General features: G+C 49.1%; 2 protein-coding genes and 2 pseudogenes across 2 annotated transcripts; 3 read left to right on the top strand and 1 right to left on the bottom strand.

Moving 5' to 3' along the window:
• Positions 1-38,782: 38,782 nt before the first annotated feature.
• Positions 38,783-40,186, top strand: LOC136455424 (uncharacterized). Its single transcript, XM_066455455.1, has 5 exons — positions 38,783-38,844; positions 38,974-39,094; positions 39,225-39,252; positions 39,355-39,881; positions 40,079-40,186. The coding sequence occupies exons 1-5, from the start codon at positions 38,783-38,785 to the stop codon at positions 40,184-40,186; spliced, it is 846 nt and encodes a 281-aa protein (XP_066311552.1).
• Positions 40,187-41,137: 951 nt separating this feature from the next.
• Positions 41,138-43,015, top strand: LOC136453752 (pentatricopeptide repeat-containing protein At3g21470-like). The gene has a single exon (XM_066454306.1). The coding sequence runs from the start codon at positions 41,213-41,215 to the stop codon at positions 42,845-42,847; it is 1,635 nt and encodes a 544-aa protein (XP_066310403.1). The 5' UTR covers positions 41,138-41,212; the 3' UTR covers positions 42,848-43,015.
• Positions 43,016-43,488: 473 nt separating this feature from the next.
• On the bottom strand, positions 43,489-45,202 carry LOC136453749 (stearoyl-[acyl-carrier-protein] 9-desaturase 1, chloroplastic-like; annotated as a pseudogene).
• A 16,014-nt stretch (positions 45,203-61,216) lies between these two features.
• On the top strand, positions 61,217-64,704 carry LOC136453748 (protein trichome berefringence-like 7; annotated as a pseudogene).
• Positions 64,705-71,823: the final 7,119 nt, after the last annotated feature.

The raw sequence follows: 71,823 nt of genomic DNA, 5'->3' as shown, positions 1-71,823 counted from the left end.
GGCTAGCGACGAGTGGAGCGCCCCTCAGGAGTAGATATGACCACGAGATCTGTTCCAAGTTGCGTAGGATGACTGGTCCGAGCTGGTCAAATAGATCTATTGTGGAGAGCGGTTACCTGCTCATTAGGTTGACTTTGAATCGTACTTACCAGAGCTAGGGTTTCAGCGAGTTTGGTGCTGACCCGATCGATGGAGTCGAGCGGGTCGGCGTTGTCGATCTGCTTCCCTTTGTAGCGGGGAAGCGGATGACGGGTCGTCGGCGTGGCTGAAGGTGACATAGGCGTGGTCGGAGCCAGATGTACCATGGTTGGAGCCAGATCCATCGTGGTCGGAGCCATAGCCGTAGTGGTCGGAGCCGTATCCATAGTGGTCGGAGCCGTAGCCGACGCAAGTGAAGTAGTGGTCGGCGTAGACTAAATCCACGCCTCCCCTGTGGTCATGGCGATGGCGTCGTTGGAGCCGGTGGTCCAGGTGATCTGGCCGACAGTGAACGTGAGGCCGTCGGGCGTAGCCATGGAGCCGGAGGTGATGACCGTCTTGTTTGCTTGGAGAGCAATACGCACACCCCCTACCTGGCTTGGCAGTCCAGGGTAGACTATCGGTAGTCCCCGAGCATAGGGGGGTTGACGTAATACCCTACGTCCTGTGTCTTTGGTGCATTGTATTGAGATGTATACAGATTAACCTGCCCTCTAGGGGACCCTTGACTCTCCTTATATACTCCGAAGAGACAAGGTTACAAGTAAAGTATCTAATTTGGTACTATTACAATATCTAGTACAACTTGTAATCTTGATGTGTACGCCTTGATCTTACGGGCCGGGCCACCTCGGATGGTGCGGCCCTTGTACTAGATATTTGCATTGGATACTATTATCCTCTGATCTTGTCTCTGATATATTAGGTCATTGACATACAGCTTACATCAAAGATTGGTATTGCTGTATGTGCTTGTTTTTCGACCACCGGGTACCGATAATCTACCACCACGGGCACCCCCCTCCGATGGTGCGCACGACTCCCAATAATCTCGGGCGAACAAAACGACGGAGCTCTTTGTTTTATATAATGTAGATCTGGTAAGTTACTCACACCGTTCCCCATTGTCATCCGCCGCCGCAACCTTCTTCTTCCTCCTGCCGAACCCTATTCCTCTTAAAATCATCGCTCGCGTCTCTTTGGAGTATATAGGGGGGTCGACATAATACCCTATGTCCTGTGTCTTTGGTGAATTGTATTGAGATGTATACAGATTAACTTGCCCTCTAGGGGACCCTTGTCTCTCCTTATATACTCCGAGGAGATAAGGTTACAAGTAAAGTATCTAATTTGGTACTATTACAATATCTAGTACAACTTGTAATCTTGATGTGTACGCCTTGATCTTACGAGCCGGGCCACCTCGGATGGTGCGGCCCATGTACCATCTTGTGGTACCTGGGGGTATATCCCCCACAGCTAGTCCCTGAGCGCCATGTATTCTGATGCGACACGCGATTTTAACCTTCTCCGAACAGTGAGGCTTGAGTTATTGACATCTCCGACCACCGTTGTCGCCGGAGAAGTAGGTTGTCTGAAGAATGTATGGTGCTCTTAAGAAGAAAGAAAAAGATTTCCGTCCCGGGAAGTGTGCCCACTTGTATTTCTGAAAAGAAATGTAAGTGCGTCTTGAAGCGTAGCATCTTTGATCATCAGAGGCGTAGTGGTCGAAAAACAAGCACATTCACCGCAAGGTGAAGTGTGCCCACTTAGTCCCCGAGCCTGGTAGTAGGTGATGTAGGCACGTGGTGCCAGGGTCTAAAAAGAATTCTCAGTTAAGTTGAGAATCCAATCGTCGTACAGGCGATACGAGATGCACCGGTAGGTGCATCATACCGATGTAGTCCCTGAGCTTGCTGGAAGGCGAGGTATGAGCCTTGTAGCAAGGTCTAAACGAGAAAGAATATCCCAACTATATGCAAGTCGCCAGTCGCATGTAGTTGAGACGCAAAGTCCTCGAACTGTGGTCGAAGAGTGATCGAGGCAGTCCCCGAGCACAGGTTGAGGAGCGAGCGACGAAGTCCCCGAGCTGTGGTCGGAGAGTGATCGAGGCTGTCCCCGAGCATAGGTCGAGAAGCGAGCGATGAAGTCCTCGAGCTGTGGTCGAAGAGTGATCGAGGCAGTCCCCGAGCATAGGTCGAGGAGCGAGCGACAAAGTCCCTGAGCCGTGGTCGGAGAGTGATCGAGGCAGTCCCCGAGCAAAGGTCGAGGAGCGAGCGACGAAGTCCCCGAGCCGTGGTCGGAGAGTGATCGAGGCAGTCCCCGAGCATAGGTCAAGAAGGCGAGCGATGAAGTCCCCGAGCCGTGGTCGGAGAGTGATCGAGGCAGTCCTCGAGCATAGGTCGAGAAGCGAGCGATGAAGTCCCCGAGCATAGCTCGAAATTCCTGCAATATAAATATGTAGAATGGTAGTACATGATGTACGAAATAATAAATTACGGAGAAAATCAGCGGTGAAGAAACAACGCTTAGCAGTCACTTGTAAATGAGCATGATGTGATAAAGCAGTTGGTGCTTTGTAAACATCAGTGTTAATGTGAAGTTTGTGTTTATACTCAATATAAATTGTCCAACCAGTTAGTATGTAGCTGAGTCTCCAGCCCTAGCTAGCCCGTTAACCATAACACGGGGCGCAGAGCCCGTGCACGTGTAGGAAGAACAAAGCGTTGCTAAGGAGCCGCTGCCGACCACCCATAACGCAGAGGGCGGACGCTCGTGCACGTGTAGGGAGGAGCCGGAGACAGGGCCGTCTCTAGAGGCATCGAGTGTCAACATGACTGGTCGAGTATTTGCATTAAGTATATCTATATGTTATATTTAAGATGGTATAGATGGACAAATGTTATTGGAAGAATAATCATGACAAGGACGTTGTGGAGAAAAATCATAATGAAAATTATATTAAATATAAATATTAGAAGTGTACTTATCTTTTGATAGAAATTTGGTCGATGGCGATAAATTTGTCCGGTCCTCATGCTTTTCGGCCTGTTGTGACGGTGGTCGCAGTTGTCATAGCGCCGTTCTTCGTGGCGATCATCATTGCGACGTGGACTGGTGGTCGAGGTGGTCGGAGCTCGGTAGAGCCGCTTAGGACGTGGTCGACATGGTCCGTGGTCGACGTGGTCGGAGCTCGGCGGAGCTGCTTGGGACGTGGTCGACGTGGTCCGTGGTCAATGTGGTCGGAGCTCAGCGGAGCTGCTCGGGACATGGTCGACGTGGTCCGTGGTCGACGTGGTCAGAGCTCGGCGGAGCCGCTCAGGACGTGGTCGACGTGGTCTGTGGTCGACGTGGTCGGGAGCTCGGCAGAGCCGCTTGGGACGTGGTCGACGTGGTCCGTGGTCCCCGAGCCTATACATCCCGGTAGCCTCTTCTTCTATCTTGCTCCTTCCTTATTGGCTTGTTGTCGTATATGGAAATATATTTAGCTATATGGTGGCGTAGATCATCACGGTCATCTATTGATCGAGTCTTGACTCTTGAGGCTACGGAGACCAAGGCATCGTGCATGTTGCCATGTAGTATGACTCCTAGAGCATGTCATGCATTGCACGGACATGCGAATTTTTGCCTTGGTTAAATATCTTGCATGGCCCCCCGTACATTCTTCTTGTTTGCTCATGACGGAATGATGCTCTGGCCGAATCTTCGTGGTGCTGTAGAGTAGACTAGACGGCATGTTCGACTGGGATTATTTTTTAGGCAGCCGGACCCAATAGTAATCATCAATCATTATGCACGTATCGAACTTGAGCAGGACTCCTATGCATGTCCGGTCGGAGTAGGATTCCTGTTTCCCGTGCGGATGCAGCTCGACGTGTTTGTCGAAGCCAAGTGGGACCGATTGGAGGAGGATGAGTCATGCCATCGTGTAGTTTGTTGTCCCGTGATTGGATCTGGAGAGCTAAGGCGTCGTCCGTCGCCGTGTAGATGGAGCGCTCGAGCTGAGGATATCGATTCCTATCAGGCTATTGAAGCACGCCGCCGCAGGAAGTCAGGTTGCCACAAGCGGTGTCTATCTTTAGATCCCATCTGGTTCGCTATAGATCGGCGCGCATGATCCCCTAAAGGGGTCCCCTACCTGGCGTGCCACTGTCGACGAAATATGGTCGGCGGTCCACCAAGGGGGGTGCCCATGGTGGTAGATTATCGGTAGACGGTGCGCGTAATCAGGAACCAGATGGTGACACAAGGCGCAGAGACAGTGATTAGATAGGTTCGGGCCCGTCTAGGTCATTGACATACAACAATACCAATCAGATGCAGGACGTAGGTATTACGCCTTCTTGGCGGCCGAAAACCGGATAAAACCTGTGTCTGTCTGCGTCACCGTCTTGTTTGTGACTTGCGCATCTGTCTACCGACAATCTACTACCTTGGGCATACCCCTAGGTAGACTGCCGACCGTATTTCATCGACAGTGGTTGCGCCAGGTAGGGGGTGTGCGTATTGCTCTCCAAGCAAACAAGACGGTCATCACCTCTGGCTCCATGGCTACGCCCGATGGCATCATGTTCACGTCGGCCAGATCACATGGACCACCGGCTCCAATGACACCATCACCATGACCACGGGGGAGGCGGTGGATTCAGTCTGCGCCGACCACTACTTAACTTGCGTCGGCTACGGCTCCGACCACTACGGATACGGCTCTGACCACTATGGCTCTGGCTCCAACACGATGGATCTGGCTCCAACCACGGTAATTCTGGCTCGACCACGCCTACATCACCTTCAGCCACGCACGACGACCCGTCATCCGCTTCCCCGCTACAAAGGGAAGCAGATCGACAACACCGAGCTCGACTCCAGCGATCGGGCGGCACCAAACTCGCTGATGAAAACCCTAGCTCTGGTAAGTACGATTCAAGTCAACCTAAGAGCAGGTAACCGCTCCCATAATAGATCTATCCGACCAAGTCGGACAGTCGTCCTACGTGACTTGGAACAGATATCGTGGTTCATATCTGCTCCGGAGGGGCGCTCGCTCGTCGCAGCCGACCTTCGCAACAAGTCTCCAACTCTCTGAGTACGAAGCCTCAACGGCCCTAGTTTTCCATGTGGTCAGAGTGTGAGGTCGGTGACTTGTGCACACGTAGACGCAGACAAGTTAAACCAAGGGGGACCTGCCGATCACCCGTAACATAGAGAGCGGATCCCATGCATGTATTGGGAGGAAACCGGAGACAGGGCCTGCTCCGAAAACCGTAGAAGGAGTGGTGGTCGGTTTTTACTGGCTAAGTTAGAATAACCATAAAATTCGAAGTGACACATTAGAGTGGTTGGAGAATCATAATTGCTTTATTGAATTAAATCGAAAGTACAAGAGGAGTACATATCTCAGTAGTTAAGCATAGAAACGTCTAAGCTTGTCGATGTGCCACGAGTTTGGTACGTCCGTACCATCCAGGCGAGCTAACCTGTAAGACGTTGGTCGTGTGACTTCCTTGATCATGAAGGGTCCCTCCCATGGGGTTGCAAGTTTGTGGACACCAGCCTAGTTTGTCTTCCATTTTAGGACCAAATCCCCGACCATGAAGAACCGCTCTTTAACATTTTTGTTGTAGTACCTGCGCAAAACAGCAAGGTATTTGGCCGTACGTACACAAGAATCGAGCCTTTTCTCTTCTGCGCTGTTTACTTCTAGCTCTCGTACTTCATTGACCTTGCCCTCATCGAAGTTCTCTACCCTTGCTGGTCTGAAAGCTATATCTGGTGGGAGGACTACCTCAACGCCGTAAACCATAAAGTATGGTGAGACGCCGGTGTTACGACTGGGCTGAGTTCGGAGGCCCTAGACCATGGCTGGTAACTCCTTGAGCCATCTTCCGGGGCTTTGTCATTTTCTCTGTACATCCTCTTCTTCAATGCGTCCAAGATCATGCCATTTGCCCGTTCGACTTGTCCATTAGCTCTAGGGTGCGCCACCGAGACGTATTTTACTACTATGCTCCTTTCATCGCAGAAGTCCCAAAAAGCGTTCCCAGTGAACTGAGTAACCAGATCAGTGATGATGCTGTTGGGTATGCCGAACGGTGGATGACTTGGTCGAGGAACATGACAGTCTTTTCTAAAGATGCCTGTACCAAAGGCATGTATTCTATCCACTTAGAAAATTTGTCAATCAGCACAAAGACGCATGTAAATTTCCCAGGAGCCAGTTTGAAGGGCCCGATCATATCCAGTCCCCAGCATGTGAAGGGCCAAGAGGCTGGTATCGTCTGGATCTTGTGTGCTGGTACGTGGATTCTTTTGGCAAAGAACTGACAACCCTCACAGTGGTGGACTAGCTTCTCTGCGTCGGCTACTGCTGACGGCCAATAAAACTCTGCTCGGAAAGCCTTACCGACCAGTGTTCTTGAGGCCGCGTGGTTGCTGCAGGAGCCAGAGTGGATTTGGTCTAGGAGATGTTCGCCTTCTTCCTGGGTTATACACTTCATCATGATTTCTTCCTTTGCATTTTTGCGCCATAACTTGCCATCGACGAGCAGATACTGCTTACTGCGACGCATCAGGCGCTCATTTTCTGTCCGATCAGTATAACCGCTGCCATCTGTTAAGTACTTGATGAAAGGTACTCTCCAGTCTGGCTCATGAGTGGTCGGAGGCGGCTCGGTTATGCTTGGCGCCGGAACCGTAGTCACCAATTGCTGGTCCGAAGCTTTGTCGACCGTGGAATCTTCCTCTTCGATGGAAGGCGTGAGCAGGTCTTGGATGAATACGCCATGTGGGATTTTGGCTCGGGATGATCCTAACTTTGACAGCGCGTCCGCTACTTGGTTCTTGTCCCGGACCACGTGTATGTACTCGATGCCATAGAACCTGCCTTCCAGCTTTCTTATCGATTTGCAGTATGTGTCCATCTTTTCGTTGGTCGTGTCCCAGTCCTTGTTGAGTTGGTTGATGACCAGAGCCGAGTCTCCGTAGACATAGAGATGTTTAACACCAAGCTCAACCACAATGCGTAAACCATGCAGGCATGCTTCATACTCGGCGGCGTTATTAGATGCCAGGAAATAAATCCTGAGCACATACCGGAGCTGCTCCTTGGATGGTGACACGAAAAGAACCCCTGCTCCTGCACCGTCAATGTTGAGAGAGCCGTCGAAGTACATCGTCCAATATTCGTCGGATCCCAGAGAGGCAGGCGTGCTCAAGTCTGTCCACTCGACGATGAAATCGACGAGTGCCTGAGACTTGATTGTAGTACGGCTTGCAAATTCCAAGGAGAAGGGGCATAGCTCCATTGCCCATTTGACGATGCGCCCGTTCGCATCCTTATTGCGAATGATGTCCCCCAAAGGGTACTCGGTCATGACCACCACACGATATCCGTCGAAGTAATGTCTCAACTTTCGGGATGTTATCAGTATGGCGTAGAGCAGTTTCTGAATCTGTGGGTACCTGGTCTTAGATTCATTGAGTACCTCGCTGATGAAGTAAATTGGCCGCTATACCTTGTAGGCGTGGCCCGGCTCGTCGCGCTCGACCACCATGGTAGTGGAGACCACCCGATTGGTTGCTGCAATGTAAAGTAGGAGGGTTTCGTCTTCTCTAGGAGCAGTGAGGACTAGAGGTGATGTAAGGTAATGTTTTAGCTACGTGAAGGCCGCATCTGCTTCTTCCGACCACTCAAACTTCTCGGATGCTTTGAGCAGTTTGAAAAACGGTAGCCCTTTTTCTCCTAATCTTGATATGAAACGGCTTAGGGTGGCCATGCATCCGGTAAGCTTCTGGACATCCTTCACCTTCTTGGGGGCTTCATGTCTAAGACAGCTTTGACTTTCTCCGGATTAGGGCGTATGCCGTCGTAACTGACGATGTTGCCTAGCAATATGCCAGAAGGAACACCAAAGATGCACTTCTTTGGGTTTAACTTCCATTGGAATGTATTGAGGGCCGCAAAGGTACGTTTTAGGTTGTCAACAAGGGTATGTGCTTCCTTGGTTTTGACAACTACATCATCCACATAGGCCTCTACTAGGTCATCTTTTATCTCGTCTGTGAGGTAGGCCTGAATGGCGCGTTGGTATGTAGCCCCAGCGTTCTTGAGCCCGAACGACATAGTCGTGTAGCAGTAGACGCCGAAAGGCGTGATGAAAGACGTCTTGATCTGATCATCCTTTTTTAGAGCGATCTGGTGATAACCAGAGTAGCAATCGAGAAAGGAAAGCAGCTCGCAACCGGTGGTTGAATCTACGACCACGTCTATGCGAGGTAAGCCGAAGGGGTCCTTAGGGCAGTGTTTGTTGAGATCAGTATAATCAACGCACATTCTCCATTCATTATTCTTTTTGCATACAAGAACCGGGTTGGCTAACCACTCCGGATGATACACTTCTTTAATAAATCTGGCTGCCAAAAGTCGTGTGACTTCTACCCTAATCGCCTCCTTTTTGTCGCGAGCGAACCATCGTAGCTTCTGCTTGATTGGTTTGGCCTTGCTGTTGACATTTAAGGAGTGCTCGATCAAGTTCTGAGGTACATCGGGCATGTCGGCAGGTTTCCATGCGAACACATCCACGTTGCTCCTCAAGAACCCGACAAGCGCGTCTTCCTATTTGGGATCCAGGTTGGCCTCGATAAGGGCCATTTTGCTGGAGTCGCCATCGACCAGCTGAATCACCTTGTGCTCCTTTGACTTGATGTTCTTGCGTGGAGTCTCGAGGTCTAGGATCTTCAGGTGGTCGGCTGAGGTCTTCTTAGCGTCAAGCATGGTCTCGGCCATGCGAATAGAGAGGTCGTGGGCCTCTGCTATTTTGAAGCTGTCGTCCTTGCAGGTATAAGCTGCGTATACGTTGCCCCTGAGGGTTAGAACTCCCTTCTCAGTAGGCATCTTGAGCACCAGATACCTGTAATGAGGTATGGCCATGAACTTGGTGAGCGAAGGTTGACCAAGAATAGCATGGTAGGTGCCGTCGAAGTCAGCGACCATGAAGTTGACGTAGTCGGTGCGGAAGTGGTCCGGAGTCCCAAATTGCACAGGTAGCGTGATCTGCCCGAGAGGTGTAGAGCTCTGTCCGGGGAGAACGCCCCAGAACTGTGACTCATACGGCTTCAAGTCCGCCTGGGCTATTTTCAGGGCGGGCAGACTGTTCTTGAACAGTATATCAATGGAGCTGCCGCCGTCGATCAGTACCCTGTTGAACTGAACCTTGTTGATACAAGGGTCGAGGACCAGGGGAAAACGCCCTGGCTCAGGTATGGCGGCCCATTGGTCCTTCCTGCTGAAGTAGATTTCACGGTGAGACCATGGTGGGAGCTGCGGATCGATGAGAAGGTTGTCGGTGTTTGCCACATTCAAGCAAGCGTGGGCTAGCAGCTTGTGTTCTCGTTTGGTCTCAATGGACACCTTGCCACCGATGATGGTGTGCACGCGATCGGTTGGCTTGACGTATTTGTGATGAGGGTCTGCATCGTCGTCGTCATTATCCTTGTTGCGCTGTTCCCCTACGTCGTTAGGCTTGTCGGACATATCCAGAGCCTGTTGATGCGTGTAGATAGTCTTGAGGACGCGGCAATTCTCCATGGTATGGTTCGACTTAGGATGGAGCTGGCAGGGCCCCTTCAATGCTTTGGCGTAGTCGTCTTCGTAGTTACGACGTCCGCCCCCCTTTTTAATGGTATTGACCTCGCCGTCGTCTTCCCGAGCACGCTTGCTCCTGTAATCATCACGGCAGTTGCGCCGCTGATTACGTTGGTCGCGGTGGTTGCGGGAGTCATTGCGCCAGTTGCGGCGGTCAAAATTGTCGTTCCGACCACGACTACCGCGGTAATCATCGTGGTGTGGAGGGTGGTCAGAGCGTGGAACCCTTGCTGCTTCTTCAACGATTATCTTTTTAGCATCGTCGGCGTCCGCATATTTCTTAGCGGTGGCCAAGAGCGCTGTGACTGATTCGGGTCTCTTCCGGAGGAGCTTGTCTCTTAGGGCGTCGTGGAAGCGGAGACCAGTGACGAAAGCCTCGATTGCCTCGTTGTCGGAGATTGATGGGACCTTGATACGCATCTCCGAGAAACGCCGAACGTACTCGCGTAGTGGTTCGTCTTTCCGATCTCGGATCCGTTGTAGATCGTACTTGTTGCCGGGTTGTTCACAAGTAGCGATGAAATTGTCGATGAAGGCCTGCTTGAGCTCTTGCCAAGAATCAAAATAGTTCGCCGGCAAGCTAACCAGCCATTGGTGACCTGCATGACCAACAGCGACTGGAAAGTAGTTAGACATGACGTGCTCGTCAGCCATGGCTGATCGGCACGTAGTTTCGTAGAGCATGACCCATAATTCGGGGTTTTCCTTGCTGTCATATTTCTGAAGTTTCTCGAGCTTGAAATTCTTGGGCCATATGACTTGGCGAAGGTGCGGAGTAAACTGCTTCAGACCCAGCGGACCGTGGGTGGTGTCATACTCCATACGGCGATGACTTTCATAGGATGCTCGATCGTCGGCTCTCTGGTTGATGCGAGCGCGCAGATCCCGTCCACCGAGGTAATGGCGGAGATCGTTATTGCCATCGCGGCGATCCCGATTGCCATCTGGATTAGCTCTGCGACCATGGTTATCGCGGCGATTGTCGCGGTTGTCCCAGCGGTCATTGTCCAGACGACGGTTGTCATTCTAGCCACCATCATGGCCATCGTTGTTGCGCGAGCCACGTTGGTTGAGTGGCTGTGAACGACTTGGGTGCTGGCGGCTGTGGCTTGACTCGACTGACACGGATGGAGCCCAAGCTTGGTTTGCAATCTCCACGGTCTGGGCCATAGCAGCCGTCAGATAGGCTTGTATTTCGTCCCAAACTGCTTGGGTGTCTGGGGTGTTCGGTAGCCGTTGCATTGTCGCCATGGCGACGGCTATGTTAGCACTTGGAGTCCTAAAGACTTGTTTGTCTCCCACCCTATCGAAAGCGTCGTTGAGGTGACGTGGCTGGACCCTTATGCGCCGTGCCTCCTGGTCTGCTTCGGCTTCAATTTGCCGGCGATTAAACCGATCAATGTTGCATGTTTCGCGTGCAGTCCTTTCTTGTTCTGTTTCGCCAACTGCCGGTGGTTCGTCATTGCTAACTACGTTGATCAAACCCCCTCGCCTTGGCGGGAAAGACGGGAATTGTGGGAATCCCGGGGCGTGATCCAGGATATTCAGATCGTACTCGATGCCTTCATCCTTGTGATGCTGGAGCTTGGTGTGGACGGAGGCATCAGATGCGGTGCCAGACGAGAAGCTAGAGTCACCCTCTTGGATCGTGTGGACGGATCCTTCACGATGATCTTCAATCCAGACCATGTTGACAAAGTTGCGTGGCTTCTGCCGAGGTTGGCGCATAAAACACAGATCCGGGCGGTGTTGTAGGCTGTACGCGTAGCTGGAAGCAGTGTTTCGCAGGCTGTAGGGTTGGACCTGGTGGTTCTCCGTCGAGGCTTCGTACTCGGAGAGTCGGAGACCTGTTACGAAGGTCGGCTAGCGACGAGTGGAGCGCCCCTCAGGAGTAGATATGACCACGAGATCTGTTCCAAGTTGCGTAGGATGACTGGTCCGAGCTGGTCAAATAGATCTATTGTGGAGAGCGGTTACCTGCTCATTAGGTTGACTTTGAATCGTACTTACCAGAGCTAGGGTTTCAGCGAGTTTGGTGCTGACCCGATCGATGGAGTCGAGCGGGTCGGCGTTGTCGATCTGCTTCCCTTTGTAGCGGGGAAGCGGATGACGGGTCGTCGGCGTGGCTGAAGGTGACATAGGCGTGGTCGGAGCCAGATGTACCATGGTTGGAGCCAGATCCATCGTGGTCGGAGCCATAGCCGTAGTGGTCGGAGCCGTATCCATAGTGGTCGGAGCCGTAGCCGACGCAAGTGAAGTAGTGGTCGGCGTAGACTAAATCCACGCCTCCCCTGTGGTCATGGCGATGGCGTCGTTGGAGCCGGTGGTCCAGGTGATCTGGCCGACAGTGAACGTGAGGCCGTCGGGCGTAGCCATGGAGCCGGAGGTGATGACCGTCTTGTTTGCTTGGAGAGCAATACGCACACCCCCTACCTGGCTTGGCAGTCCAGGGTAGACTATCGGTAGTCCCCGAGCATAGGGGGGTTGACGTAATACCCTACGTCCTGTGTCTTTGGTGCATTGTATTGAGATGTATACAGATTAACCTGCCCTCTAGGGGACCCTTGACTCTCCTTATATACTCCGAAGAGACAAGGTTACAAGTAAAGTATCTAATTTGGTACTATTACAATATCTAGTACAACTTGTAATCTTGATGTGTACGCCTTGATCTTACGGGCCGGGCCACCTCGGATGGTGCGGCCCTTGTACTAGATATTTGCATTGGATACTATTATCCTCTGATCTTGTCTCTGATATATTAGGTCATTGACATACAGCTTACATCAAAGATTGGTATTGCTGTATGTGCTTGTTTTTCGACCACCGGGTACCGATAATCTACCACCACGGGCACCCCCTCCGATGGTGCGCACGACTCCCAATAATCTCGGGCGAACAAAACGACGGAGCTCTTTGTTTTATATAATGTAGATCTGGTAAGTTACTCACACCGTTCCCCATTGTCATCCGCCGCCGCAACCTTCTTCTTCCTCCTGCCGAACCCTATTCCTCTTAAAATCATCGCTCGCGTCTCTTTGGAGTATATAGGGGGGTCGACATAATACCCTATGTCCTGTGTCTTTGGTGAATTGTATTGAGATGTATACAGATTAACTTGCCCTCTAGGGGACCCTTGTCTCTCCTTATATACTCCGAGGAGATAAGGTTACAAGTAAAGTATCTAATTTGGTACTATTACAATATCTAGTACAACTTGTAATCTTGATGTGTACGCCTTGATCTTACGAGCCGGGCCACCTCGGATGGTGCGGCCCATGTACCATCTTGTGGTACCTGGGGGTATATCCCCCACAGCTAGTCCCTGAGCGCCATGTATTCTGATGCGACACGCGATTTTAACCTTCTCCGAACAGTGAGGCTTGAGTTATTGACATCTCCGACCACCGTTGTCGCCGGAGAAGTAGGTTGTCTGAAGAATGTATGGTGCTCTTAAGAAGAAAGAAAAAGATTTCCGTCCCGGGAAGTGTGCCCACTTGTATTTCTGAAAAGAAATGTAAGTGCGTCTTGAAGCGTAGCATCTTTGATCATCAGAGGCGTAGTGGTCGAAAAACAAGCACATTCACCGCAAGGTGAAGTGTGCCCACTTAGTCCCCGAGCCTGGTAGTAGGTGATGTAGGCACGTGGTGCCAGGGTCTAAAAAGAATTCTCAGTTAAGTTGAGAATCCAATCGTCGTACAGGCGATACGAGATGCACCGGTAGGTGCATCATACCGATGTAGTCCCTGAGCTTGCTGGAAGGCGAGGTATGAGCCTTGTAGCAAGGTCTAAACGAGAAAGAATATCCCAACTATATGCAAGTCGCCAGTCGCATGTAGTTGAGACGCAAAGTCCTCGAACTGTGGTCGAAGAGTGATCGAGGCAGTCCCCGAGCACAGGTTGAGGAGCGAGCGACGAAGTCCCCGAGCTGTGGTCGGAGAGTGATCGAGGCTGTCCCCGAGCATAGGTCGAGAAGCGAGCGATGAAGTCCTCGAGCTGTGGTCGAAGAGTGATCGAGGCAGTCCCCGAGCATAGGTCGAGGAGCGAGCGACAAAGTCCCTGAGCCGTGGTCGGAGAGTGATCGAGGCAGTCCCCGAGCAAAGGTCGAGGAGCGAGCGACGAAGTCCCCGAGCCGTGGTCGGAGAGTGATCGAGGCAGTCCCCGAGCATAGGTCAAGAAGCGAGCGATGAAGTCCCCGAGCCGTGGTCGGAGAGTGATCGAGGCAGTCCTCGAGCATAGGTCGAGAAGCGAGCGATGAAGTCCCCGAGCATAGCTCGAAATTCCTGCAATATAAATATGTAGAATGGTAGTACATGATGTACGAAATAATAAATTACGGAGAAAAATCAGCGGTGAAGAAACAACGCTTAGCAGTCACTTGTAAATGAGCATGATGTGATAAAGCAGTTGGTGCTTTGTAAACATCAGTGTTAATGTGAAGTTTGTGTTTATACTCAATATAAATTGTCCAACCAGTTAGTATGTAGCTGAGTCTCCAGCCCTAGCTAGCCCGTTAACCATAACACGGGGCGCAGAGCCCGTGCACGTGTAGGAAGAACAAAGCGTTGCTAAGGAGCCGCTGCCGACCACCCATAACGCAGAGGGCGGACGCTCGTGCACGTGTAGGGAGGAGCCGGAGACAGGGCCGTCTCTAGAGGCATCGAGTGTCAACATGACTGGTCGAGTATTTGCATTAAGTATATCTATATGTTATATTTAAGATGGTATAGATGGACAAATGTTATTGGAAGAATAATCATGACAAGGACGTTGTGGAGAAAAATCATAATGAAAATTATATTAAATATAAATATTAGAAGTGTACTTATCTTTTGATAGAAATTTGGTCGATGGCGATAAATTTGTCCGGTCCTCATGCTTTTCGGCCTGTTGTGACGGTGGTCGCAGTTGTCATAGCGCCGTTCTTCGTGGCGATCATCATTGCGACGTGGACTGGTGGTCGAGGTGGTCGGAGCTCGGTAGAGCCGCTTAGGACGTGGTCGACATGGTCCGTGGTCGACGTGGTCGGAGCTCGGCGGAGCTGCTTGGGACGTGGTCGACGTGGTCCGTGGTCAATGTGGTCGGAGCTCAGCGGAGCTGCTCGGGACATGGTCGACGTGGTCCGTGGTCGACGTGGTCAGAGCTCGGCGGAGCCGCTCAGGACGTGGTCGACGTGGTCTGTGGTCGACGTGGTCGGAGCTCGGCAGAGCCGCTTGGGACGTGGTCGACGTGGTCCGTGGTCCCCGAGCCTATACATCCCGGTAGCCTCTTCTTCTATCTTGCTCCTTCCTTATTGGCTTGTTGTCGTATATGGAAACTATATTTAGCTATATGGTGGCGTAGATCATCACGTCATCTATTGATCGAGTCTTGACTCTTGAGGCTACGGAGACCAAGGCATCGTGCATGTTGCCATGTAGTATGACTCCTAGAGCATGTCATGCATGCACGGACATGCGAATTTTGCCTTGGTTAAATATCTTGCATGGCCCCCGTACATTCTTCTTGTTTGCTCATGACGGAATGATGCTCTGGCCGAATCTTCGTGGTGCTGTAGAGTAGACTAGACGCATGTTCGACTGGGATTATTTTTTAGGCAGCCGGACCCAATAGTAATCATCAATCATTATGCACGTATCGAACTGGAGCAGGACTCCTATGCATGTCCGGTCGGAGTAGGATTCCTGTATTCCCGTGCGGATGCAGCTCGACGTGTTTGTCGAAGCCAAGTGGGACCGATTGGAGGAGGATGAGTCATGCCATCGTGTAGTTTGTTGTCCCGTGATTGGATCTGGAGAGCTAAGGCGTCGTCCGTCGCCGTTGTAGATGGAGCGCTCGAGCTGAGGGATATCGATCCTATCAGGCTATTGAAGCACGCCGCCGCAGGAAGTCAGGTTGCCACAAGCGGTGTCTATCTTTAGATCCCATCTGGTTCGCTATAGATCGGCGCGCATGATCCCCTAAAGGGGTCCCCTACCTGGCGTGCCACTGTCGACGAAATATGGTCGGCGGTCCACCAAGGGGGGTGCCCATGGTGGTAGATTATCGGTAGACGGTGCGCGTAATCAGGAACCAGATGGTGACACAAGGCGCAGAGACAGTGATTTAGATAGGTTCGGGCCGTCTAGTCATTGACATACAACAATACCAATCAGATGCAGGACGTAGGTATTACGCCTTCTTGGCGGCCGAACCTGGATAAAACCTCGTGTCTGTCTTGCGTCACCGTCTTGTTTGTGACTTGCGCATCTGTCTACCGACAATCTACTACCTTGGGCATACCCCTAGGTAGACTGCCGACCGTATTTCATCGACAGTGGTGCGCCAGGTAGGGGGTGTGCGTATTGCTCTCCAAGCAAACAAGACGGTCATCACCTCTGGCTCCATGGCTACGCCCGATGGCCTCATGTTCACCGTCGGCCAGATCACCTGGACCACCGGCTCCAATGACACCATCACCATGACCACGGGGGAGGCGTGGATTCAGTCTGCGCCGACCACTACTTCACTTGCGTCGGCTACGGCTCCGACCACTACGGATACGGCTCTGACCACTATGGCTATGGCTCCAACCACGATGGATCTGGCTCCAACCACGGTACATCTGGCTCCGACCACGCCTACATCACCTTCAGCCACGCCGACGACCCGTCATCCGCTTCCCCGCTACAAAGGGAAGCAGATCGACAACACCGACCTGCTCGACTCCATCGATCGGGTCGGCACCAAACTCGCTGAAACCCTAGCTCTGGTAAGTACGATTCAAAGTCAACCTAATGAGCAGGTAACCGCTCCCCATAATAGATCTATCCGACCAGCTCGGACCAGTCGTCCTACGTGACTTGGAACAGATCTCGTGGTCATATCTGCTCCTGAGGGGCGCTCCGCTCGTCGCCAGCCGACCTTCGCAACAAGTCTCCAACTCTCTGAGTACGAAGCCTCAACGGAGAACCACCAGGTCCAACCCTACGGCCTGCGAAACGCTGCTTCCAGCTACGCGTACAGCCTACAACGCCGCCTGAATCTATGTTTTATGCGCCGACCTCGGCAGAAGCCACGCAACTTCGTCAACATGGTCTGGATTGAAGATCATCATGAAGGATCCGTCCACACGATCCAAGAGGGTGACTCCAGCTTCTCGTCTGGCACCGCATCTGATGCCTCCATCCACACTAAGCTCCAGCATCATGAGGATGAAGTCATCGAGTACGATCTGAATATCCCAGATCACGCCCCGGGATTCCCACAATTCCCGTCTTTCCCGCCAAGGCGAGGGGGTTTGATCAACGTAGTCAGCAATGACGAACCATCGACAGTTGGCGAAACAGAACAAGAAAGGACTGCACGCGAAGCACGCAACATTGACTGGTTTAATCGCCGGCAAATTGAAGCTGAAGCAGACCAGGAGGCACGGCGCATAAGGGTCCAGCCACGTGACCTCAACGACGCTTTCGACAGGGTGGGAGACAAACAAGTCTTCAGGACTCCAAGTGCTAATGTAGCCGTCGCCATGGCGACAATGCAACGGCTACCGAACACCCCGGAAACCCAAGCAGTTCGTGACGAAATACAAGCCTATCTGACGGCTACTATGGCCCAGACCACGGAGATTGCAAACCAAGCTCGGGCTCCATCCGTGTCAGTCGAGTCAAGCCACAGCCGCCAGCACCCAAGTTGTTCATAGCCACTCAACCAACGTGGCCCGTGCAACAACAATGGCCATGATGGTGGCCAGAATGACAACCATCGTCGGGACAATGACCGCCGAGACAACTGCGACAATCGCCGCGATAACCACGGTCGCAGAGCTAATCCAGATGGCAATCGGGATCGCCGCGATGGTAATAACAATCTCCGCCATTACCTCGGTGGACGGGATCTGCGCGCTCGCATCAACCAGAGAGCCGACGATCGAGCATCCTACGAAAGCCACCGCCGTATGGAGTATGACACCACCCACGGTCTGTCGGGTCTAAAGCAGTTTACTCCGCACCTTCGCCAAGTCATATGGCCCAAGAATTTCAAGCTCGAGAAACTTCAGAAATACGACGGTAAGGAAAACCCCGAATTATGGGTCATGCTCTACAAAACTGCGTGCCGATCAGCCATGGCTGACGAGCACATCATGTCTAACTACTTCCCAGTCGCTGTTGGTCATGCAGGTCACCAATGGCTGGTTAGCTTGCCGGCAAACTATTTTGATTCTTGGCAAGAGCTCAAGCAGGCCTTCATCGACAATTTCATCGCTACTTATGAACAACCCGGCAACAAGTACGATCTGCAACGGATCCGAGATCGGAAAGACGAACCACTGCGCGAGTACGTTTGGCGTTTCTCGGAGATGCGCATCAAGGCCCTATCAATCTCCGACAACGAGGCAATCAAGGCTTTCGTCACTGGTCTCCGCTTCCACGACGCCCTAAGAGACAAGCTCCTCCGAAAGAGACCCGAATCAGTCACAGCGCTCTTGGCCACCGCTAAGAAATATGCAGACACCGACGATGCTAAAAAGATAATCGTTGAAGAAGCAGCAAGGGTTCCACGCTCCGACCACCCTCCACACCACGACGATTACCGTGGTAGTCATGGTCAGAACGACAATTTTGACCGCCGCAACCGGTGCAATGACTCCCACGACCACCGCGACCAACGTAATCAGCGGCGCAACTGCCGTGACGATTACAGGAGCAAGCGTGCTCGGGAAGACGACGGCGAGGTCAATACCGTTAAAAAGGGGGGCGGACGTCGTAACTATGAAGACGACTACGCCAAAGCATTGAAGGGGCCCTGCCAGCTCCATCCTAAGTCGAACCATACCATGGAGAATTGTCGCGTCCTCAAGACTATCTACACGCGTCAATAGGCTCCAGATACGTCCGACAAGCCTAACGACGCAGGGGAACAGCGCAACGAGGATAATGACGATGACGATGTAGACCCTCGTCACAAATACGTCAAGCCAACCGATCACGTGCACACCATCATCGGCGGCAAGGTGTCCATTGAGACCAAACGAGAACGCAAGCTGCTCGCCCGCGCTTGCTTGAACATGGCAAACACCGACAACCTTCTCACCGATCCGCGGCTCCCACCGTGGTCTCACCGTGAAATCTACTTCAGCAGGAAGGACCAATGGGCCGCCATACCTGAGCCAGGGCATTTTCCCCTGGTCCTCGACCCTTGTATCAACAAGGTTCAGTTCGACAGGGTACTGATCAACGGCGGCAGCTCCATTGATATACTGTTCAAGAACAGTCTGCCCGCCCTAAAAATAGCCCAGGCGGACTTGAAGTCGTACGAAGCATAGTTCTAGGGCGTTCTCCCCGGACAGAGCTCTACACCTCTCGGGCAGATCACGCTACCTGTGCAATTTGGGACTCCGGACCACTTCCGCACCGACTACGTCAACTTCGTGGTCGTTGACTTCGACGGCACCTACCATGCTATTCTTGGTCGACCGTCGCTCACCAAGTTCATGGCCATACCTCATTACAGGTATCTGGTGCTCAAGATGCCTACTAAGAAGGGAGTTCTAACCCTCAGAGGCAACGTATACGCAGCTTATACCTGCGAGGACGACAGCTTCAAAATAGCAAAGGCCCACGACCTCTCTATTCGCATGGCCGAGACCATGCTCGACGCTAAGAAGACCTTAGCCGACCACCTGAAGATCCCAGACCTCGAGACTCCATGCAAGAACATCAAGTCAAAGGAGCACAAGGTGATCTAGCTGGTCGATGGCGACTCCAGTAAAATGGCCCTTATCGGGGCCAACCTGGATCCCAAATAGGAAGACGCGCTCGTCGGGTTCTTGAGGAGCAACGTGGATGTGTTCGCATGGAAACCTGCCGACATGCCTGGTGTACCTCAGAACTTGATCGAGCACTCCTTAAATGTCAACAGCAAGGCCAAACCAATCAAGCAGAAGCTACGACAGTTCGCTCGCGACAAAAAGGAGGCGATTAGGGTAGAAGTCACACGGCTTTTGGTAGCCAGATTTATTAAAGAAGTGTATCATCCAGAGTGGTTAGCCAACCCGGTTCTTGTACGCAAAAAGAATAATGAATGGAGAATGTGCGTTGATTATACGGATCTCAACAAACACTGCCCTAAGGACCCCTTCGGCTTACCTCGCATAGACGAGGTCGTAGATTCAACCGCCGGTTGCGAGCTGCTTTCCTTTCTCGATTGCTACTCTGATTATCACCAGATCGCTCTAAAAAAGGATGATCAGATCAAGACGTCTTTCATCACGCCTTTTGGCGCCTACTACTACACGACTATGTCGTTCAGGCTCAAGAACGCTGGGGCTACATACCAACGTGCCATTCAGGCCTGCCTCGCAGATGAGATAAAAGATGACCTAGTAGAGGCCTATGTGGATGATGTAGTTGTCAAAACCAAGGAAGCACATACCCTTGTTGACAACCTAAAACATACCTTTGCGGCCCTCAATACATTCCAATGGAAGTTAAACCCAAAGAAGTGCATCTTTGGTGTTCCTTCTGGGATATTGCTAGGCAACGTCGTCAGTTACGATGGCATACGCCCTAATCTGGAGAAAGTCAAAGCTGTCTTAGACATGAAGCCCCCCAAGAAGGTGAAGGATGTCCAGAAGCTTACCGGATGCATGGCCGCCCTAAGCCGTTTCATATCAAGATTAGGAGAAAAAGGGCTACCGTTTTTCAAACTGCTCAAAGCATCCGAGAAGTTTGAGTGGTCGGAAGAAGTAGACGCTGCCTTCACGCAGCTAAAACATTACCTTACATCACCTCCAGTCCTCACTGCTCCTAGAGAAGATGAAACCCTCCTACTTTACATTGCAGCAACCAATCGGGTGGTCTCCACTACCATGGTGGTCGAGCGCGACGAGCCGGGCCACACCTACAAGGTACAGCGGCCAATTTACTTCGTCAGCGAGGTACTCAATGAATCTAAGACTAGGTACCCATAGATTCAGAAACTGCTCTACGCCATACTAATAACATCCCGAAAGTTGAGACATTACTTCGACGGATATCGTGTGGTGGTCATGACCGAGTACCCTTTGGGGGACATCATTCGCAATAAGGATGCGAACGGGCGCATCGTCAAATGGGCAATGGAGCTATGCCCCTTCTCCTTGGAATTTGCAAGCCGTACTACAATCAAGTCTCAGGCACTCGTCGATTTCATCGTCGAGTGGACAGACTTAAGCACGCCTGCCTCTCCGGGATCCGACGAATATTGGACGATGTACTTCGATGGCTCTCTCAACATTGACGGTGCGGGAGCAGGGGTTCTTTTCATGTCACCATCCAAGGAGCAGCTCCGGTACGTGCTCAGGATTTATTTCCCGGCATCTAATAACGCCGCCGAGTATGAAGCATGCCTACATGGTTTACGCATTGCGGTTGAGCTTGGTGTTAAACGTCTCTATGTCTATGGAGACTCGGCTCTGGTCATCAACCAACTCAACAAGGACTGGGACATGACCAGCGAAAAGATGGACGCATACTGCAAATCGATAAGAAAGCTGGAGGGCAGGTTCTATGGCATCGAGTACATACACATGGTCCAGGACAAGAACCAAGTAGCAGACGCGCTGTCAAAGTTAGGATCATCCTGAGCCAAAATCCCACATGGCGTATTCGTCCAAGACCTGCTCACGCCTTCCATCGAAGAGAAAGATTCCACGGTCGACAAAGCTCCGGACCAGCAATTGGTGGCTACGGTTCCGGCGCCAAGCACAACCGAGCCACCTCCGACCACTCATGAGCCAGACTGGAGAGTACCTTTCATCAAGTACTTAACAGATGGCAGCGATTATACTGATCGGATAGAAAACGAGCGCCTGATGCATCGCAGTAAGTAGTATCTGCTCGTCGATGGCAAGTTATGGCGCAAAAACACAAAGGAAGAAATCCTGATGAAGTGTATAACCCAGGAAGAAGGTGAACATCTCCTGGACCAAATCCACTCTGGCTCCTGCGGCAACCACGCGGCCTCAAGAACACTGGTCGGTAAGGCTTTCTGAGCAGGGTTTTATTGGCCGTTAGCAGTAGCCGACGCAGAGAAGCTAGTCCGCCATTGTGAGGGTTGTCAGTTCTTCACCAAAAGAATCCACGTACTAGCACACGAGATCCAGACGATACCAGCCTCTTGGCCCTTCGCATGCTGGGGACTGGATATGATCAGGCCCTTCAAACCGGCTCCTGGGAAATTTACATGTGTCTTTGTGCTGTTTGACAAATTTTCTAAGTGGATAGAATACATGCCTTTGGTACAGGCATCTTCAGAAAAGGCTGTCATGTTCCTCGACCAGGTCATCCATCATTTCGGCATACCCAACAGCATCATCACTGATCTGGGTACTCAGTTCACTAGGAACGCTTTTTGGGACTTCTGCGATGAAAGGAGCATAGTAGTAAAATATGTCTCGGTGGCGCACCCTAGAGCTAATGGACAAGTCGAACGGGCAAATGGCATGATCTTGGACGCATTGAAGAAGAGGATGTACAGAGAAAACGACAAAGCCCCTAGAAGATGGCTCAAGGAGTTACCAGCCGTGGTCTGGGGCCTCCGAACTCAGCCCAGTCGTAACACCGGCGTCTCACCATACTTTATGGTTTACGGCGCTGAGGCAGTCCTCCCACCAGATATAGCTTTCAGACCAGCAAGGGTAGAGAACTTCGATGAGGGCAAGGTCAATGAAGTACGGGAGCTAGAAGTAAACAGCGCAGAAGAGAAAAGGCTCGATTCTTGTGTACATACGACCAAATACCTTGATGTTTTGCGCAGGTACTACAACAAAAATGTTAAAGAGCGGTTCTTCATGGTCGGGGATTTGGTCCTGAAATGGAAGACGAACCAGGCTGGTGTCCACAAACTTGCAACCCCATGGAGGGACCCTTCATGATCAAGGAAGTCACATGACCAATGTCTTACAAGTTAGCTCGCCTGGATGGTACGGACGTACCAAACTCGTGGCACATCGACAAGCTTAGACGTTTCTATGCTTAACTACTGAGATATGTACTCCTCTTGTACTTTCGATTTAATTCAATAAAGCAATTATGATTTCTCCGACCACTCTAATGTGTCACTTCGAATTTTATGGTTATTCTAACTTAGCCAGTAAAAACCGACCACCACTCCTTCTACGGTTTTTGGAGCAGGCCCTGTCTCCGGTTCCTCCCAATACGTGCATGGGATCCGCTCTCTACGTTACGGGTGATCGGCAGGTCCCCCTTGGTTTAACTTGTCTGCGTCTACGTGTGCACAGGTCACCGGACCTCACACTCCAACCACATGGAAAACTAGGGCCGCACAAACTTTTCAGGATGATGTGTCGAGCACGATGGTACAACTAAACAGAACGTTAATATGTTCTTACTTAGTTACACCAACATAAAGTATCAAGCTTAAATACGCTTTATACAAAGCAAATAAGCTTATAATAATATACAGTTATGTTATTACAAGCTTGCCTGAAGAGGCTCAAGTTCACAATAACACAACTATGTCCTCCTTCTACAGCTCTAAGCCTATTACATTGGCTGGTCAGGGCGCAGGGCACTTACTGCTCGCCGCTTCCGATACCCTACTCGAGTCCCGAGGACTCTTGTGCTAGTCGAGCTGAAGGGGATGGCCCCGCTGGTGCCTGGCTGGTCGAGACCGCAGGCTTCGTTGGTTGGCTTGCAGCTGATGGCATTTCCAGCTGACTCATCGATGGCATACCCTGTACAGGTGCTGTCCCACCTCCACACAGGTTAATATCACCAATTATCTTTGACGACAAGTCCAGCTGGGTCGTCCGAAGTTCCTCTGCCATGTCTGGGTCTACCTCCTTTGGGTACCCAGCCTCCAAGCGCTTGAGGTCGATCAGGGGGTAGTGGGCACGCACCATGCTTAGTACATGGGCACCCGTGTACTCACCAGCCTCCTTCACGAACTCTTGGAACCATCCCCACGCTTGTCTGCATCTCTCGACCAGTCTGAGCTGGGGGGTCCTCGGCTCTTCCTCTATGAGTGTCGGGTCGATAAGGTCGAGGATGGGCACAATGCCAGTTGCCACTTCTTGGCACCGGTTCTTCCACGTGTTCCGCTCCTCGGTGGCCTTGAGGCATCGTGCTTTCCAGTCATCATGCTCTTTGATCACAGCCTCTAGGTGCTTCTTGGCATTGACTTTCAAAACTGAACACAGTACAAAACATCAAATGTGATAACACGACAAGGCAAGGTGGGCAACAGAATGAGAAAGGTGATCTGGAATACTTACTTTTTAGTTCCTCCTTCATTTTGTTGGTGTGGTCTTGGAGTTGAGACTGGCTACGTGCTAGCTTCACGTTGTCCTCCTTCAGGCGACCACACTCTGTGGTCACATGGCTATTTTCCCCTTGGAGGTGGGCCACTTCAGCTTCTAAACCTACATTACAGCTGTTACTACCAAGAATATAACAACACAAGTCCCGCACTTACTATGATAAGATGAAACTTTACTTGTTTTCTCCAGCTCTTTGTTATTGAGCTGGCCGACTAGGTTTTGGTTCTGTGTTTCTCGATCTGTCCTCTCCTGGTCGACGGCTTCAAGTTGGCGCCGCAAGCATTCCACTTCGGCCGCCAGTTCTTTATTGGTCGCCGTGATTCCTTCAATCTGGTCGAAGCACCTCTTTCGGTATTTTGCGGTTTTCATCAAGTCATGCATACAGACAAGCTAAGTCAGACAGTTCGACTACATAACAGGGTCAAGGATTCAAGCCAAACATACCTGGACTTCTATCACCAGACGCTTGGCCGCCCGTTCGACTCTTAGGGTCTCTTCGACCTCTGGGATTTCTTTGTGCATAACACATTCGTCGTTCCGATAGCGCGACACATATACATGTTGTCGTCTATCTTGGGGACGGCCTAGGACCTCTTCTACTTCTTCCTCTTCATCGTCCTGTTCGAGAGGCAGCGCTGGTCTGGAGTCTGTAGACTCCACGACCACTAGGGCTTTTCCACGAGCCATCGCGTCGGCAAGAATGCTCTGGGCCACTTCTGGCTGCTGCTCCTCGGCTAGATCCGGCTCCCTTGGTGCCATGGTATCCGCCTCAGCAGGGTTCGTGCTCGGAGCACTTGTACTCTGCTCGGCTGTCTTCTCGACCAGCCACTCGGGGACTGGCGTCTAGTCATCCGCCTGCTGAGGTCCAGGCGTAGTTCCTACTATAGGCTCCTCCACGGCTAGCAGCTGGGCAGTTTGTCCCACCATTACTAGCAAAGTTGTGCCGCACCCGGCTAGCTGGTCGGGGTTCTTGGTGGACGCCGACCTAATATATCAGAGACAAGATCAGAGGATAATAGTATCCAATGCAAATTACAAGCTTACATCAAAGATATAGATACTTACAGCTTCGATTTGCAGAATGATGTTGCGAAGGAGCGTCTTCTCGACCGCCCCTGCTCCACGTGCTCGGCAGGTTCCACATGGTCTCTTTCCACCTCCGGTACAGGCGTCGGGGTTTGATGCTCGACGTTTCCCTCACTTGTCCTCTGTGTTGCAGTGGTCGTTGATGCGACCACTGCTGACACAGAGGAGCCACCTTGCTCCGACGATCCCATCTGTCTTCTCCTCTTTCGAGGGACGAGCCGAAAGATGTCCGCATCCTCTGCTTCGTCGTCCAACAGGGGGAAGATGGCTTGGCGTCGTTTGCTGGCCGCCGAACGCTTGCCAGCGGCTCTGGTCGATGCGTCCTCCACAGTCTCGAGTGCCGCCCAGTGGACGTCGTCGGTCCTGGTGCTGGTCTGGGTGGCTGGGCCGGCAGCTTGAGGCCAATCTACACCGGGGGGAGGCGACACGAACACTGCTGCCCAGTCACGACCATTACACTAAGGCACAAAGCAGGGACAACAGTCAATTTATGGTTACAACATGACTCTATAATTAAAAGGAGGCATCATTTACCTTTGGGGGAGGTCGAGCCAGCTTGAAGGCGTGCTCGATGTCGTTTAGCTTGACGTAATTAGGATCGGCTAGGTTGAAGAGCTCCCCAATCTTGGCCTTGATTTCCATCTTGTCGAGCGGCTCCTTCCTGGTCCTTGTTGGATCGGCGCTCCCCTGGTACTCGAAGCCTGGATGAACCCTCTTCTGGCAGGGCTGGATCCTTCGGCTAATGAAGTTCCCGACCACACTTGGGCCATCTAGCTTTCCCCACGGGATCATCCCGAGCAGTTCGGCGATCTGCTCTAGGCTCTCGGGTTTCTCTGTCCAGCTATTCTTCTTCTCTGGAATCAGCCCCATGTCGCACAGGGTGATGGTGTTCGGTTCTTCACGGATGTAGAACCACTTCTTGTACCACTCATCCAGCGAGGTGTTCCAGGGGCAGTGCAAGTATTGTGCTTTCATGCCGTTGCACAGATTCAGGTAGACGCCTCCGGCTATCTTCGAGCCACCGCTCCCTTTCTTTCGAAGACAGAACAGGTGGCGAAAGAGGTCGAAATGGGGCTGCAAGCCACCATAAGACTCATAGAGATGGATGAAGGTGGAGATAAGGAGAATCGAGTTGGGATGCAGATTGCAAATCCCAATCTCGTAGTACAAGCAGAGACCCTGAAGGAAAGGGTGCACTAGAATCCCGAAACCCCGTTTGAAGAAGTCTTCAAAAACCACAATCTCACCTGGTTGTGGATCGGGGAAGCTTTCTCCTTCCGGCGCACGCCATCCCGCGAGTGCCTTGTTGTGGAGCACTCCCATGGCGACGAGGTCCTCGATGGTCTGCTCATTGCTCCGCGACTTCCACCATTCCTTCGCCATGACCCCACCTTTCTTCTAGGCATCTCTCTTCACCATTAGTCTGTCCTTACTAAGGGGGTGGATGCGGTGGCGAGGGGATTGGCGATGATTTTTGAAGGAATAGGGTTCGGCAGGAGGAAGAAGAAGGTTGCGGCTGCGGATGACAATGGGGAACGGTGTGAGTAACTTACCAGATCTACATTATATAAAACAAACAGCTCCGTCGTTTTGTTCGCCCGAGATTATTGGGAGTCGTGTGCACCATCTGAGAGGGGTGCCCGTGGTGGTAGATTATCGGTACCCGCCGAGCTGTGGGGGATATACCCCCGGGTACCACAAGCGGCTCCGCCGAGCTGTGGGACTTCATCGCTCGCTTCTCGACCTATGCTCGAGGACTGCCTCGATCACTCTCTGACCACAGCTCGGGGACTTCGTCGCTCGCTCCTCGACCTGTGCTCGGGGACTGCCTCGATCACTCTCCGACCACAGTTCAGGGACTTTGCGTCTCAACTACATGCGACTGGCGACTCGCATACAGTTGGGATATTCTTTCTCATTTAGACCTTGCTACAAGGCTCATACCTCGCCTTCCAGCAAGCTCGGGGACTACATCAGTACGATGCACCTGCCGGTGCATCTCGTATCGCCTGTACGACGATTGGATTCTCAACTTAACTAAGAATTCTTTTTAGACCCTGGCACCACGTGCCTATGTCACCTACTACCAGGCTCGGGGACTAAGTGGGCACACTTCACCTTGCGGTGAATGTGCTTGTTTTTCGACCACTACGCCTCTGATGATCAAAGATGCTACGCTTCAAGACGCACTTACATTTCTTTTCAGAAATACAAGTGGGCACACTTCCCGGGACGGAAATCTTTTTCTTTCTTCTTAAGAGCACCATACATTCTTTGGACAACCTACTTCTCCGGCGACAATGGTGGTCGGAGATGTCAATAACTCAAGCCTCACTGTTCGGAGAAGGTTAAAATCGCGTGTCGCATCAGAATACATGGCGCTCGGGGACTAGCTGTGGGGGATATACCCCTGGGTACCACAAGATGGTACATGGGCCGCACCATCCGAGGTGGCCCGGCCCGTAAGATCAAGGCGTACACATCAAGATTATAAGTTGTACTAGATATTGTAATAGTACCAAATTAGATACTTTACTTGTAACCTTGTCTCTTCGGAGTATATAAGGAGAGACAAGGGTCCCCTAGAGGGCAGGTTAATCTGTATACATCACAATACAATGCACCAAAGACACAGGACGTAGGGTATTACGTCGACCAGACGGCCCAAACCTGTCTAAATCGCTGTCTCTGCGCCTTGTGTCACCATCTGGTTCCTGATTACGCGCACCGTCTACCGATAATCTACCACCACGGGCACCCCCCTCGGTGGACTGCCGACCATATTTCGTCGATAGTGGCGCGCCATATTCCGTCCCAGGAAGTGTCGACGAAATATGGTCGGCAGTCCACCAAGGGGGGTGCCCGTGGTGGTAGATTATCGGTAGACGGTGCGCGTAATTAGGAACCAGATGGTGACACAAGGCGCAGAGACAGCGATTTAGACAGGTTCGGGCCGTCTAGTCGACGTAATACCCTACGTCCTGTGTCTTTGGTGCATTGTATTGAGATGTATACAGATTAACCTGCCCTCTAGGGGACCCTTGTCTCTCCTTATATACTCCGAAGAGACAAGGTTACAAGTAAAGTATCTAATTTGGTACTATTACAATATCTAGTACAACTTGTAATCTTGATGTGTACGCTTTGATCTTATGGGCCGGGCCACCTCAGATGGTGCGGCCCATGTACCATCTTGTGGTACCCGGGGGTATATCCCCCACAGCTAGTCCCCGAGCGCCATGTATTCTGATGCGACACGCGATTTTAACCTTCTCCGAACAGTGAGGCTTGAGTTATTGACATCTCCGACCACCGTTGTCGCCGGAGAAGTAGGTTGTTTGAAGAATGTATGGTGATCTTAAGAAGAAAGAAAAAGATTTCCATCCCGGGAAGTGTGCCCACTTGTATTTCTGAAAAGAAATGTAAGTGCGTCTTGAAGCGTAGCATCTTTGATCATCAAAGGCGTAGTGGTCGAAAAACAAGCACATTCACCGCAAGGTGAAGTGTGCCCACTTAGTCCCCGAGCCTAGTAGTAGGTGACGTAGGCACGTGGTGCCAGGGTCTAAAAAGAATTCTCAGTTAAGTTGAGAATCCAATCGTCGTACAAGCGATACGAGATGCACCGGCAGGTGCATCGTACCGATGTAGTCCCCGAGCTTGCTGGAAGGCGAGGTATGAGCCTTGTAGCAAGGTCTAAACGAGAAAGAATATCCCAACTATATGCGAGTCGCCAGTCGCATGTAGTTGAGACGCAAAGTCCCTGAACTGTGGTCGGAGAGTGATCGAGGCAGTCCCCGAGCATAGGTCGAGGAGCAAGCAACGAAGTCCCTGAGCCGTGGTCGGAGAGTGATCGAGGCAGTCCCCGAGCATAGGTCAAGAAGCGAGTGATGAAGTCCCCGAGCTGTGGTCGGAGAGTGATCGAGGCAGTCCCCGAGCGTAGGTCGAGAAGCAAGCGACGAAGTCCCCGAGCATAGCTCAAAATTCCTGCAATATAAATATGTAGAATGGTAGAACATGATGTATGAAATAATAAATTACGGAGAAAAATCAGCGGTGAAGAAACAACGCTTAGCAGTCACTTGTAAATGAGCATGATGTGATAAAGCAGTTGGTGCTTTGTAAACATCAGTGTTAATGTGAAGTTTGTGTTTATACTTAATATAAACTGTCCAACCAGTTAGTATGTAGCTGAGTCTCCAGCCCTAGCTAGCCCGTTAACCATAACGCTGGGCGCGGAGCCCGTGCACGTGTAGGAAGAACAAAGCATCACTAAGGAGCCGCTGCCGACCACCCATAACGCAGAGGGCGGACGCTCGTGCACGTGTAGGGAGGAGCCGGAGACAGGGCCATCTCTGGAGGCATCGAGCATCAACATGACTGGTCGAGTATTTGCATTAAGTATATCTATATGTTATATTTAAGATGGTATACATGGACAAACGTTATTTGAAGAATAATCATGACAAGGACGTTGTGGAGAAACATCGTAATGAAAATTATATTAAATATAAATATTAGAAGTGTACTTATCTTTCGATAGAAATCTGGTCGATGGCGATAAATTTGTCCGGTCCTCGTGCTTTTTGGCCTGTTGTGACGGTGGTCGCAGTTGTCATAGCGCCGTTCTTCGCGACGATCATCATTGCGACGTGGTCTGGTGGTCGAGGTGGTCGGAGCTCGGTAGAGCCGCTTAGGACGTGGTCGACATGGTCCGTGGTCGACGTGGTCGGAGCTCGGCGGAGCTGCTTGGGACGTGGTCGACGTGGTCCGTGGTCAACGTGGTCGGAGCTCGGCGGAGCTGCTCGAGACGTGGTCGACGTGGTCCGTGGTTGACATGGTCGGAGCTCGGCGGAGCCGCTCGGGACATGGTCGACGTGGTCTGTGGTCGACGTGGTCGGAGCTCGGTGGAGCCGCTTGGGACGTGGTCGACGTGGTCCGTGGTCCCCAAGCCTATACATCCCGGTAGCCTCTTCTTCTATCTTGCTCCTTCCTTATTGGCTTGTTGTCGTATATGGAAACTATATTTAGCTATATGGTGGCGTAGATCATCATGTCATCTATTGATCAAGTCTTGACTCTTGAGGCTACGGAGACCAAGGCATCGTGCATGTTGCCATGTAGTATGACTCCTAGAGCATGTCATGCATGCACGGACGTGCGAATTTTGCCTTGGTTAAATATCTTGCATGGCCCCCGTACATTCTTCTTGTTTGCTCGTGACGGAACGATGCTCTGGCCAAATCTTCATGGTGCTGTAGAGTAGACTAGACGCATGTTCGACTGGGATTATTTTTTAGGTAGCCGGACCCGATAGTAATCATCAATCATTATGCACGTATCGAACTAGAGCAGGACTCCTATGCATGTCCGGTCGGAGTAGGATTCCTGTATTCCCATGCGGATGCAGCTCGACGTGTTTGTCGAAGCCAAGTGGGACCGATCGGAGGAGGATGAGTCATGCCATCGTGTAGTTTGTTGTCCCGTGATTAGATCTAGAGAGCTGGGGCGTCGTCCGTTGCCGTTGTAGATGGAGCGCTCGAGCTGAGGGATATCGAGCCTATCAGGCTGTTGAAGCATGCCGCCGTAGGAAGTCAGGTTGCCACGAGCGGCGTCTATCTTTAGATCCCATCTGGTTCACCATAGATCAGCGCGCACGATCCCCTAAAGGGGTCCCCTACCTAGCACGCCACTGTCGACGAAATACGGTCGGCAGTCTACCTAGGGGTATGCCCAAGGTAGTAGATTATCGATAGACAGATGCGCAAGTCACAAACAAGACGGTGACGCAAGACAGACACGAGGTTTTATCCAGGTTCGGCCGCCAAGAAGGCGTAATACCTACGTCCTGCGTCTGATTGGTATTGTTGTATGTCAATGAGAGATGTTTTTTAGAGGGATCCCCTACCCGCCTTATATAGTCCGAGGGGTAGGGTTACAGATCTGGAAACTAATCCTAGTCAGTTACAATTGCCATATGTGGCCGGACAAGGAATCCTATTCTAACCGACCAGGATCCTGCTTGATCGTCAAATCCGCCTTGACTCCTTGCGCGGGACTCTAACCAGGTTGGCTGGGCCGCACGTCGTCTTTCGGATGGACCGAACCCATCGATCCGGGCCAGCCCAAGCTTAGCCGTAAGGGTATAGGGGTTAATACCCCCACACCGGCTTTCTTCTGGGCGTCACTTTTCATCATGAATCCGACCTTGCTGATGAAAGCGGATACAGTGGAGGAGTGATTGGTGATGATTTTGGAGGTATTAGGGTTGGCAAGAGGAAGAAGAAGGCTGCGGCGGCGAATGGTAATAGGGTTCGGTGAAAAGTAACTTACCAATTCTATACTATATTTAACCAAGAGTTCTGCCGTTTTATCTGCCCGAGATTCTTGGGAGACGTGCGCACGCGCCGTAGACGGTTGTTTTCACAACCTCGAGATCTATGCCAATATATGTGCCTCTTCATTATTAGTGTATGCGCCTCTTCGTTACTAGTGTGAGAGGGCCCACACTGACGCACCTTCCTTATAGGTGCCAAGTGACTGTTTGCTTGAAAAGACAAAAAGCAGTATGACGTGCTATACCCGTCTACTTTTTTGACCAGACGTGTCAGATTGGACTTGACAGAGTAAGAAGATAAATAAATACACCAAATAATAGTACAAGTGGCATTTGGTTGTTCGCCGCACGTCTCGTGCTCAGGGATGGTCCAGACCACTATCATGCTCGGGGACTGCCTAGACCACTACCGTGATCGGGGACTGTCCAGACCACTATCGTGCTAGAGGACTGTCCAGACCACTACCGTGCTCGGGGACTGCTCCGACCACTACTCGGTGACCGCTCTCCTTGGCTACATGTGATTTGTACTCACATATAGTCGAGAGGCATTTATTTAGACCTTGCTACAAGGCTTATACTTCGCCTTCCAGCAAGCTCGGGGACTACATCGGTACGATGCACCTGCCGGTGCATCTCGTATTGCTTGTACGACGATTGGATTCTTAACTTCAGAGAAAATTCTTTTTAGACCCTGGCACCACGTGCCTACGTCACCTACTACCAGGCTCGGGGACTAAGTGGGCACACTTCACCTTGCGGTGAATGTGTTTATTTTATTGACCCCTATGCTTTGACTGACTGCCAGAATTATTATTGTCCAAGGGTCACTTACATTTCTTTTCAGAAATACAAGTGGGCACACTTGATAAGGAAAGAAATCTTTTTTCTTTTTTCTTTAAGAGCACCATGCATTCTTCGGACAACCAGAATCTTCGGCTATAATCGTGGTCTACTGCTCTCTGTTCTGACCAGAATGCTGGCGCATTTGATTGGTCAATGTCTCAATCAGTTGGAGATGACATAAAGACAGATCGCATTAGTCGAAGGAGATCAAACGGCGTGTCACAGCATAATACATGGTGCTCGGGGACTAGCTGTGGGGGTATTAACCCCTATACCCTTACGGCTAGGCTTGGGCCAGCCCGGATCAGGGGGTCCAGTCCACTAGAAGACGACGCGTGGCCCGGCCAGCCTATTCGGAGTCCCGCGCAAAGAATCAAGACAGATTTAGAGATCAAGCAAGATCCTGGTAGGTTAGAATAGGAATCCTTATCCGGCCACCTATGGCAATTATAACTGGCTAGGATTAGTTTCTAGATCTGTAACCCTGCCCCCCAGACTATATAAGGCGGGCAGGGGACCCCTCTAAAAAACATCTCTCATTGACATACAGCAATACAATCAGACGTAGGACGTAGGTATTATGCCTTTATGGCGGCCGAACCTGGATAAAACCTTGTGTCTGTCTTGCGTAACCATCTTGTTTGTTGCTTGCGCATCTATCTACCGATAATCTACTACCTTGGGCATACCCCTAGGTAGACTGCCGACCATATTTCGTCGACAATCGCCCGATCTCAACGGTCAAGTGTGAAAGCTCTATTTTGGTTTTGGTTAATTGATGAAACCCTAAGTGCTAACCTAGTTTATCAAAGTGATTATGATATAGGCAGCACTACTCCAAGTGATGAAGCAATGGCAAAGATCATGACAATGGTGATGGCATGGTGATGATCAAATGCTTGAACTTGGAAAAGAAGAAAGAGAAAAACAAAAGGCTCAAGGCAAAGGTATAAATAGTAGGAGCCATTTTATTTCGGTGATCAAGATACTTAGCGAGTGTGATCACATTTAGGTTAGATAGCCATACTATTAAGAGGGTGAAACTCGTATTGAAATGCGGTTATTAAAGTGCCACTAGATGCTCTAACTCATTGCATATGCATTTAGGATCTAGTGGAGTGCTAACACCCTTGAAAATGCTTTTTATGAAAATATGCTAACACATGTGCACAAGGTGATACACTTGGTGGTTGGCACATTTGAGTAAGGGTTAGAAACCTCATCGGCGGAGTGTCCGCCCGTAGAGTGCGGATAGTCCAACGGTGCCACCGGCACCCTAGATAGAAAAGACAGGGGTTCATAGAGTGACCGGACGCTAGTGGTGTAGTGACCGGACGCTGGGTTTAGAGTCCAGTCAGTAGCAGCAGTGAGCACGCGTCTCGGTCTTATGACCAGACGCTGGTAGGGTGTGTCCGGTCAATGCTGACGTACGCTGATGTGTGGTGCAAAGTGGAGACATTGAGTGACCGGACGCTGGGTGAGTCCGGTCGAGCATGACCGGACGCGTCCGGTCGTGATTTTGCGCAAATGGAACCTTATTGGAAACGACCAGACACTGAGGTCCAGCGTCCGGTCACCTCGTAGCAGCACGTTTGGTCATCACTTAACCGTTGGGATAGGGCGCTCAGTATTTGAAGAGAGGGGACATGTGGCGTGTATCGCGCGACCGGACACTGGGGTCCAACATCCAGTCAATCTGACCGGAGCATCCAGTTGGCCCGTGTTCAGTGCAGTGAGTAGCCCAACGGCTTTATTTCGTGGGGGCTTCTATTTAAGCCTCATGGCTGGCTCAAGCTCTCTCTCTTGGACATTTGCATTGACATAGCAACCTTGTGAGCTTAGCCAAAGCCCTCCCACTCATCTCCATCATTGTTTCATCATCATTGTGAGATTGGGAGAGAATCCAAGTGCATTGCTTGAGTGATTGCATCTAGAGGCACTTGGCATTCGTGTTTAGCTACGAGATTCACTTGTTACTCTTGGTGGTTGCCGCCACCAAGATGGCTTGGAGCAGCAAGGATCGTTGAGCGAAGGTTGGTGATTGTCTTCGGCTCCGATCGTGGTGATTGTTAGGGGTCTTGTGCCTTCCCCGGCGGAGAGCCAAAAGGTAAATCTAGTGGATTGCTCGTGTCATTGAGTTACCTCACTTGTGGGTAGGTTCTTGCAGTGTCCAATCGTGTGGACGAGGTTCATGCAACACCTCTTAGCCGCCAAACCACCAAGTGTTGGTCGACACAACGGGGACTAGCGTGTCGGCAAGCACGTGAACCTCGGGAGAAAAATTGGTTGTCTCTTGCCCTTTGGTATTCTCCCGGTGATTGATTTAGTATTCATCTTGTAATTGGTTCACTCCTCTACACGGCGGTATAATCACCCTACTCACTCATTTATATTCTTGCAAACTAGTTATGGCAAGCTCTTTAGAGTAATTAGAATTGAGAGCTTGCTTTGTTATTTTAAGTTCATCTAGTGGAGCTCTTTAGAGTAGCAAGATTGAGAGCTCTTGGTGAGTAGTAACATTACAAGTTGTGTGCCTAGTAATCATTGCAACTAGAATTGTTGGATAGGTGGCTTGCAACCCTTGTAGAGCTAGAGCAAGTTTGTATTTCGCTATTTGTCATACAAATTAAATTGCTCTAGTTGATTTGTAGATTTTTAAATAGGCTATTCACCCCCCCCCCTCTAGCCATATTAGGACCTTTCAAAGTGATGACCGGACGCGCTGCTGTGAAGTGACCGAACGCTGAACCCCAGCGTCCGGTCGTTTCTAGTAAGCATCTAGAGACGACTTTTTACGACCGGACGTGTCCAGTCATGCTCGACCGGACACACCCAGCGTCCGGTCACACGACAACTCCCCTATGCGCTACCACGTCAGTAGGACCGAATGCAACCTTCTAGCGTCCGATCACTAAGTGACCCAGCGTCTGGTTAGAGACCGACGCCAGCGTCTTCATGCTTCACCTGACCGGACGAGCCGGTCCTACCGAGACCAGCGTCCGGTCACTTACAGTGACCTCCGTTTTTTTAGTCTAGGGCGCCGGTGGCACTGTCGGACTGTCCACACTCTATGGGCGGACACTCCACCGGTGAAGTTCCTAGCCCTTGCTCAAATGTGCCAACCACCAAGTGTATCACCTTATGCACATGTGTGTTAGCATATTTTCACAAAACATTTTCAAGGGCGTTAGCACTCCACTAGATCCTAAATGCATATGCAATGAATTAGAGCATCTAGTGGCACTTTGATAACCACATTTTGATACGAGTTTCACCCCTCTTAATAGTATGGCTATCGAACCTAAATGTGATCACACTCACTAAGTGTCTTGATCACCGAAACAAAATGGCTCCTACCATTTATACCTTTGCCTTGAGCCTTTTGTTTTTCTCTTTCTTCTTTTCAAGTCCAAGCACTTGATTGTTACCATGGCATCACCATCATCATGTCATGATCTTCATTTTCTTCACCACTTGGAATGTGCTACCTATCTCATAATCACTTTGATAAACTAGGTTAGCACTTAGGGTTTTATTAATTCACCAAAACCAAACTAGAGCTTTCAGTGTGCTGGTATTCAATTCCGTGTGGGGAGGAAGAACGAGTATGTCCACTATATCCTGGTGGATTCTGTAAAGAACTGGAGGGCCGAGTGGTTATATGCGGGGAACATGTGGCCCCCCTAAGGTGCATAGCAACACTGCACCAGTACCCAATAACCATTGGGATAAGGAGACGCCGAGTGCAACAGCACTTGAGGGTATTCATCCTTTCCTCAAGCAAATCCGAGCCATGAAGGACTAAGGCCTTAGTGGAGTCGGTGTGGTTGCCAGCTTCATTAGGCGCTGAGTACAGCCTCTGTAGGAGAGGATCCACTATGGGTCCGAGTACACTAGGCCAGAGGACCCTGCCCGGATAACCACTGATGAACTGATAGAGGGTGAAGTTCTAGAGAGAATTCAGAACGTGCTTGCGTCAGTACAGGTGATACCATACCAATACACGAAGCATGATCATCAGAATTTGCCAGCCACTGTAAGTATATTGACATTGTGATATGTAAATATCTTAATACTATGAAAAAACTGACTCTTGTGTGTTGATGTAGGAGTTGGGGCGGAATTTCAATGATTTGCCTGCCCGTCCTCCATGTCCTGACTCTAGAGGACTTGGCGGAAGCGGAGCAGCATCCAGCAGAGCAGACAGAGGGAGCGCCGCCTCCGTCGTCCCTATAGGCCAGGAAGCCGAGGGTGAGTCTGAAGGAAGCTCGGACGTCGTCATAGTCCAGGCAAACCCAGGTGCTAGGCAGGGTGCCGCTAGCAAGAAACAATCGTTGGAGGCTGATGTTGCCGTTAGGAGCGGGGCAGTGCCCAAGAGGCCCCGTCGAGCCTACACACTGGATGTTTAAACTATCTCCATGTAGTCTGAATTTTACCCTATGCTAAATCAAACTCGTGAACAACTACTACACATGAGGCAGTGGAGGAACAAACAGAAGAGGAGGAAGACACATCGTTTTCTATCAGACAGTAAGTATTCTTTTCAAATAAAATTCTGTTACTGAATTCTTAACATAGGTATACTTGGTGACGTTTATTTGCTTTTGGCAGGATGTCGCCACCAGACCTGTTGAGCACCCGGGTGCCACCTCAGGGTGATGGGATCACACTTGGATAGGGTGCTAGCACTATGAGTCATCAGGAGGACTCAGTGCTGTCAGCATCTGTATCAAGCCTGGAGCTAGGTAGATCGCTTAGTGGTATATCATTAGGAAAGCCCACCCTAAAGAAAAAATCTAGTCCCAAGTAAGTGTTGCAACTCATAACATGGTAAAAAAGACACTGAGTACTCGGGCACAGAGTGAAGAGCTCCGGGTTGAAGAGAGCCCACGTATCGATATCAATATGGCAATGGGGACCCAATCCCTGATTCCCCACGAAGAATTCTTCCTTTAGGGGACGGGGATGAAGGAGAATTGATCTCCACAGGGATACATTTGGTAGGAAAGCCGTCCCCGTCAGGGATGGTTGGCTGGTCCCCGACCCCGATACCCGCCGACCCAACCCGTGAAGCAAGCACCAGTCAGCCAGGGCGCTAGGCCCATGTAAAGGCCCAACAAGTCACGGAGTATATAAACCTCCATTCCAACCCTAATTCCTCAGTCCCTATCTGGTCACCCCCGTCCTCCAGCTGTCGTGCCGCACACGGTCTCGCTCGGCATCTCTCACTCTCGCTCTTGCATGCTCACGGTAGCGGAGGTTGCAGCCAACAGCTCGTCCGTCATCAACTCATGCCCCTCCGCCCGTGTAGCACCCTGAAGCCTCCAGGACCTGGCGGCGTGGCCAGACCATCGCCAGTTGTGGAGCTGCCACGGCCCCTGCATAGGAAACCTGCCGCTCGGTACGGCGGTACCTCCATCTGCAAGAAAGATGGTTGTTGGTTTGTTGCCGTGTTGTGTTGCGTCTCCTTTTTCTCATCTTGCTAGTGGACAGCATGGGTGTATTGCATTTGTATCGTGCCTTTTTACTTTTACTTTCTCATCCTGACCCAAGCACTTGTGTATTTGTTTTCTTATTGATTTGTTTATGATTTTGGCAGCAAAGAAGCTGTGAGTTGTAAAACAAAACGATCTCATTTCATATGATTCAAGATGCGTTGGTGGTTAACATTTATTCTTCTAGATTGTTGATTTGATTAATTTTTTTCAAGCTTATATCGCGGGGACGGGGACCATGTCGGGGATGCATTCCCCGCTCGGGTTCGAGGATGGGGAGAGAAGGTCCCCCACCAGCTTTCACGGGGATGGGGACGGAGAAAATCTTCCCCCATGGGGACGGGGATGGGAGGACGATACCCGATGGGGAATTCCCCGTTGCCATCTTTATACCGATGGTACCCGGGTGGAAAAAGGCCAGGCAAGCAGGCTTGTGTCTCCACTCGGGTCCACTGAGATACCACGAGCGTAGGGTCCGACGCTCGCTGATGGTGAAGCAGAGCAACCTACGCAGCCGGGTACTACAGAGGGTGTAGAGGTGCTGCGGCTAGAGGTGGCGGCGACTGAAGCAGGCGAAGCTCACCAGCCACCGGGGCCAGAGCCTACAAAGGCTACTACTGGTGAAGATGTGCAGAGCACGAGGGCTGACCCAAGCACCGCTGCGCCGAGTGCTCCTTCCCCAGATGTGCCGATGACAAGCGCCCAGCAAACAGAGGAGGAGGATGTCGTCCCAGTTACCAGACTGGGTACCCAGCTCTAGGCGTATAGTCCGGAGTTCGCCGAGTTGATGAGGTCTTGGTCCGGGCTGCTGAACCAGACTTCTGTCTTTAACGGCCACCTGAGGGTAAGTAAATGCATTTTGTCATTCCCTGCTGTAAATATCTTCCAAATTCTCATTCCGGAAACAGTCATATGCTCAGGGCACGGAGCTGAAGGCCTCTGTCAAGGTCTAGGAAGCCCAGGCGGAGCTCACCAGGTTGAAGGAGGAGTAGGCCAAGAAGGAGGCCAGAGTGTAATAATTCTTAATTTTTGATGTGCAGTTGCTTCCGAGACTGAAAGAAAGAGGAAATCGTGTACTGATCTTCTCGCAAATGACCACGATGCTTGATATTCTTGAGGATTTCCTTTTTTACTTGGGGTACAAATATGCACGGTATGTATTTGATCAATCTTTTGTCTCATCTGTCCTCAAGTATTATGCATGGATAATCTTTGTTTCATCTTGACATGCTGTTCATGTACTGCATTTTTGGCACTTCATGTTTGTGTTGGCACTTGGCAGCATTGATGGACAGACATCACTCTCATCAAGGCAGGAAAGCATAAAAGAATACAACAGAGCTGAAAGTGAAATATTCATTTTCTTGATGTCAACTCGAGCTGGCGGTCTAGGTGTTGACCTCGTATGTATTATAATACTGTTCATATTAGTTTTTTTCTCTAACATGAGTCTAGTCCCGTCACACAATTTTGGTACTAGCAAAGCTAACCCCATCTCCATCATTGTCCTAACAACGCTTACTGTGTTTGCAGCCTGGAGCTGACAGAGTAATCATTTATGGTTAGTAGCTTTTGTTGTGTGTTCTTCCATGCAGACTTCTCAAATCAAAAGAATATAGGAATATAGTCCTCTGGGCACTAATTGTTGGTGTTCTGTTTACAGATCCTGATTTTAATCCGTTTATGGACTTGCAAGCACAATCTAGAGCACACCGGATTGGGCAGACCCGGCCAGTAGTTGTTTACCAGCTCATAACAAAGTGTTCAGTTGAAGAGAAGATATTGCAAAAGTCCAGGCAGAAGTTAGCTATAGAGAATATGTTAATGAACTCTTCTAATAAGAAGCCAAATGTAGATGAGTTGCAGTCTATACTTCTCCATGGAGCAAAGACAATTATTGACAAGAAAAAGATCAGTGCCACTTCAATCCATTATGATGATGAGGCCATTGAGAATCTCCTGAAGCTAGACCCCGGTTTTGAGGAAAAGTGCTCCAAAGATGACAATGGCTATCTTGGGAGCATTGTGAGCTTTGCACACGGCATGGAGGATGAAGAACCTGGTTCCCCCAAAGTAGAGGACCTCAAGGTTCTGAAGCCTGCTACTCCCAAGGTGGATCTGGGTCGTGGCAAGAGGCAAAGGAGAGTTGTCAACTACAATGATGCTGTTGAGAACTCAGACATCGATGATGTACGCTCCAGAGGGTTCCTCAAGTAGCAGTTCTGATGATGATTCTGACAACGACAACTATGAGGCTAACGGTGTGATTTCAGCACTTGTAGCTCCTGCATCTGAAGCTCTAAACATTGTTCCTGCAATTGGAGCTCCAGGAGCAATACATGCGCTTGAGGCCCCAAACATTATTCCTGCAATTGGAGCTCCAAGAGCAATACCTGCACGCCCCAAAGGCTTGTTCCAATAGCAGCTCTTCATCTTCGTCTGATGACAACGGCGATAAGCCGAAAAGTGCAACTCTTGGATCTATCTTAACCTAGCTTTGTGCCAGTAACTGATTACTGACGCAAACACCGGTAACCATATGGGTTCGTTTTGCCTTTTGTTTATGCTCCTTTGGTCCCGAAGGTGGTAGTTCTTAGCCGTAGGAAGCAGATCGTAACTCTTGTACCTATCTTTGTGCTATAGTACCTGACTACTGGCGCAAACGCCGGTTACCAATATGGGTTCATTTTGCCTTCTATTTATGCTCCTTTGGTCGTGGAGATGGAAATTAGGAGCCCTAGGAAGCAGGTCGTAGTCTTTTGTACAGGAGTGGTCCGATATGTAAATAAATTATATATGCTGCTGCCACTTGGTAAAATGAGAGAAGGGCTTAAGGAACTTAATTCATTTTTTGCGCAAAAAACTTAGTTCATCTCTTCCTGCTAGCAAGATTTTTAATCTCTCTTTTCTCTACATAACATCTAGTATTGCCTTTCTCCACACAAAAAAAAAAATATAATTCTAGATATATTTTTGGTTAACATGTCTAAAGTTGGATCAAATATATAGTTAAAAATATTAATGTTTATAGCATGAAATAAGCATAGTTTAAAAATATATTTCACAACAAATTTAGAGATGGCCAGCAGAGGAGTCGCCTTAGAGCATCTCCAAAGCATTTTTAAATCTCACTCTCTAATTATTTTTTCATATCTTCTTGTCTTCTATATTTGGCTAATGAATAACCTGAAATATAAGATGACTATATTTGAATGGGAAGCTGTCGGAGGATAGTTTTTTTACCGATCTCTGTTCTGGAAGGATACGGTGAGTGATGCTCTTAGGTCCGGACTCCGGAGGAGCCGCCATGCGTGCGAGAGGGCCAGCCTGTTCGCTTGTTGGTTTCAGCCAGCCCAAACCAACCAGCCAACAGTGTTTTCCTCTCACAAAAAACCAGCACCAGCCAGCCCAAACCAGCACCAGCCCCAACCAGCGAACAGGCCCATAGGCGCGTGCGCCACGCGCGCTCAGCCTTGCAACCCAGACGCCCAGAACCGGGGTCTAATCCGAGGTCCGCTCGCATGGCTAGCCGAGCGAGGCAACTCCACGCCATCTACATGACCAGCAGCTCGCATGATCCTAACAAGTGGGCCCACCTCGTCAGGGAGTACGCCTCCCAATCCTTGCTCCGGGAAGCCGCCCTCGTCTACGCCAGGAACGTGCCCCGCCGGACGCACCACCAGCCCCTCCTCCCCGTCCTCCTCAAGGCCGCTGCCGCCTCCTCCCCGGCCAATCCCGGACTCGGCCAGTCCCTCCACGCGGAGGCCCTCAAGTCCGCCTTTGCCCGCGACCTGCTCGTCGGCACCACGATCGTGTCAATGTACTGCAAGTGCGGCGCACTCGCCGACGCGCGCAGGGCGTTCGACGAAATGCCGGACCGGAACGTCATCAGTTACAACGCGCTTCTCGCCGGGTACGCCGCGGCGGGGGACATGGACGGTGCCCTGGCGCTGTTCGGTGGCATGCGTTCCTGGACGTATGTCACGTGGGCGACGCTGATCCGTGGGTTCGCGGAGAAGGGCAACATGCCGGAAGCTCGGAGGTGGTTCGAGGCCACGCCGCTGGGGATGCGGACCGTTGTCACGTGGACCGTGCTCGTGCACGGCTACGTGTCGACGGGGGACATGGAGGCGGCAAGGGAGGTGTTCGATAGGATGCCGGCGAGGAACGCCTTTGTTTGGTCGTCGATGGTCACGGGATACTTCAAGGCTGGCGACGCCGAGGAGGCGCGTGCGGTGTTCGATAGGATCCCGACCCGGAACCTGGTGAACTGGAACGCACTGATCGCCGGGTACGCGCAAATTGGGTGCAGTGAGAAGGCGCTTGAGGCTTTTCATTCGATGCTGCAGGAGAGGGTAAAGCCAGATGAGTTCACCGTGGCGAGCCTGCTGTCAGCATGCGCGCAGCTCGGGTCGCTAGAGCAGGGGAAGAAAGTTCATGACTTCATTAACCGGAAGCATATCCGGAAGAACCACTTTGTGGTGAACGGTCTGGTCGATATGTATGCCAAGTGTGGTGACCTCGCGTACGCCCGACACATCTTTGATAGCATGAGATGGAAGAACACCGAATGCTGGAACACCATGATCTCCGCGCTTGCAAGCCATGGTCGGAGCGATGAAGCACTCCACCTGTTCTTCCAGATGGAGCGCGCTGGGCCGACACCCAACTCGATCACCGTTCTTGCTGTGCTTGGAGCTTGCACGCATGGAGGGTTTGTTGACGAAGGATTGCGAATCTTCAACAAGCTCGATGCATATGGAGTTGAAACAGGATTGGAACATTACGGTTGCCTGGTCGATCTATTAGGCCGGGCTGGAAAACTGAAAGAGGCCTACAAGATTGTCAAGAACATGCCTGAGGAACCCAACGAGGTGATCTGGGGATCGTTGCTTGGAGCTTGCAGAGTGCATGGTGATGCGGAAATGTCAAGATTGGTAACTGATGAGATCCATCGATTGCATTCTGTTCACGCATCGTCCAATGACGCAGAGTACATCATGCTGTCAAATATCATGGCTGCTTCGGAGAGGTGGGAGCAGGCAGAGCAAATAAGGAGGAAAATGGCGCGACATGGGATTGAGAAGACTCCTGGCTGCAGTTCGCTTGAGCTTGGCATTCCTGAATACCAAGTGTGTGCAGGCAGTAGGCAGTAGTGCTCTGTGCAGACTAGATTACTGTAAGTTTGTTTAATAATTTTGTTTCATGTTTTTCATCGGTCTGATTTCAGTAGCTCACCCAAAGAAGAAATGATCTTGATGTGCTGCGTTTGATAGAAAAAATAAATAAATCCAGACGTCGACCATTGCAGTCCTGTTCTAGAATTTGTGAGCTGCAATCCAGGTGTTTATTTCAGAAAGTTTCAGCCTGTTCTTTGGGTCGTATTTGGCTTATAAGCCATGCCTTATCAGCCAACGAACAATATTTTTCTCCCACACCAAACCAGCTAACAGTACTTTCACCCATAACTTATAAGCCAAACAAGCCTAAACGAACAGGACGTAGAAGATTATTGTACTGTAGCCACTAGGGTCCAGGGATACTTTCAAGCCAAAGTGGACCCAGGAATATGAACGATGAAACACATTGGATGCATACATGCACAATCCAACTTATTGGAAATCTTATACAAAATCCAATAATCAATCATGCTTGTTGTCTTTAGCGGCTGCGGCGGTACCTAGTTTTGGCAAAGTTCACAAGCTACGAACGGTCCATTTTCGGTCCGTTTGGCACGCTCACCAGTTCTGGCACCACTGATTCTGCAATCTGGGCTCCAAATCGTACCATTTCTTGTGAAGATTCCAGAACATATATTTCTCGGAATTTTGTACTAGTACCAGAAAGAAACACAGTTACTGCATTTCAAACACATAAACACATTGTGAAAAAGACACTAACAGATAGCGACATTACTTGACGATATCACAGTCAGCAACAAGTGCCTAAACAACCACTTCCGTATCAAAGATCCAGCTGAACTTGACCATCCTGGGCTCGTCCTTCTTGGCCCTGTCCTCGGCGCGCTCCGCGGCCCGGCGCATCCTCAGCGCGAGCCCACAGACGAAGTCCCTGGCCCTACGGCCCTCGCCGGAGAGCCCGCTCTCCAGCGTCTCCAGCTCCCACCGCTTGACAAGGAACTCAACGATGTCCGTGTAATCCCGGGCGGTGTACACGCCGAGGCGCTGGGCGACGGCGGCGAAGTGCTCGAACAGGTTCATGTCGCGGCCGTCGTGCATGAGGTGCGCGGGCATGGTGATCCGCTTGCGCATCATGTCCGCGATGGCGAGCACCGCGCCCTCCGGGTACAGCCGCAGCAGCTGCTCCACGATGCACCCGTACGCCGTCTCGTGCCGCTTCTCGTCGGCGGCGATGGTGCCGCAGGTGCGCGCCAGGACGTCGTCCCCGTGCGCCCTGGCCAGCCGCGCGGTGTTGCCGTGTGAGATGGCCGTCGCGCGCTCCTGGAAGCTCGTGTAGACGAAGCCCAGGTACGGGTTGTTCTCCGTTCCGGAACACCCCCGGGATCCTGCAATTCAGAAAGAAAACCAGCCTCGGGAGTGAACATCATAGAATGCACGATGCACTGCAGTGGAGAATTGTTGGATCCAAGAGTCCAAGATGATCCCCCCCCCCCCCCCCCCCCCCCCCAAAAAAAAGTCCAAGACGATGGTGATGCGTACCATGCCGGAGCCGATGAGGTACTGGACGGTCTTCTCGACCATGCGCATGTCGACGCGGCCAGAGAGGTACATGTACTTGCCGAGGATGTCGCCATGGCGGTCCAGGTACGCGTCCAGACCGCCCAGGGGCAGGCGCTGGCGCCGGTCTCGTCGCGGACGCCGTCGAGCGTGTTGATCATGGTCTGGTACGTGGGCAGCGCCTCCTCCGTGATCATGTCGCCCACGAGCACGACGAAGTACTCGTCGGGCAGCCCTGCGGCGCGGGCGCGCAGCTCCCGGACCTCGTGCTCGAACATCTCGGACGAGGAGTCCGGCAGGAAGTCCGTCGGTTGCCAGCACTCCTCCACGGGCTTGAGCAGCGGCAGCAGCGACCGCGCCGCCCAGCCCTCCAGCGACCGGAACACCTCCGCCTTCTCCGGCGGCATCGAGTGCGTCACGCGGGCGCGCGCGGCGGGAGCCGCGACCGCCGCCGCCGCCGACTCGCGGCATTGCCGGCGGCGCGCGGGGGCTGGCGCCACCACCGCCACCGGGCCGCGGGCGCGGATGGCGATGCCGTGGGCCTGCATCGTGTCCGTTGGGTTGGCTCCGCTGCGTACGGGTTGGATACTGGAGGAGGGAGTGGACAGCGGTTACTGTGGAGTGTTGGGAGAGAGTTTGTTGGACGGCGAGCGAACGCCGGCGCGTGGGAGACGGGATGCGACAAGCTGTATCGTGGCGTGGGCTTTGGCTGGTGGGCGGAAAACCGGTGGGTGCAGTGGTTTTGCCGGGGGTTTCTGCGGGAGTCTGGGGATACGAATTCTGTGGGTGTCTGTCTGATCTGTCCGGCGGGACACCTGCTGGCTCTGGCTGGGTTGGTTCGTGAGTTGCCTGCACGCATGCTTGGCCGGTGTCCGGTGAGCGGCGAGGAGGGGACAGTTGGGCGGCGAACAATGAACTCGGACATCCAGTCATGAGTCATCCAGGCCAGAGTCATTCGGCTTTCAGTCAGATTGGTAAAACTGGAGCATATTGGGTGCAGATTTGTGAATGTGAGGCCTCGTTTAGTTCCCAGCTAAATTCCCAAAAAGTGCTACAGTAGCCATCACATCGAATCTTACGATACGTGTATGGAGCATTAAATGTAGACGAAAAAAACTAATTGCACAGTTTGGTTGGAAATCGCGAGACGAACGTTTTGAGCCTAATTAGTTCATGATTGAACACTAATTTTTAAATAAAAACAAAAGTGCTACCATAGCCAAATTCCCAAAGTTTCGCGAACTAAACACAGCCTGATTGTCTGAGCCACAATGCACGGAAGTTGTGACTTGGTTGATTTGATGATGTGGACTGTGGAAGAATATTGCCGCTAGTGCCTCCTTGTAGGGGTGTGAAACTTTTTTGACCAGGGCTGATTAGCGAAGGCGGATTCAAGGTAAAACACCGTACTCCGCCCCTGGATTTTACAACTGGAGTCTTTTTGCCCATCGAGCGGCACGTGCGGCGGGGGCGTGCCGCAAGTGCCAAGTGGCGCTGTAGCCCGTAGGCGACACGAGCTACAGAAAACTGTACTGGCAGGAACGGTGGAACCCACCACTGCACCACCATCCACTTGAGTAGAAGTTGGACATGTTTGGTTCGTGCAGGAGCTCGTAAAATTCTGGTTACATCAAATATTTAGACATATGTATGGAGTATTAAATATAGATTAATTATGAAACTAATTACACAACTTGTGACTAATTTACGAGGCGAATCTTTTAAGCCTAATTAGTTCATGATCTGACAATGTGATGCTACAGTAAACATGTGCTAATGACAAATTAATTAGGCTTAAAAAATCGTCTCGCAAATTAGCCTCCATCTATGTAATTGGTTTTATAATTAATCTATATTTAATGCTCTTTATTAGTATCTAAACATTCGATATCACGTGAATTTCAGGAGCTACTCAAGAACAAACACCCCCGTAGTCCGGTGACCTGTGCTGCGCGGGAACAACAGGCAGATGATCTTGTTTCAAACCTAAAACGAGAGGCTTTCGTGGGGGTTTGCACTTGCAGGCTGCAGCCCGTCTGGAGTCCGCGATCACGTATCGCACGGACTGTCGTGCTGAGCATGGCCAAACCTTGTTCAGATAATCAGATTGGTTAGGAAAAACATCTTTCGGGCGTCTTCCCTCCGGTCTGTGACACCCGATGCCCCGATATGCGTGTGACAAAGACGTCAAGGCAGATTCTTTGGCTCCACAAGTGCTAGGCTGCTAGCTAGTTCTTGATTTCGTGAAGCGGTGTTGGGATTTTAGCTCACTAATACCCCCTCCCAAAGCAGTTCCAATAATACTTTGGTGATTAGACAGAGTGCTAATGGATGGGAAGAACTTGAAAAAAATAAAACCTTGTTTTCAAAAATACTTGGAAAATGAAGTTTCTAGATCTTAGTTGTCCCATTAGTTACGTGAGGCTCCCTTTGTTAGACGCTAACCCCCAATTATATACTACCTCCGTTTTCGTTTACTTATCACCGGATTTTTACCGTAGTAATTTTGACCATTCGTTTTTTCCTGCAAAAGATTTTTAGATACATCAAGTTTTTACATATATGATTCTTTATTGAACATACTTCATTAGTGTTATATACATTGAAGTATCTAAGATTTTTTTAGAAGAAAAAACAGATGGTCAAATTTTGCTACAGTAAAAAGTTGCTGACAAGTAAACACAAACGGAGGGAAATATTTTTTATCTGTCTAAACTGAGTGTTCTAGAAGCTCATGACACCTGATTTTTGTCCATACATTTACGATGTCTTTTAGCTATATTTACAATATCTTATTATTATATTTACAATGATTTTTTTACTGTAATTTATTGGACAGAGTGATGTAATTTAGGAATAACACAACTTCTATTTTTATGGATTGCAGATCTCAGAGAAATATATGTCAAATTATTCAGAAAAGTTTACAAATTATTTATATGGATTGTAGATATCAGAGAAATATATATTAAATTCTTCACAAATGTTAGATGTCAGGGACAGAACATATCAAAACGAAGATCGAACCCATTCTCTTCTCTTTAACCTCCAGTTCAGGCGTGGGTGCCACCACCTCCTCCTCATCGCCATCGTCGCTGTAGGCGTAGGCGTAGGCATTGTCGTCGCGCTCGCGCCCCCACTCCAGAGCCGAGGCGAGCACCAACCGGTCCCTCTCCCCCAACGTGTTGGCGTCACCCTGACGAGTGAGGTCGTCCTGCACGACGACATCGAGCTTGTCGGCGCTGCAGAAGAGGGAGGCGAGGATCATCCTGGCCCTGCTCCGGCACTTCTTGGCGGTGGCCCTCCGCTAGGCCGTGAAGCCGGGGGCAAGCCCAGGAGAAGCGTGTAACACCCATAGTGTTACGATCTCGTTTAGCACCACGATTTAGGCCTAAGTAAAATTTTCAAAACGAGTTTCTCATGTTTTTAATTTAAAACGTACTTGAGGCGATAAGCGAATCCTGTGTGACTTAGTTTCGTGGACTCAAATAAACGCTCAAGATAAATTACGCAGTGTGTAGAAATATTCAGGAATGTCCGACGACGATTCTAGAGAACGTTTTGTTCGGTTAGATTAAGCATGAAAATCAACTTTTATAAATAAAATAAAATCCATTAATAAATAGAACGATACATATATATAAACTCATGAGTTTATTTTGTTAAGCACGAACGGACGAGAAAGAGAGCGCAGCAGCTTCGTTTATTTTTCCGGCATGCAACGTACTCGCCTGGCATTACTTTTGATTATTGTCTCGTTCTCATCGTGGCCCTGCAATTCGCTGCATTGCAAAGTCTTCCCATCCATCCGCATCCATGCTCTTCGGCTTTTGCTTTGCTTCTGTCTCTGACTTGATTACTTATGTCTACATTTGCCGAGCCGAACTACTGTGTGTGCACCAACGCCACAGCTCTGCTCTCCCTCCCCAGCTCGCCATCCCTCTATTTGCCTCGCGCCGACGCCGACTGTGAATATCACGATTGACAAGTCTACCACTAACAGTCAGGGTGCTCGTAAGTAATGCACGACTAATAACAATCTGGATCCTTGCCTTGTACTCTGACTACATGCAGTCAACATCTTCCTGGAATTGGTTCTGGCTGTACAGCCACTAAGTCACCACAACCAGAACCAGGTGCAACCAATAGAAAATCTAACTTCCGAAGCATACAAAGGACTAGAAGCTAATGACAGTGATTAGACTAAGCTGGCCTGCCAACCACGGCACACTGTTGTGTTCAAAAGGTATACCCGGCCAGTCATGGTATGATGATGGCTCAAACTTTGGTCATGGTCACCTCTGCAGTTAAGACTTGCCCTTCGGGCACTCCACTTCGCAGGCACCCTTTCCACACGGAACACTGCAGCACGCAGAATCACTGTAGCACAGTGGAAAACACTGTAGCTCATGGAAAGTATTGTAGCATCGTGGAAGCACTGTTCATCCGAAGCATCGCGCCATGCGTAGCAACGCTTTATTACCTTTAAGCAAGCTAGTTAGCCGCTAACCTTACGACGCGTCGCTGTCGCGCCTTCGCGTCGCCTGCCTTTAAAAGGTTACGCCGAGCCGTTCCGCTCTGCTGCTCACTTGCTTCTCTCAAATCAAGTTTCTCTGTTCTTGCCCGTGAAAGCTGCGTCTATCGATTTCTCCCGAGCTGCAATAATCAGCTGAGGTAGCTAATCTGCAATTGATCTTCTCATTCTCTAATGTTTCCTTGACCTGTGGTCTCCTCCCCCCATTAATTCCTTGACCTGCATGAATGAATCAGCACCCCACCACCAAGCACGTTTAGCCCAAAGCACACTCTAGTCCTGATATGCTCGTTAAGTCCAAAGACCACTCAAAGTCCATCATTTGAATTAATTCACTCATGACCAAGACCCACTCCAAGTTCATCACGTGAAATCCAATTCACATGACCAGCTAGCCAAATGCCAGCTCCACCTCCAGCCCCGCATCTCCTGCCTATAAAGGACACGCCAAGCCTGCCGAGCCATCCCACTCCGCCGCTCACCATCTTACTCTCTAAATCGAGTTTCTCTGTTCTTGCCTAGGAAGGCTGCGCTCTGTTGATCTCCTTCCTTGAGCTGCAATAGACCAAGGTAGATAGTCCCCATACATCCCCTACCTCCCTATGCCCTTAGATTTGGAAGTCATGGCCAGAATCACCATCAGGCGAAAGTCCAGCAGCTGTCCATGGTGGACGAGCTGAGGAGCACAAACGCCCGGTGCTCTCTGTGTCTCTCTCGAAGAATCCTAGCCATATACCCGCTCTGCTCTTTGTTTAAGTCCACAGCAGCAGCTTGTCCTATGCCATGTGCCAGTAGCAAAGCCGAGAACCAACTCAGCTCCTATACACGTAAAGTCAAGAGTCATGAGCCATTAATCCACTCCACCCATTTCTTTATTCCTTTTCCCTTTCTAATAACCAGCGGCAGCTCGTGGCCACTAATCATGTTTCATTTTCTCTCCTCGTGATTAATTAGCGGCCACCTTGCATAATTAATATCTCCACTATGCTAACTCCGATTCCATCACTTCTTCTGCCTAAATTCATCTAAAATCGAACCCCACCTATCCATAAAGTTTCATAATTTTTGGAACATAGTTGAATTTATGTGAATATTTATTTGTGTCTGTTTACCGAGTATCGCGAGTTCGACACCGATGGAGGGACGTCGATGGATCGTGGAGTCATCGAGAGTTGCTGGAGAAATGGTACTTTTGGAAGTGTGGTTGGATTTCTAAGAATTTTGGCTGCCGTTGATTATTTACATCTATGCATTTGCATCAATACATATCATAATAGGAACGACGGTGGATCGATGGTATCAACTGGAGTAGCTGAAAGATGATGCTATGGTGATCATATCATGAAGATGGAATGCTAACTTTTGATTATATTTTACCCAGGCAAGCCCTGGTGCATAACCCCTACTTTTCTACAGTTTAAATTATATTTGTGCATTAAGTTTTAAGGAGTTGATTGAAACCCACGTGCATATATATATCTTTATCCTATGAGTCTTACTAGTATGACAGGATCGTGTAAAATGCTATGCTACAGGACTTCGGTAGAAGTCGAGTGATTGCCTGTCACTCGCGAGAGATAGGAAATATATTATTTGATTATTATCACTTGAAAAATATAAATAGCGGAAAGGAAAAATGGTGACCGGGCAGGGATATGGTTTGGGTATTGGTGGGTGTAAGAGGTTGTGTCGCCGCAGATGCGGGGCATGGCTTGGTTACACTGCTTTCCCTGTCTGGTCGGTTAAGGACCGATCATTGCATAAGGCTCTAGGCAGGTCACAGACTTATTATCCCGAGCACATACTTGTGTATGGGCGCTTGGAAGACTTGTTGCTCTCTTATCGCGGATCCGGCTCTTTCCGGACCGACTGTTAGGGTTTTATTTTGGTGGAGGAGGTCCTTGCACCACACTGAGTCCGGGACTCAGGGGCGGGGGCTTGGAGTCCCAGTTTGGACGGGGACCTAGACACCCGAGACAGGAGAGTGATGGGTTAGTCTTGCTTATGCCTGGGGTACAAGCGGGGCGTGTGTTTTCGGGGTACCCAGCTGGGGGCATTGATTCACGAATCGCTGGGAAATCCGGTATGGCTTGTCTATGGTTTAGCATCGTAGTAAGAACTGAAAGATGCAAGATGGAAAAAGGAAATTTGATTGCTTACCACCTGCTTGAAAGTAGCATAGGTGCTTACATAGAATGGGTAGTTAATGAACCAATGCGGCTATTAATAAAAATCGAATATAAGGACGCACGCTTAGTAATGCTTCCTGCAAATGCAATACACCCACAAGCCAGATAGTCTTGCATATCCTTAGAGTCTTTTCTTTCCTCCTGTCGGGTAAGTCTTGCTGAGTACAATTGAGTACTCAGGGTTTTATTCCTCCTGTTGCAGGTGATAGGTGGAGGCTAGAGCTAACCTTTGTGTGTGGATCTCTCCTGGTGGGCTCAGCGAGGATTCCTTTACGTCACGATCGTAGTTTTTATTTATAACTCTCACCAAATGTTTTTATAAACGAAAGTTTCATAATCTGTTGTAGTAGTTTATATATCAATACTTCATCATGTCATTAATAAATGTTTATTTCTGTTGTAATTCTGATCACATGTTTAAATTCCGTTGTACATTAAATTGTTTATAACTCTGATAATATGATTACATTCCGCTGTTATACAATAACTATTATACTCTGATGTTGTACTAAAAGTGATGTATGAAATGGTTAAGAATGATGTAAGCTTTGTTCTCTCATTTGTGATCCTGATGGCAAAAATGTGGATTTTCGGGTTCTCCCCTGGGGTGTGCCCGACGGAACCGAGTAATTTAGTGTTCTCCCTTGAGTGCTTAGTGTCTAATGGAAGACAAGCACTCCTGTGAGGCATTAGATTAGGCGGTTCTACCACAGGTGGTATCAGAGCATAAATGAGGAAATAAATCTTTCAAATCCTTTTCTAAGCTAAAAATTGACAACCTGTTTTTGCAAAAAGTTAGGACGTTTACATGCGAAGTTATATAAGTAGCCCTATTACTATGGTTATGTATCCAGGATAGATGGCACTCTGCTAACTTAGATAGGCTTAATCAAGTTTTCTGCAGGTACACTGACTCGAGCATAGTTCGATAGTATCGACTAGCTACAAGGAGAGAACGATGTGCCAAAAATTTGAGAACGGTTGCCCTATATGCTGGCAACAGTGGAAGGACGTATAGGGCGTGCATTCATGCATATCCTGGTTGTGCATTGTAGCACTCATATTGCTTACTGGTACGCCATCCATAGGTGTCACGTGTGTCGTATTATGCATGACTGAATTATTTCTGTTCCAGAGTTAGGTCTACACTGTGGCTTCGTGCTCCGCGTTCGCCCATGGTTCGCGCCTGTTGTGACTCATGTCTCCCCATACCCCTTTTCTGCGCTCTTGTCGGACCTTTGCCCTGCAGTCGTACTAGTCAGTAATGGCCTCGGACGTCGCTCGCCTCGAACGTGTGGATTTTGGTCGGTTCATTCATAGTGATCCCATGCGAGAACCCTGGTGGACCACGCCAGGACCACTGAACGCTCCGCCTTTATAAGTAGAGCCTGACTTAGCAATTGGTATCACCACTCGACGCACTTTAGCTCGCTTAGCTTTTCCTTTGAGCTAGCCTTTCTTTTCGCTCAGCCTTTCTTGCAACCACCGCTAGAGATGGCAGGAGCCTAGGTTAGTAGTTATTATCTGAATGTTGAGGGTTTTCCCAGAATCCTGTATGCCACCCTGCAAAAGCTCAGAGTCAAAGATCGCCCCGAGTATGAGGGCCGTGAGTATGAGGAGCATGGCACCGAGCGGTGTGAGGTTACCGTCTACATCGGGAAGAGTGAAGAGTTCCTCGACCTTACTGAAGCCTGGAGTGTGACCGTAACCGGGTTTCACTTCACCGACACCTACCAGATTGTGGCCCGCAAAGCCTTACGGTACCTCTGCCAGATCTATGAGGAGCCCATTGCCCGTACCCCCATGCGGTTCTTTCCACCTTTGGACAGGAATCAGCGGGCATGGAGGGCTCGCATGGAGGCCTTGCAAGGGCGGGATGCGCAAGAGGACAGTCCTACCGTGGTGCACTTGACCACGTACTTGCTTGCTCTAGATGAGCAGTATGACCGGCAAGCCTTGGAACTGAGGATCTGCCTCCGTCGAGCCGAGGAAGCCAAGATCTTCACCCGGATACTCGAGGTGCAGCTTGCTGAAGCGCATGCTAGTGCTGTAGCTGCTGAGAGCCGAGAAACTGCCATGTCAGAAGCTCTGAAGGAGGCTGAAGACCGATATGTCCATCAGCTACGTGAGGCCTATCTTGTCACTAGGGCCAAGCATAGGACGCTGGCTGCTGAGGCAGGATGCCCTGATCTTAGAAGGGATCCCTATCCACTCGCCAGAAGGAAGGAGAACCGGTGTGGCAGTGCCGCCAGCACCTCCACCCTCAGAAGTGTCAGAAGTAGAGCCCTTGATTCCTCTCACTCAGCCATTGCCACGAGAAGATGTAGATTAGTGGCCTTGGGATGCTGTACCCGTAGTAGTAGTGTTTTTCATCGCTGTCCTCCAGTATTGTGTTCGTGCCATTGTTGTTCGTCCGTAGTTGTTGAGATTGTCCGCTAGTAGGGAAGGTGAATGCTGTATCGTGAATGGGAGCCTGAATGCCTGTATGATGTACCCGTATAAGACCGTTGGAAGATGCATTTTATTTAGTTCACTGTGTTTATTGCGTTCATCTACCTTAAGTTTCGTTAGATGTGCTTAAAGTTTTTAAGGGCAATGTTAAGCGGGTTACAAGAGAAGTTGACATTCAGATACCGACAAACCAGTAGTGATTGGAGAACATTGGACATTGTATCGACTAATTGTGGATGTCCCAACAGAACACTTGAATCTTTTTAAAACAAATCCGCCGTTGGATTTGAATTCCTTGTCCCTTGTTGTGAAGGGAACCTTTGTTGTTTGAATTTCCCCTTGAAATACTTCCCTTACTCTGTGGTCTATGACCCCACCACCTTCATGGCGTGTAAGTTGGTATTAATTGCCTGGTTAAAAGCTTATGGTGCCATGATGAAACCAAGGGCTCCCTGTGGAACAGCTGCCACATGGTGACGCTGCTTGGCACACGCTGGTATCGAGGTTTTTGACCAAGTACCTTTACCAAGTTACACCGCCATACCGTTTTGCTACAAATTTTTTTTCCTTGGAAATGTTCAGGTGTTTAAACGGGAAATCCACAACGGGTCGATGAATTAGTGTTCTCTCAAAGTAAGCAAGAGGAGGTGGTTTTGGAGGAAGAAAGTATGACATGGTATTAGTCTACATGAAAGACGGACGTGGTCGAGTAGTTGGGAGTGCTTGTAAAAGCCTGAGTGGATGTCATGTCCCAAGCCCTGTGTTTAGTTGACCACGCTATGTATGCCGGGTTATTTCGTTGCATGCCCTGCGAACGCCGTCTGTGTCGGGCCCTTTAGCTTCCCTTTCTCGCGTGGCTGCAGCATTGTGCCACACTCGTCGTCCTTGTGCACTGTGCACTTTTCCTTTTCCTGGCGTCCGGTCGGCTCTCTACCCCGCACCGTCGTTCCCCGTACCGGACCCCCCCCCTCATTTCCCCTTCCCCCTCTCTTCCTTCTTCTTTTGGTGACACGACTGCCCGCACGTCTATCTCCTCGAGTGGACCCCCTCTCCTCTCCTTTATTTCCCCCTCTACCACTCGCGCAGGAAGCGCACCATGTCCGATCTTATCTTCACAGCATGAACCGTCTGTGTATCCCATCCACTCCGCCTCCACTACCGATGATTTGCGCTCCACCTCTGTTCGCCACTATAAGATATCCTTGGTCCTTGCTCTTCTTCTTCATCCCCATTCCCCTCGCATACGGAGCAGAGCTACGAAATCCAGTTGACCTTGTGAAGCTAGGTTCGTCAGTCTGAGGTGATGATGTAACCTGAAGAGAAGAAAGGATCTGGTTCGCCGAAGAAGTTCAAGTTCCTTTAGATAGTTTGATTTTAGGATTCACGATGTTTTACTTCTCAGTCGACTGTTTTTGGATCTGTTGGTGCTATGCCATATTTTGGATAATCATTATCTTATTGTTTCTCCATTGTCCCCGTCTATCTCGACTTCTGGATTAAGTCGCGGTTGTACCAGGTTGCTCTTAACCATGTATCCTTAGATCCTCGTGTGGTTAGCATTCGAAGTCATGTAATATTTTGTGTAATCCCTGATCTACGGAATGAGATCGGATTTTCCCCTCTTCTGGTTCTTGCTTCGAATCTCGGGACGAGATTCTTTTTAAGGGGGGTTGGTTGTAACACCCCTAGTGTTACGATATCGTTTAGCACCACGATTTAGGCCTAAGTAAAATTTTCAAAACGAGTTTCTCATGTTTTTAATTTAAAACGTACTTGAGGCGATAAGCGAATCCTGTGTGACTTAGTTTCGTGGACTCAAATAAACGCTCAAGATAAATTACGTAGTGCGTAGAAATATTTAGGAATGTCCGACGACGATTCTAGAGAACGTTTTGTTCGGTTAGATTAAGCATGAAAATCAACTTTTATAAATAAAATAAAATCCATTAATAAATAGAACGATACATATATATAAACTCATGAGTTTATTTTGTTAAGCACGAACGGACGAGAAAGAGAGCGTAGCAGCTTCGTTTATTTTTCCGGCATGCAACGTACTCGCCTGGCATTACTTTTGATTACTGTCTCGTTCTCATCGTGGCCCTACAATTCGCTGCATTGCAAAGTCTTCCCATCCATCCGCATCCATGCTCTCCGGCTTTTGCTTTGCTTCTGTCTCTGACTTGATTACTTATGTCTACATTTGCCGAGCCGAACTACTGTGTGTGCACCAACGCCACAACTCTGCTCTCCCTCCCCAGCTCGCCATCCCTCTGTTTGCCTCGCGGCGACGCCGACTGTGAATATCACGATTGACAAGTCTACCACTAACAGTCAGGGTGCTCGTAAGTAATGCATGACTAATAACAATCTGGATCCTTGCCTTGTACTCTGACTACATGCAGTCAACATCTTCCTGGAATTGGTTCTGGCTGTACAGCCACTGAGTCACCACAACCAGAACCAGGTGCAGCCAATAGAAAATCTAACTTCCAAAGCATACAAAGGACTAGAAGCTAATGACAGTGATTAGACTAAGCTGGCCTGCCAACCACGGCACACTATTGTGTTCAAAAGGTATACCCGGCCAGTCATGGTATGATGATGACTCAGACTTTGGTCATGGTCACCTCTGCAGTCAAGACTTGTCCTTCGGGCACTCCACTTCGCAGGCACCCATTCCACACGGAATACTGTAGCACGCAGAATCACTATAGCACAGTGGAAAACACTGTAGCTCGTGGAAAGTACTGTAGCATCGTGGAAGCACTGTTCATCCGAAGCATCGCACCGTGCGCAGCAATGCTTTATTACCTTTAAGCAAGCTAGTTAGCCGCTAACCTTACGACACGTCGCTGTCGCGCCTTCGCGTCGCCTGCCTTTAAAAGGTTACGCCGAGCTGTTCCGCTTTGCTGCTCACTTGCTTCTCTCAAATCAAGTTTCTCTGTTCTTGCCCGTAAAAGTTGCGTCTATCAATTTCTCCTGAGCTGCAATAATCAGCTGAGGTAGCTAATCTGCAATTGATCTTCTCATTCTCTAATGTTTTCTTGACCTGTGGTCTCCTCCCCCATTAATTCCTTGACCTGCATGAATGAATCAGCACCCCACCACCAAGCACGTTTAGCCCAAAGCACACTCTAGTCCTGATATGCTCGTTAAGTCCAAAGACCACTCAAAGTCCATCATTTGAATTAATTCACTCATGACCAAGACCCACTCCAAGTTCATCACGTGAAATCCAATTCACATGACCAGCTAGCCAAATGCTAGCTCCACCTCCAGCCCCGCATCTCCTGCCTATAAAGGACACGCCAAGCCTGCCGAGCCATCCCACTCCACCGCTCACCATCTTACTCTCTAAATCGAGTTTCTCTGTTCCTGCCTAGGAAGGCTGCGCTCTGTTGATCTCCTTCCTTGAGCTGCAATAGACCAAGGTAGATAGTCCCCATACATCCCCTACCTCCCTTCTACCTCCATATGCCCTTAGATTTGGAAGTCATGGCCAGAATCGCCATCAGGCGAAAGTCCAGCAGCTGTCCATGGTGGACGAGCTGAGGAGCACAAACGCTCGGTGCTCTCTGTGTCTCTCTCGAAGAATCCTAGCCGTATACCCGCTCTGCTCTTTGTTTAAGTCCACAACAGCAGCTTGTCCTATGCCATGTGCTAGTAGCAAAACCGAGAACCAACTCAGCTCCTATACACGTAAAGTCAAGAGTCATGAGCCATTAATCCACTCCACCCATTTCTATATTCCTTTTCCCTTTCTAATAACCAGCGGCAGCTCGTGGCCACTAATCATGTTTCATTTTCTCTCCTCGTGATTAATTAGCGGCCACCTTGCACAATTAATATCTCCACTATGCTAACTCCGATTCCATCACTTCTTCTTCCTAAATTCATCTAAAATCGAACCCCACCTATCCATAAAGTTTCATAATTTTTGGAACGCAGTTGAATTGATGTGAATATTTATTTGTGTCTGTTTGCCGAGTATCGCGAGTTCGACATCGACAGAGGGACGTCGATGGATCGTGGAGTCATCGAGAGTTGCTGGAGAAATGGTACTTTTGGAAGCGTGGTTGGATTTCTAAGAATTTTGGCTGCCGTTGATTATTTACATCTATGCATTTGCATCAATACATATCATAATAGGAACGACGGTGGATCGATGGTATCAACTGGAGTAGCTGAAAGATGATGCTATGGTGATCATATCATGAAGATGGAATGCTAACTTTTGATTATATTTTACCCAGGCAAGCCCCGGTGCATAACCCCTACTTTTCTACAGTTTAAATTATATTTGTGCATTAAGTTTTAAGGAGTTGATTGAAACCCACTTGCATATATATATCTTTATCCTATGAGTCTTACTAGTATGACAGGATCGTGTAAAATGCTATGCTACAGGACTCCGGTAGAAGTCGAGTGATTGCCTGTCACTCGCGAGAGATAGGAAATATATTATTTGATTATTATCACTTGAAAAATATAAATGGCGGAAAGGAAAAATGGTGACCGGGCAGGGATATGATTTGGGTATTGGTGGGTGTAAGAGGTTGTGTCGCCGTGGATGCGGGGCATAGCTTGGTTACACTGCTTTCCCTGTCTGGTCGGTTAAGGACCGATCATTGCATAAGGCTCTAGGCAGGTCACAGACTTATTATCCCGAGCACATACTTGTGTATGGGCGCTTGGAAGACTTGTTGCTCTTTTGTCGTGGATCCGGCTCTTTTCGGACCGACTGTTAGGGTTTTATTTTGGTGGAGGAGGTCCTTGCACCGCACTGAGTCTGGGACTCAGGGGCGGGGGCTTGGAGTCCCAGTTTGGACGGGGACCTGGACACCCGGGACAGGAGAGTGATGGGTTAGTCTTGCTTGTGCCTGGGGTACAAGCGGGGCGTGTGTTTTCGGGGTACCCAGCTGGGGGCATTGATTCACGAATCGCTGGGAAATCCGGTATGGCTTGTCTACGGTTTAGCATCGTAGTAAGAACTGAAAGATGCAAGATGGGAAAAGGAAATTTGATTGCTTACCACCTGCTTGAAAGTAGCACAGGTGCTTATATAGAATGGGTAGTTAATGAACCAATGCGGCTATTAATAAAAATCGAATATAAGGACGCACACTTAGTAATGCTTCCTGCAAATGCAATACACCCACAAGCCAGATAGCATTGCATATCCTTGGAGTCTTTTCTTTCCTCCTATCGGGTAAGTCTTGCCGAGTACAATTGAGTACTCAGGATTTTATTCCCCCTGTTGCAGGTGACAGATGGAGGCTAGAGCTGACCTTTGTGTGTGGATCCCTCCTGGTGGGCTCAGCGAGGATTCCTTTACGTCGCGATCGTAGTTTTTATTTATAACTCTCACCAAATGTTTTTATAAACGAAAGTTTCATAATCTGTTGTAGTAGTTTATATATCAATACTTTATCATGTCATTAATAGATGTTTATTTCCGCTGTAATTCTGATCACAGTTTAAATTCCGCTGTACATTAAATTGTTCATAACTCTGATAATATGATTATATTCCGCTGTTATACAATAACTATTATACTCTGATGTTGTACTAAAAGTGATGTATGAAATGGTTAAGAATGATGTAAGCTTTGTTCTCTCATTTGTGATCCTGATGGTAAAAATGTGGATTTTCGGGTTCTCCCCTGTGGTGTGCCCGACGGAACCGAGTAATTTAGTGTTCTCCCTTAAGTGCTTCGTGTCTAATGAAAGACAAGCACTCCTGTGAGGCATTAGATTAGGCGATTCTGCCACAAAACGGGGAGCGAGAGGGCGAGAATTTGCTGAACGGCCAGGAATCAGGTGTTGATGGCGCCCAAAATAACCGGTTGTTGTGTAGCAATCTTCTGTATTTTCTAAGTCCGGAAAGATAACCGCATTTTGACAAGAAAATAATTTCTCAAAAAAGATTTTGACACTTAATTTCTCTGACAAATATATTGTCAGTTGCTTAAAGCTCAATATCTTTTCAAAGGCACTTTGAATACAAATGGAATGATGCAAAATTTTATATTTTAAACTTGCATAATTAGTCATTTTTTTATTTAAGTTTCCCCTGTCGAAATACGCTTACTATTTGTAGACGTAGGTGGAGAGAAATAAGACTTCGAGCGTAGTTGATTAGTAGAGTAAAAAAAAGGCTTTCTAATTATAGGAGTATTACACAAGTACTGTATTAAAAAAAAAAAGGCAAATCTAGGCTTTGCTAAATCCCTCCTGGAGCCCATAGCACAAGTACTGTATATATAAGGAGCAGACTTGATAGATGTGACCCACGATCCATTGACTTATCAAATCATAGATTAATTAGTCTTAATAGATTTGTCTCGTAAATTAATCTCAATCTATGTTTTTGTAATTAGTCTATATTTAATACTTTAAATTAGTGTTAAACATTAGCGAAGATTAAACTTAATCCCTTAAACCAAACGTACCCTTGCTACTGTGATGTCAGTAAAACCTGGTCGGCTGGTCCAACACAAGCCAAACTTGGGCAGTTGGGCCACTACACGCGCCGCAGACTCGCAGCACCAGAAAACAGAAGCGCCATATAAACGCCAGGTCTTTATTGTGCAAAAAATAGGAGGCGAGGCAGGATAGCCTCGCGGGTGAGGTTGACCAGCCTGTCCATTTGGTCGTGGCGGGTCGTAAATAATCGTAAATTTTTAATCGAAAAAGTATTTTTTTCTCCTATAAATTAGTCGGCAGTAATTTTTTATAAACCAGCCAACAATATGAACCAGCTAACCAACAACGTCGATGGGTGCACGGATCACCTGAAACCTCCACCGTGGCTGCTATTCCTCGCCGGAATTCGGTAACGCAGCGACCGGGCACACGTGTGTGGTGGCCGTCGCTCGGCAAATATCCCTCCTCCCTCGTCCTCCCCGGCTCCTCCGACAACTCCCCCTTTCGTTCGTGGAACACGAACACGACCGTCATTTCGCCGCGCACGGCGCACCAGTGCACCTCCTTCCTCCGTCTCTCGACGTCGCGCAACGTCAAAGGCAAGAGGGCGTCACACGGCTCACCTCGCACTCCGCCACCGCCATGCGGGCCCCACGGACACCCGTTCCCCGCATGCCAGTGACAAGCACTAGCAGCTCTTCCGGCCTAATCAGAGTTTCATAAAACACCTTTTGGGTCACCACTCACCAGCAAATATTTAAAATCATTCCACTTCACAGCCACCGCGAGAGTCGCCGCCTCGCCTCACCTCACCTCCTCGGACTTGGCCGCGCCGCGCGAAACCCCACCACCTCACCACCGCTCCAAACGCGGGTCGCAACGCGCCGCGCGGCGCTGCCGCATCGAGAGCTGCTTTTCTTGCGGCCTGCTTTTAGGGTCTTAGCGCGGCCCGCCCCGGCGATCACGGGATAAGGGACCGCCGGTCGCCGGAGTTCGGTGAGTGCCTGATCTGCCCTGGTGCCCTGTATCGCCTGTCGTCGTCGTTGTCTTTGTCTTCCGACAGCCGGGCTTAGAGCTCCCTGATCTCGAGACTTCGAGAGCTGCGCGCGGGCTTTGGATTGGAGCCGTGCGGATCGATCCGAGTCGATCCGCCGGACGAATTTGAATCCGGAGGAAGGAGATTCATCGGCGCTACTGAATTGGGAGGAAGCCGGCAATACGAGATTCGAAGAGATTTTGGTTGGACACAGCTTTGCCCTGAATTGGTTAGAAGCCGATTTGGCAACAGGGAAGCTCTGGAATGGGAGATCGGGCGGCGGCGTCGGAGGACGGGAAATGGTGAGCGGAAGCTTTAGCCGGAGCACATCCGCGCGGCTCACAGCGAGGGGCGGCGTCGGAAGCCCGCGGGTCTCGACGCCGGGAACCGCGCACCGGAACTGGTACTGGGCGGCGGCGCCGTCGGGGCCGTCGTTCGATCGCGTCGTCTTGGCCTTCTTCCTAGCCTCCGTCGCGCTCGTGCTCTCCTGCGCTCTGTACCTCTACGTGTTCCGGTACTTGGGCCGGGGCCGTGTGGTCGCCGAGTTCGCCGGCGGCGAGAATCTCGAGTCCTGCGACGTGTTCGACGGCGTCTGGGTGCCGGATCAGGGGCACCCCTTGTACAACAGCTCGCAGTGCCCGTTTGCAGAGAGGGGGTTCAATTGCCTGGCCAATGGGAGGAAGGACACCGAGTACCTCAAGTGGCGGTGGAAACCTCGGGGATGCGATTTGCCGCGGTTCAGTGCCCGGGCTCTGTTGCAGTGGCTGAGAGGGAAGAGGGTCGTCTTTGTGGGGGACTCCATGAGTCGAACGCAGTGGGAGTCCTTCATTTGCATGCTCATGACAGGGGTGGATGATCCACAGACGGTTTATGAGGTTAATGGCAACCAGATATCAAAGACAATCCGGTTTTTAGGAGTGAGATTTGAGACCTTCAACCGTCAGTGTGGAGTTCTTCCGGTCCGTTTTCCTTGTGCAGCAGATCCCTGCGCTTCGCCATGGGCGCAGAAGGGTCCGTGCCATCCTCAAGCTTGATAAGTTGGATGATTTAAGTCAGAAATGGGCAAACTCAGATGTTCTTATTTTCAACTCAGGGCATTGGTGGACTGCCAGCAAATTATTTGACATGTGAGTTCTCTTACTTAATTTGTAGCACAGTTTGTTCTTTTCTAATTCTTATGTTATAACTAGCTGAGCTTTCAGTCATCTGATTTGTTACCAACATGTATCCCTTCACTCATCACTGTCCATGAAAATTGATGCCACCGCCATTAAATAGCCAGCACGTTGTTCCTAACTTCCTATGGAAGATGCCACCACCATGTACTATTTGAACTTCTAAGGAGCTCTGTAGGATTAAAGGAGGATAAACTGTTGTTTTTCACAAGAATTCAAACAAGTTATACTTATCCTATCATGAATCAATGGTGAGGTGCATTCTTACACGAGGTAGTGAAGCACTGAGGAGATATTTAGAAATCTGGCCTCCAGTTCGATGTGATTACCTTGAGAGCTAGTGTTGTATCAGTTCAGTTGTTTCTTGAAGTCAGAGCAACATGAAAGAGTGTTAGGTCCTCGGTCCTCCTGTCGTCTCATTTGTTCTGGTTGATGTTGATACCTCTGTCTCTGTCTGAATATTGGCTAGGTTTCATTTAAAAAAATACGGGCTCCAAGTGGACCTTATGATTTTGACAATACCAAGTAAAGCCTAGTGCTTCTCTCATTTGGCGTTTTGTTCTTGTATTCTTTTGGCTTATTGGCGTGTCCATGTTTCTAAGATCACGACATAGTAATAAACATGTCTATTTTTTGGGGCAATATTGAAACTTTAGTTTTGTTTAGTCTTTTGAATGCTTAGCTTTGGTAGGGTAGCTACTTACTCAATGGAAATGTTATTATAAGGTGTAACCCATCGTAGTTCCTTGATCTGCATTGACGCCAACTTCATATATGTTTGATTTTCAAGCTTGATCTTTCAACAGGGGTTGCTATTTTGAGGCTGGAGGTGTGCTTAAACTGGGAACATCCATTAATGCAGCTTTCAAAATGGCATTGGAAACTTGGGCTTCATGGGTGAAAGAGAGAATCGATTTAAGGCGAACACGAGTATTCTTCCGTACATATGAACCGTCTCATTGGAGGTGTGTTTTTCTAGCATACAAAAGAGGTTTACTTTCTTCTCTATTGCATTTTAGGAGTAACTGAGTAAGTTCAATTCAAAATGAAGATATAGATCACTGTACAATTCAAAATGAAGATATAGACCACTAGATCCTTTAAGTTGCATTATTATTATGTGGCTATTCAAAAGCAAATATGCATTGTACACAGGTCATTTTGAGAAAGTATATACTCATTGATTATTTTTCACATTTACAGTGGCTTAAATCAAAAGGTGTGTGAAGTAACAGAACAACCTACAACTGAGGCCAATGGAAATGACAGGAGAGAATTTGGGGATATACTTGCTGGTGTTGTGGCAAATATGAGTGTCCCTGTGACCATACTAAATGTGACTTTGATGGGGGCCTTTAGAAGTGATGCTCATATTGGCCTTTGGAGTCATCCTAATACCATACTTGATTGCAGCCACTGGTGCCTTCCAGGAGTTCCAGATGCTTGGAACTGAGCTTGTATTTTCCCACCTTTTGACAAATGGTGAGTTCCTTATTTACAAACATTCTTATATGATTTTTTTTTATAAATGTTCCTAAATCATCCAAGTAAAATATTTTGTAACAGCACATAATTGTCTTTTCTCACAAGCAATTTTTACTTGGGATGTAATCTGGAAATACTGAACTTTGTAATATGCAATGCAAAACACACATCTTTGGTGATGCCTACTGCCATCATGATTCCTCTACAGTACCGTGCTCAATTGATTCGTAGATCTGAGCTTGGAAATTGTGAAGTGTCAAAACCGAATAGTTTGAATATTAGAGAAACTGCATCTATAATATGCATAAGTAACTAATGCCTTTAGAAACTCATCGGCAATGTTATTCTGGTTGGCGTTGAATTCCCAGCCCACCCGAGTTCTATGCTCGAGAGTTGAGAGCAACATGGGTGCTCTCTAATGGAATTCTCAGGTGTTTTAGCTGCGCACATGTGATGCTCGGCTGGCCTGGGTTCAAGAGACTCCTCACTCTTTCTTTGAGAGCATGCAAGAAAAGCTACATGGCAAAAGAAAAGTTGTCCGGAGTAACTCTTCCAGGAAATGTATGTTTGAGTAAATCGAACTATTCCAATGTTATCAACGAGTCACAGAATTCGATAGAGCTTCATATTGCATATCTGCCTTTTGTTTCTGCTTGATGAACCATGATGCGGTTCAATGGTGGTGATCTGATGTTTTCTCTGTCTGATTCTGCAGGTTGGCGAGTGCCGGCTAGCTGACTATTGACATGGTATACCTTTTTTCCCTGCTTCGTAATTTCTTTTTTCTTTGCTGCAAGAATCCTTGTGGGCAGCAGCATCTTCCACCAAGTTGTGTTATGTTCACCTTTTTTCCCCCTCGGTCACATAGGTCTGCACATCTCCTGAGGCATAGAATTTTGTGTCATTTCCTGTTTTGGCTGTTTAGGCATAGAAGCACATCACAAGTTGCAACCTGTATGTAACAACAGTTCATTTGCAAAACTTTGGAAATTCAATTCTTATGCACAGGACGTGCATTCATCAGGCACATCGTCAAAAGAAACAGCTATGAATATGCAACGTCTTTGTCCATTGTCTTTCTTTTCAGCTTTTACTAAAGGCAGAAAGAACATTGTGGGCTTGCGCGTTTGCATCGGCGCCTGCTCCGGTGCTCCCTGTCCTCAGTTCAGCCTGTGGCCGGTGCGCCGACCATTTCAGTTTGATCCTCACGGGGGTTGGCCAGGTGGGCAAGCTCGCATTCGCAACTCCCAACAAGAGAAAAAAAAACACCCATCTCCATTCCGCGGCCATGCTAAATATGCCATTATCGCGTGGGGCATGGGTAGAAAGCTTCTTGGACCTTGCTTTGCTTGGCAGAACCTCCGTCACATGACAGATCAAACAAACTGCGCTCTTGCTTTGTGGCAGCAGACCACGGTGCGAGGGTACTATGCATGTTCACCTGTCGCCGTAGTCTCTTCGTCCATTTCCAAACCGGCAGGCGGCAGCTATCGTGCCAAATTGACTAATCAGGGTATCAATGCACGGTATGCACCCGACCATAGAGGCAACCAGGCAGTGCAAGGGGGAAAGTGCCTTCAGGCGTGCCCGGTTGTGCAATTTAGCAGTGTCCCTGCCGTGCCGTCGACGTTCGCCGGAGCCGTCTGCGGTTGCGGCTCCTCCGTTTGCTATTAGCCGTTTCCGGTTACAGCTCCTCCGTATTTTAGTAAGAAAATATTTTTTTTTAATTTTTTTAAATAAATTAGAAGTTGATGAGGTCATTAATTTTAGCTCCATCGGCTATAGTTCCACCGTGCATTAGGGCGTCCTCAATGAAAATCGTCGGCATCTAGCTATTTAGAAACCACGACATCATGTGTGGGTCTACATTTAATCTATTTATTTTCTTAACCTTCCCAAAGGCTTCCTCTCATCCATGAAACCCGTCGCATGCATGCAAAAGATTCTTTCCAACCGCTGAGCCTATCCCACCTCGTTTTTTAGCGAGACTAGTGATGAAGGAATAGCTACGAGACTTTTTTTTTCATTTTCTCGTCTCATTTTTTTTTCATTTTCTCTTATTGCCACATCAGATGAAATTCTAGTCAGCTAACTATGTAGCCTCTTATTGGGGACGCCGTTATAGAAAAATTCAAAACCACTAACTATGCCAAATAGGACCTAAGTTAAGAAGTAATTGACCATGTTCCTCTGAGCTTATAGATTGTAGAGTTTGTTTTAGCTGAAAAAAGAACCAATGTGAAAATCTTTTTGCCGAGACTTATAGACCTTACTCGAAGCTCATAACTATCTAAATGTTTTTTAGACAACATATCATGTGCAAACCAACCAACCTGTACAAACTTAGAAACTACCAATCAGGACCACTGGATGCTGATCCAATGGATGGGGTGAGGGGGTTTAAATGCAAAAAAAAGGATGGCGGGTGGGGGGCTTAAGCGCAAAAGAATCCCACCTCTCATCCCATCCATTGGATCAACACCTTATGGTCCTAATTGGTAGTTTTTAAGTTTACACAGGTTGGTTGGTTTACACCTGATACGTCGCCTTTTTTTTATCATCAGCAATGATTATAGGGTTGTGTATGCATAGTGATGACGGTGGGGTTATGTGCTAAATTGATAGCTCGATGGTACATTGATATGTGGATGCATGGCGGTGCGTCCATGTATTTGTGGGTATGACAGAAAAATGGACAATTCACTTATACTTTAGGACCTACTAGGAACTGTTTCCCAGTCATATTACAACAAGGTCTTGCATATCTAGAGGCATATCTAGCTGGAGCTTTTTCTTGTAGTATAAACGACAAGTTAGGTTGAGTCCTACCTTATCTCTTAAAAGTGCATTTAGGTCTTACTAAGTAGGTTTTGGTGAATCGAGTGACAAAGTTGTTTAATCCCATGAAAAATATTTGTATGGTTCAATAAAGATCAAATGATATAAGAGAAAGATCATTCCTACAATTTGTGAGATATTGATGCATGCATAAGTTGAAAATAGAAAGAGATATGAATACATATCTATGGTTTCATTTGTTGAAACCATATCTATATGATAGGGGAGAATGAAATTTTATATGATTTATAAATATAAAGATAGCACATGACTTTTGTTGACTACTGACCCAGTTGTCAGATTGACAGAGGATTTTTTTTTAATTTTAACCGTTTTTTGAATATAATTTAAAATCTAACACTGTTGGATTTTTTTAAAACTAACACTTTTGGCCGCGCCTATTTTTGTGGCACGGCCAAAAGCCTGTACAGCGCCATGCATGGTGGCGCGGCAGAGGGCTGACGTGGCGGCGACCCGGTCCACTGACCGCTGATGGGGCAAGGCTCTGCCGCGCCACCGATCTTGGCGCGGCACTGCCGCGCCCTGATACATGGCGCGGCAGGGCCAAATAAATATAGCACGCGCGCCCCCCCGCCCGCACGCACCCCTGCCCGCCCGCGCATGCCGCCAACCAGCCGCCGCGCCCCCCCCCCCCCCGCCGCCGCCTAGCGCACGCCTCCAGCGCCCGCACGCGGCCGTGCCCGCCCACGCCGCGCCCGCCCGTGCCCTCGCCGGCCACTCCCGCCAGCCACGGCCGGCCGCGCCTTGCAGTACCCTCGCCGGCCGCGCCACGAACGCCGGCGCGTCAAGGCCGCCCGCTCCTAAGATACCTCTCTCTTGATTTAAAGTTATTTTGATTATTATTGTATTAGGATAATTAGTTTGTGATTTACGTAGGTAATTTTTAGATTTTAGGTATTTATTATTTAGTTTGTGATTATTATTGTTTTAGGATATTTAGTTTGTGATTGATTAGGTATTTATTATTTAGTTTGTAGTTAGTTATTTAGTTAGGGATTGTAGCGAGCCGGTCGAAGGATCGTAATTCATTCGAACGTTTCGATCGTGGGTTAATCCTGTAACACCTCGGTGTTAAGCATGCATTAACATTCCATCTCATGAGCATAATCATCATTTCATTATGCATAAGCAGCATCTATGCATTCCATTCTAAAGAAAGGAAGTGTCATTTCATGTGGTGCTAAAATTAAATTGAAATTCATCATGTTTAAACTATTTGAAATGCCCTGCTCATGTTTGAGTGATATGATTTCTTGGTTTGATTACTAAGATAGCTTATAAATATTTAGGATACAATTTGGAGCAAAGTTTATATTTAAATTTTTGCCAAAATTTTCTTTTAAAAATAATCTTCCAAAATAGGGTTTTGAAATTTAATTGACTTTAATTTTATAATTCAAAATCTAGCAAGAATTTGACTTTGGTCATTAAAGCAAAGTTGTAGAGTACATTTTTCTGAGCAACTTCTATTTTGGGTCCAACTTTTGAAACTGCTTTGAAAAAGTTCAAAAATTCGTTTGAATGAATTTTTGAGAGAAAAGAAATTGAAAAAAAAAATCATTTTTCACCTTGAATGGGCCGCCGCCTCCTATTCAGCCCAGCCGCACAGGCCGGCCCAGCCTGCCTCCGCACCACGCCTCCCGTTCACCGCGCCAGCGCTCCGACCGCGCCAGGACGCGCACGCCGCGTGGCGGCCACGCGCCGGCGAGCTCGCCGCGCGGCACCACCGGCCTGCCCACGTCCCGACCGTCCCCGCGCTGCCTTCAAGGCTCGGCCAACCGCACCCTGGCGCCGTACTCCATCCCCCCTGCCTCTCTCGCTCGAGCAGCAGCAGCAGCGCACGCGTCCGCCACCGCCCGCACCAGCTTCCTCGTCGGAGTTGGTCGTTCCGGCCGCTCCAGTTCGTCGGGCTAGCTCCGTCTCGCCCTGAGCTCCGCCTCCACCTCGCGCACCCCGTGCTCGCATTGGTTTGCCGTGGTAAGCCTTCACCAGCCGAGAATCCCTCGCCAGAGTGAGCTCCTCCTCGCCGGAGCTTGGCTCCGCGCGGACAGCCCCTCTCCGCTCCACCTCGCTCCCTCTTTTCTCGCGCACGAGCACCTCACGAACGCTGTGTAGCTCCTAAGGGCCTATTTGGTTCGCGTAGCAGTAGAGCCTAGCTCGTATCTGAGAGCCAGGCTCACATGGGACAGGCTGAGCACATGCAACGCTGTCATGTTTGGTTGAGTGTATCTACTTAGCCTGGCTGAGAAGAGATGCTGTTTAGTTGCTTGTACGAAGATATACTGCATGGGATAAAAATATTATAAGGTTATGATTATGATTTTTATTTTGTACAAATACACTCTTAAAGTTCTTATTTTATCTAATTATGTCTTAAACATCTTTAAAACAAATTAACATCACTTGATATTTACTAATCATACACTAATACATCATTAGTCGAGTAAACAGCTGCACCGAGCGAGCCTGGCCCAGCAGAAACGGCCGATTCGGGCGTTTCCCCAGAGCCTGGCCGCGGGGTGCTTTTTGCATGCCCAGAGCCTGGCCTGACGCCAGGAGCAGGCAACCAAACGAGGGCACCCTGCATCTCGCCAGCCTGGTTCAGGCAGATGCAGGGAACCAAACAGACCAAAAGCCACTCCCCGCGCCACCTCTCGGCCGGAGCTGGCCGGTCGATGTTGGGCCGCGCCACCGTGCCGCCATGGACGCCGGTGAGCTTGCTCCCGAGCTCCACTGGCTACGGTAGGGGTACCGTTAGGTCCGCCTTGTCACGAGGAAGCCTCCGGTGGTGACCTCACCGCCGGCAAGTTCACCGGCGTCGAGAACCACCGTGGCCGAGCGCCTCCCCTGCCTTAGTGACTGACCGGTGGGGCCAGGGGGCCCACTGTCAGCCGCTGGGGTGCAAGCCTGGGTAGAGATCTGGGTGGATCTAGCAGTTTTGAACCGGAAATTTTAGAAAGAATTAAAGAAATGATTTTCAGATTTCTGTTTAAATGCTTTGGAAATTTATAACTTGCTCAAAATAGCTCCAAATTTGTTGAGATAAGTTTTTCTAGGTTTCTTGTGACTAGATCTATCTGTTAAAAATATTTTATTTCAAATTTGTGATACTTTTCTGTGTAGCTTTATTTAAATTGAATAAATGCTGATTTCTTAGAAAATGTCTAATAAATAGAATGTACATCAGAAAAATATGATTCCAAGTTGGTTGATCTATGCTTGAGATGTACTTTGTAGGAAAAATATATGTCATGCATGTTCTGTAGAGAAATATTGATGTGTAGTTCAAGTGCCATTAATTGATGATTTTTGTTATTTTATATAGAGAGCAAAAATTGTATAAAACATGTGTATGATAATTTTTGTGCAGTGATTGTTTACTGTGTAGAACATGGGAAAATACCAAATCTATTGTTTGACACTTTTTATAGTACAAAGTAATTTCATGCTTAATTATCAACCATAGCTTGTCATTTTTGTGTAGGCTATTTTACTTATCCAAATGCCATGAAAATTTTATGGTAGTCTACTTAGAGTAGTACTATGCTACTGTAATTTTCTCAGATTTTTATGAGCACCACAAATATATGTTGATGTTGTAGCCCTAGTTTAAAATGAAATAAACTAATCTTCTTTAATGCATGATTAGTTAATAATGTTTGCTTTGGTGTATCTTTGAAGCATCTTAGATTGTTGTGGTGACTTGGCATGTTAGTACAGTGGTTGTAGTAGTAGTATAGTAGTACATGTTCTTGAATGATGTTGGCTACCTTGTAGAAGAGCTTTACTTCTACTATGTCCAATAAAGTTAAACATGTTCATCTACATTTCATGCATCATGATCATTACATGTCATCTCTTCGATGCACCTATGCATTAGCACTCATACATCTACATCATACAGGATCACAGGAGGAGTTGCTAGTAGTAGTTCAGGAAGAGTAGACCGGGACAGATCCACAAGAAGTTCAGGCACAGGAGGTGCCAGAGGAAGAGGAGCCGGGAGAGGACTTGCCCGAGTGTGTGGATCATCAACCTAGTTCGTTCGAACGAGGCAAGCCCCGGAACATTCTAAGTCTTCTACTTTATAAAAGCAATTCTTTCTATATATATGAGTTTATATATTGTTGCATTAAGTTGTAGGAGTTGATTGAAACCGTTGATGCATTTATTACTATCCTTGCCTAACTTATTACCTTTTACCCTGTTAGGTTAGGATCGAATAACTGCTTAGCCTTGCTTAGACCGGTAGCGATCGGTGATATCCGGTCACCTATATTTATAGGTGGTTACTGGAAGAATTTAGCTATGGAAAGAATGATATCCTATAATTAACCATGTGTGATGGATAATTAGAGACCGGATGGAAAAAGTTGGAGGCAACCAGACAGGGTTCTAGGGTGCTGTTAGTTTTCCGTCTGTGTCGATTAAGGACTGATCGTTGCTCGTCCCTCTTGTCATGTTGAACGCATGCCTCATATTTAGCTGGCCGAATAAAGTATCTTTCGACCGTGAAGCTAGTGACACTATTCGAGCCGGGATAAACTCAGATTGGCAGACTGGTGCTGAAGGGGGTATGACGGGGACGCGAAGAGTGAGCCCAAGGTGCGTCCTGGCAGTCGGGTGGTCCGTTGGTAGTGCGGTCCCGGACTGTTATCCCGCGGCTACTTGGAAAGTGTCATTGGTGATCTGTAGCTCACTTGATCGGTGAGTGTGGTTTGTGTGAGGAATAAATCACCAGCTGGTTAGGAATCGATTCGAATCGCCATCGCTCCTGGATAGTGAGCATTTGACTCGAGCTACGGCATTGTAGTAATTATTATGGAACACTAATGGTTATCTGGATGGTATGAGATATGCTAAATCTAAGTTGGTAACTGGATGTTATTGGTTAATCAAGTGATTGCTATAGTACAGGTGCTTACCTAGATGGATAGGTCATAATGAAGATGATGCAAAGTACTTAAAATGATTTCCTCATGATAGCTTATGCTTTTCGCAAACAAGTCAGCTAGCCCACTAAAGAAAGTCTTGCATAATCATTGGTGTCGCTTTATTTTGGTTTAAGACGGGTAAGTCTAGTTGAGTACTTTCTCGTACTCAGGGCGTTGTTCCCATTGTTGTTGCAGATGGTCAAATATACTACGGCTATTGCATTAACTGTCTGTACCCGGCGATGGGTGACAACTAGGACCAAGGGCAATGGTCACTTCGTATCTCTCATCTGATGCTTTTGTTGGAGATGACTACCTACTGGCACTGTATATGAACCAAAAG

The sequence above is a fragment of the Miscanthus floridulus genome, chromosome 5 (assembly GCF_019320115.1).
Source record: "Miscanthus floridulus cultivar M001 chromosome 5, ASM1932011v1, whole genome shotgun sequence".
Classification (NCBI taxonomy): Eukaryota; Viridiplantae; Streptophyta; class Magnoliopsida; order Poales; family Poaceae; genus Miscanthus; species Miscanthus floridulus.
The sequence above is the reverse complement of the archived record's forward strand: the minus strand, read 5'-3'. Positions and strand labels throughout refer to the sequence as shown.

Excerpts from the sequence above, each read along its gene's own strand:
- LOC136455424 (XM_066455455.1), top strand. The coding sequence starts at position 38,783 with ATGACCACGATGCTTGATATTCTTGAGGATTTCCTTTTTTACTTGGGG. Across the intron at positions 38,845-38,973 it reads TTGGGGTACAAATATGCACG|CATTGATGGACAGACATCAC; the intron begins GTATGTATTTGA and ends GGCACTTGGCAG. Across the intron at positions 39,095-39,224 it reads GCGGTCTAGGTGTTGACCTC|CCTGGAGCTGACAGAGTAAT; the intron begins GTATGTATTATA and ends CTGTGTTTGCAG.
- LOC136453752 (XM_066454306.1), top strand. The coding sequence starts at position 41,213 with ATGGCTAGCCGAGCGAGGCAACTCCACGCCATCTACATGACCAGCAGC.